This window comes from Scomber scombrus, chromosome 1 (assembly GCF_963691925.1).
Source record: "Scomber scombrus chromosome 1, fScoSco1.1, whole genome shotgun sequence".
Classification (NCBI taxonomy): Eukaryota; Metazoa; Chordata; class Actinopteri; order Scombriformes; family Scombridae; genus Scomber; species Scomber scombrus.
Window position 1 is genome coordinate 9,813,247 of NC_084970.1, and position 60,948 is coordinate 9,874,194.

Here is a 60,948-nt window from a genome sequence, read left to right on the forward strand (position 1 = left end):
ACATGTATGCCAACAGGCTTTTAATGTATTTAAAACTTGGATGATGTTCAAAGGACGCTATAATTCCTCTGAAATAGGCCTTTTGAAGGCTTTATCTTGTTCTTTCTCTTCTGGCTAATCTTGGAGCCCCTCAGTATGCCAGAGCAATTTTTCTAATGCCAATTAAGCTTGACATTAGCATAAAACAGCTTTCAAAGTTTTTTTTTTCTATTTGAATGAAAGAGTGATGTTAAATGGACACTTATTTACACTCCAATCGTCTTTCTTTGGAGATTCAACATTGAGCAACCTCAGCAGAAGAAAAGACCCCGGTCTTTGTGTCTCTTGTCTTGATATTAGCAAATGGGAATAAGAAGGCCAAGAATTCCCTTAATAACAACTCAACACATTTTTAGTTGCACATTAGCAGTCCCTGTGGTACAACTCCACAATTTCTGCTTTGTGTCCAAATGAAGGTTATGCTATTAATGCAGAACATGTTGGCAGTTGCTTTCATTTCTCCCAAGAACTGTGGTAATTGCCACAGTGTGCTAGGAATCAATTAATTACCATTAGGGCTTCATTCCAAGGCTCAGTGAAACACACAGCAAACGTTTTTTCATTAGCCACAAATGTGCAAATGTGACCCAAAGGAGAAACATAAATTCTTAGCAGATTTCTTGCATTTTTGAGTGGAAGTTAAAAGCCTTGTTCTTTCTTCACATGGAGAGCTGGGACACATTCCACTCCCAGGGAAAAAGTGCAGGTCCCACTCAGGGGAGCACGGTGGGGAAACTCAAGCTGTTGTCTTATTTGGCTCTTGTTCATCAGAGCTAAGGACTGTGGGACCAAATAAATCTGCAGTATAACTTTTATTAATTAATGTGGATTATTTATACTGTGATGAACAACTTTATTAATCAGATCCTTTGAAGTGAAATTGTATATTTAGTCGATTTCACAATGTAAGAGAGTTAAGTAGACAAGGGACCAAAAGCAGTGGTGCTGTTGAGCTGCAAATTCTTACACATTTGTGAATACTTGCTATAAATTAAATTCATTTGCTCATTTGACACATGACAACATAAGTGGTAAATATAACTGAGCTATAACAGCAATGACTGTATGCATGCATGCCTTATATTTGGTTTTACCATATTTCTTCATCCAACCCACTTAGATACAATTTGATAACTGTTGTGGTTATCAAACTAATATATTTAATGGTTATACAATGGCCAAATAATACATTTGGACAGTTCAAACAAAATATTTATTTATTTCCTTATTCTGTCACTTTCCTTTTAAAGCGCATTATAGTGTCTTTAAAATAATTCTGATGGCATCAGTTGTTATTTGTATAAAAATGAAACACTCAAGGTGTAAACTGGCCATAAGCACATTCTTTATCATTGTCTTCAGGTCTATAATGGAGGTGGTTTGAAGGTTAGGGAGGGTTGTATTGGCATGTATTGCTGTCCATTGAGCCATAGAAGGTGGGACCTATAAGTGGCACACCTGGATGGAATTCAGCGACAGTTACTTATTAATTACACCTGCGTAGAAACATATCTGTGGTGAAATAGCCCTATATATTGAATCATCATACTGATCATGCTTACATCTGAACTTAACTTGTGTGTCAGTTATGTTGTGTGAAGACTGTGCTTGATTGGCATCCTCTCACTCTCCTGTTAGTTTGTTGCACATGTTATAGAAAGATAATATGTCACATTTATGATGAAGTTTTGGTACCAAACATAACTCACAACATAGCTACACCCAACTTCAACATGAGTAGAGATTTAATCAATAATATAACTCAAAACACTTGTGGGAGTGTGCAGGGCCCTCTCAACTATTGAATTTACACATATAATCCCTTTTATAAAAAAAAAGTCATCAATCAAAAGCATACATAGCATTCATAACTAATAGATCCACCCAGTAAACTAGGCTCACTATGTGGAGATAGTACAACATGTTAAAACAGTCAATACATTACAAAGTCAGTAATGTACGGCAGGCAAGCCCTTTTTAATATTCCCTTGTGTTACTGACTATTATCTCAGTAGAGATTACTAATTACATTAATAAAGGCTGTACTCTATACAGGCATGCCAGATCTAGGGTAGAGGTATTACTGTGGCATGCCTAAACATCTAAATAAAGCCCTGCTATCATTAATGATATTTGTAACACCTGTGCGTTTCCTAAAAGTATAAGTCAAAATATCCAGCAGTGTATTTAATGTATTATAGATTATAAACAGATTTCAACATTAAATGTTGCATCAAAGATTGTGTGTGTAATAGTTCCCCTTACTGGTTCCTCCCCCCCCCCCCCCCCCCCCCAGTTATTATAGCACAGTTAGCTGTAAGTTAAAATATCCTTGAGGTGTGCAACTGAGTGGCACTCAGCAGTCAATTATAAACCTTTTATGATGAGCTATTGTACCTTATATTATGGGATGTAAATCAAGTTCAGTAACCTTCATTTTCGTGATAACATCTTTCTGTTCTACCAGAGTGTATCTGAAGGCTTGGGAAAAATCTTATTTCAAAAAAGATATGAAATTGTATTTTTTTGTTATTACCTTTGATCTGCATGTTCTAGTTAAATAAAACTGGACAAAAAGCTACTGTAAAGTACATCTGCTAAAATATTACCAGTGGTATTTAGTATTAACAACCACAAAAAACGTTTTGGAAGTTGGTACCATTAGTTAATTGGCACTGCGTATATGCAAGAAAATGACACAATGATTTGCTGGCTGTAATTTGAAAATATTTAAGTTTGAAGCAATAGTCGTTGTCTGGGTTTTATGTTTTTTTGTTTGCTTCCAGAGTGATACAAGCGATTACAATACTGCGGTTAAGGTTCGGTTGAGGCTTTAGCGGAAACACGACTTGGTTAGGCTTAGGAAAAGATCTTGGTTTGGTTTCAGATTATGATTTCGGTAAGGTTAGGGGACCTTTGCTGCCACTATTAATCATGTTGTTAAGGTTAGAGACATGGTCAAAAGAAATGAATGTTGAAAGTCCATTGGAAACAGTGGTCTCCTGAAGCAAAGTCCCATATTTTTATGACCCAACAGTTCACCCCGACCTTCTCTGTCTGTGGATTTTATTACACTATAATAATGTAACCTGACTTCCTTGGCTTATTCCGATGGTTATACTGATCTCATTACTACAGACTCCAGAGGACTTTGTCACCAGAGCATTGTTTTTTTTGTCTCTGTGGAACCTAGATACAGGTCATAAATGGAGGTCATTAATATGGAGATAAGAGCTCCACAAGCCTTTTCCAGATGTTCTCTTGCATTTGAGTCCCCTGCCTGTTTCTCTCCATGTTTCCCAGAGAATATATTTTCATGGCAATAACACCCATATGTCCACATACTCATGGAGATGTTCTTGTATTTTTGTTTATTTCTTACTTTGAAAAGTCAAGGAATGTTGGGGGTCAACCACCACAAAGAAAACCTGCCTCTTCTGACCTATGTTGGGAAATGTGCACCTGCTTATATATTTTATAACTTAGTTGTTTTGTTGATCCCCTTTGAATGCTTGTTACTGACCATTATAAGCCTGATCTTGACAAAGTAAACTGCCTTTTAACTCTACCTGCAGTGCATTTTGCTCTTGTTGCCTGTTCTGTTACCTGCTGCCAAACTGACAGTCTGAGTATTGATATCCCGCAACAAGCCCAGCAAGCCAAGCCAAATCATTTTGACCTCATGTTGAAGACTTGACATTTTGCATAGGCAATGATGCAAAATCACTATAATATTTGCATATTTTAAACTGGACACTTGCACTGGGATGTGTGATGAATTTATATGTCTATCATACTGCAGAAATCGATGCCAAAACAGCACTTTACTGCCAGAGTTGTTTCCACAGCAAGTGTAATGGGACCATAAGCTGAAACAGGTACTTCAGTGATATCAACTAAGTGGGAAAAAGTGACCAATCCATCAACAATGCGGGATGAGAACAGCATCTGCAGTATGAAGTGTAAACCTTTTGTGCCAGAAGAGCAAAGGGTTTCTGAGTAAAGTAAACTCAGACAGAGTGCTGCTCACACACTCCTGAAAAAAAAAGTTTAAGAAGTGTGTATTGCTGACAGGGAACAGGTCTGCAAGTAAAGAGGCTTTGAGATCACTTCTGAAGAGTCCGTGAACACATCTCTCAACACTCTCTTGTGTTTCTGTCTCGTTATCTGATTCTTTAATCACATTTCTGTTCCTTTGTGACGCTGCTGTGACAGTGCTTTGCTGCTGTCACCTCACAGCTACTGTAGGGTACCGTCTCGAATCCAAGCCGATTCACGGCCTCAGAACAGAGCAGCCAGAATCACAGTAAGAAAGACTTTAAAAGGCGCGCCACATAAAGCGGGCTGTCATTCTGTCTCAGAGAAAGCCAGAGGAATACAAGAGCAAACAAGATAATTTGCAAACTTCATCATTTTCTTGAAAGGAAATAAAGAACTGTTCCTGTCTTAAAGTATGAGACAGAACCCCCCCCCCCTTCCTCCCACTACCCCTCAAAAAAAAGAAAAAAAGTGGGAGTGCAACCCATTAGCAGCAAGTCACTCGCACTGATCGTCAGCATTAGAAAGCGCTTTCAACTCTGCTGGCTGTCAGCAACTCTGGCAGCTTGGAAGAGCTTTAGCTTCTACTCTGAATCTTAGCAAAGAGGTTGTGGTCGGCAATGACAAAATCAGTTTGAACTCTTGTGTGGAGGATCTGTTAAAAGGGGTTTCGGATCAAAGCAGCCTAAGTGGGTCAAAATTACCTTGACCATCTGAGAACAGTCACATTTTGAAGAGGGGCGGGGGTAATCTGCAATGTAGAGGGTAGATTAACATTTTGCCGAGAAGATTCCTCCCAAAGACGTCAGATCAAAGCAGAGCGAAACTTTTATTTCTTCTCTTCCGATGTTCCACTGGCTCAGTGTTAATTTGGTAATTTGGCTGGTGTTTTACTCTGCGCCTGGCACGGTGAAAATGTGTTTACCTTTTGAGTATTTGGAGAAATGTCTCGGGGCCTCCTTTTGCTTTTCTTTTCATATGATAAACAACAAAGAATCCGACGTTTATTGCGGTCTTTGGAATATGAATGTGCTCAGTATCACCTCCGGTCTGTGATGATGTAAACTTTTCAGAGTGAGACATGTTTTATTGTACACTTCTGAGAGAAATTACTGCTGAGTGCACATAGTCTGCTTTCATTTGGAAGCGATTCTGATAAACAAAATTACAAACAGCACTGGAACATTATTTAAAAAGCCAGACCAAAGACGGGAATGTTATTTTTACGTTTATGTTTTATTTTATTTTCCCGTCTGTTGCTTTTCTTGTTCTTCTTTTGGACCCCTGCGCTTATCCTCTGACATGATTTATAACCAAGATTTTTATTCCTCTTCTTTTCATGAAGGTCAATAGCAGCCCTCGCCTCTATCGCCGTCAGTGTGAGCTGCATGGAAGAGGAGCGAGATCTCAGGCAAAATGTAATCTGGCCTGTCCGGGTGAAATTTGTTTGGTATTGAAACAGTAATGAGCCATGGCAGTTACTCAATGGGAGCTTTGTATGAGCAAATGGACAAGAGGAGAGGAGCCATAATAGATTAAAATCAGACAAAAACCTGTATTGACAAATCTCTGCGGCTCTTCCTGTGCTTTCAACAAAATCACCAGGAGGGAACAAATACCTGTTTGCTTTCCCTCTTTCCTGAAGACGTGTCTGTGCTGTTTAAAGCACCTTTAGCTGCACGCTGTAGCTGTGGTTTCTTTTAGACCTGCAAGCAGACAAAACTGTATTGCTGGCATGGAAAACAACCTTCTCCTCTATATATTTTTCTGTATACCACACAAATATTCTTCAAATCCAATCTTGCTACAAAACAATCACACATGCATTTTTTAATTGCATCAATTTCTGTGGCTCATCTCTAAGTGTGTACTTAAATAAATAATAAATGATAAATGACTGACGAACACTCTTTTCATTAATGGGGACGACTTACTTAAATGATCTTGCTGCAATTCAGTAGCGGAGGTAATTTTTGTTTTTAACCTAGGCTGTGCTAATTCCAGCCTGGCCTTTGGTATATGTGAGGCAGTCCTTTAAAGACCACTCGCTTTTGAAGCCTGCTGGTCGAGCTGTTCAAAGCTGCAGCTGTTTTTGGTGGTGTTTGACAGCTTTAATTGATGTTTATTTTGGCATTGAGTTTCATTCCTTTCATGCAAATGTCCTGCATGCAGCGAAATGGGTCAGGGCAGCACTAGGTGGGCACAGTTTGTGTGTACCAGGATAAGAGCAAAGTGCTTAACGAATTTACATTTTAGATCACAGAGTCTCGACAAGCAGTGCGCAACAGAAAGCAGCCACAATAACGCTTAAAATTTAAAATGGCTTCACAAGTCTCTCTTTGATTAGATAATGGATGGTGAACAAATTGCGCAGCCTATTAATACATCTTGTGTTACAAAGGAGCCTTTTCTTCACTTTCCAGAACCAGATAATGAGGCTTTAATGCTCTGTGAGAGAAAAAAAATCCATCCCATTAACTTTTCTTTAAGAGGGATTTTTAAAATTGTTTCTCTGTGTTTGATATCTGTGTGAGCTCTGGCACTGTTTTGGCGCGGTGTCGCTGCCAGTCTGCCCACCTGTGAACCTGCGGAGAGTCAGCCGTCTTTCAGACATTCTGGCTCACCGCACGTCCTCTCCTTCTCCTTCTCCTCCTCTTCCTCCTCCCCCACCTCCCACGCCCCTATCCCAGCCACGCTTTTCCCCTCCACCAGGGCTGACATCACCACGGAGGCACGCAGGGGCCTCCTCATCTGCTCCCAATTACAGCCTCACAAACTCCTCCGCGGAAAAGACTTCAAACTGTTATGAAACCAAGAGGAACAACCTGAGACCTCGAGAAGACAAACCGCTGACGACACTCGCCACCAGCGGGGGTATGAAAAGGTGTGGATCCGTGTGATCATCAAACAACGCTTTGCTTCAAATTAAGGCATCAGCACGAATAACAGGATATTATTAGAGGCAGCATTATGGATGAGATGTTCTGACATAGCATGCAAAGTCTGGTATGAGCAGCAGGCCAGTAAGAATGTTGTTAGTCCTCCCATTCCCACTGAATTGTGTGAGAATAAACAGGATAGTCTGACTGACTTCGATTTGAACCCTAGAGCTGTCCTGTGCCAAGTACATAGGAGGCCATAAAATCCAAAGAGGTCAAAAACCAAACGACACAAATGGCCTTTTCATAGTTGTTGCTGTTTTTGGTTCGGCGTCAACATCTTTTTATCCTCACAGATTTACCATGAGCCATTTCTTTTTTTTTCAAAAGGCATTTCAGCTTTGATAGATGGAGGGAGATTTGTACATCGTACTGAGAAAAACATGCCTAATCTTGGATTAAGCTGCACTACCATTTTAAGGTCAGAGGTCCACTAGCAGTCATCATGCATCAAAGTACAGTAGAGTAGAAACAACCCAGATAACGTAGTAAGCTCTGTTTGAATCTGCTCCGGTCACAGTTACTCTGTATTGTCGCCACAGAAAACACATAGTCGGTAATCGAGTGAACAACTCTAAGAAGTTGCTTATCTCCAAAACTGTATTTTTTAAATTGAATTTTCTCTGACATTTTAACATAGCATTGTTATTAAACAACAACCCTCAACCTTTGCTCTGAGTAAATATGCTGTGGAAAGAGCACAGATTAGTTAGCTGTTAGCAGACCTTCATGCTCTACACTCAAGATATATCCAAATATGAAAAAACAGTCATGACTAAATTCATAATAGACTGGCAAACACATGAAGACATTGACATATGTGTAGTTTAAATATTTTATCTGCATATGGATAAAGTACATGTGTACCCCTGCCATGTTTCTATAGTTTACAGACCCACTCTGTCTCTGGATCTATGTTTTGAAACAATACATAAATCATAATCCAGTATTTCCACATGAAACCACGAGCACTGCAGGGATGCTGTGCCTTCACCGCAAGTGGAACCACCCATGTTTTAACTGTGTAAACCAGAGCCAGTTAAAGTGTGACGTCACCAAGTGTGCGTTAAGTAGCTGGCATGCACAATGTTTTAACAGGTGATTGTGAAGGCCATTGACATTGAGAATCTCCCATTAAGGGATTGTGCTATGACCCATACGCTCTCCAGATGTTTCCCAAAAGGCAAAGAGAGATCAAACCTGACCTTACTCCATCCAGCAGTACAACACATCTGAAAACTAGAAATCACTCAGAAAGCTCATGCCTTTGCCAGAAAATCCCAATACTCTAGATTCATTGTAGTCATAGAAGTGTTTAATCTGGATTTGGACTTGTTTCAAACTACACACAGCGAGGCTGTCATTTATCATTCGAAATACAAACTACTATTTGAATGTGGGAAAAAATTAAAAATTCATCATCTTTTCAGTCTGACTGTGTAAAAACGTAACTTACCTTGTAAGTTTGGCTTTTCACTCATGTGGGGTCATGTGGGGAATTAATGAAACATGATCAGATCTTATTTCACCTGTTTAAATTTACTTGCCTGCTGAGGCAAAAAGCTGAAATATAAGGAAAATAATAAGTATTTGGCTGTGCAAAAATAAACTATGTAAACAACGGAAATATATACTGGTTTTTATTGAACACTATAGCGTCATTAACCTAAGTAGCCTAAGTAGTCTCTTCTCTGCTGCTTGCATAATCCTGTCATGCAGTTACGTAAACAAGGATATTAAAAAAATCTGTATTTCCTGGATGAGAGGTCAATCCCATCCCTTTTTTAAAAAAAAACTAGCTGGGCATTGGAGAGCCTGGTCATGTTTCAGAGTTCAATCTGATTTAACTCTGTGAAGTAAATCCTGCAGCATCTAATTAAAAATGAAATAGTAATACATTTTAACCAGATTTTTTTAAAGCATTGAGAGCACTAACACGTAGTGATAATAACCACATGATCCACGGGACAATTTTCTTTTCATTTATCTAAATGTAGTACTTTATGACTATATTGTGAAAATGTTCAAAATTGTAGTATCTTGCAAGGGTAAAAGGTTACTGGATCCCATTCCATACTAAAAACTGATCACTGTATTTTTTGGCCTGTTGGTTTGTCTTTGTCCTTTGTATGTGTGCGTGTGTGTGTGTTACTATTTGAATTCTCAATACTGGTGCATCTTACCAACAGTGACAAATTCCAGTTCCTACTCCACTCCAAATTTTCTCCTTTGTACGAATGGGAAACCTCCAGCAGGATGACATCACTGGCCTCCATGCACCCTTAACCCCCTCTCCTCCCACCTTCACCCCCACCCCCACCTTTAGAGCCTGTTGTTGGACCAACCGGCCAGCCTTTCTCTCTCTGGGAACACGACTTCATTACTGGGATGAATTGTCTTATTGTGAAGACTCAACTGCCCCCTCTTGCAGGAGAGGGTGGAGCCGTGCTGGACATCGGGGCATCATGCGGTGACCCGGCTTCAGGGGTCAGTTCCCCCACTGTTTGAAAAGCATCTCACGTAACGCATCAGTGGATGACTGCCCCCTCTTCTCAGCCGAGGGCCCTCTCACAGCCACCCCAAGCATCAGTGTGCTGAACATTGTACATCTTGTACAATACTTAATGAGTGTGCACTACATATATGTAAAAAATGAGATTTCTTATGCCAAAATGACCAAGTGATTTACCTTAGTGACGATTCTGAAATACTAAGAAATGATTCCTGGCAAAATAAGTTTATATTTTCAATGAGGTGTGTGTTTTCTTGTATTTGATATTTTTTTCAGATGTATACTCTCACTTGCAGCCCGTACATCTGAGCAATATTATTCAGTACTTTAATTCCTGCATTTAAATATTCCTGCACTTTGATTTTGGGTCTGCTCTTCAATGTGACCCTAAAGACATTCCCTTCTGTCATGATGAAAGGAGCTTGCGGATGGTCATTTACTGGTGCAGGCAGAATTTAATGTATTTGATGGTGTCTATTTGAGGACTAGCAGTTGACCTTTTCCTCCATTGTGTCGACAAGAGGACAGTTTCTTCTAAGGAACGTGTAGTTGTCTGTTAGGTAGAGCCAGCTTTATCAAGTGTGTATGGAAAATCGCTCCTTTTTTTTTTTGCAAAGTAGGCAGTAAATATGTAAACGCTTGGAGGAAGACATCTGCAGGGTGAGTTATGAAGAGTCAGGATGGTTGGAGAGTGTTTGATCAGCTCCTGGAGGAAGCAGCAGTTTCCTCCTGTGGAGGACGCAGTCCATGTATGTCCCTGTAAACTGTACAAGCCTGTGCAGATGCATCTCTCAGCAGGACAGTGATCTACAGCACAATTGCACGGAAATAATACTGAAGTGTCATGAACTGGCTCACCGTTCAGACAAAGAAGGAGGGACAGCACACAGAAAGTGGTGGGACAACAATGTAAATTATTTATTTGGGGTCCCATTTTTCTTGTAGATGGAACGAGGCAATTTTGTTTGACTGGGGATAGCAATGTATGGCATTTGGTAGGTTGTTTGGTAGGTCTGCTCGCGCAGATTTCCTGCGCTCAAACTCGAGTTCTTCCTTTCACGCTGAGGGAGCTTGTGCCCTGCAGTTGACCTGAGAGCACAGAGAGCACTTCAAATTACTTTATAATCTGATAATAAAAAAGAAGACAAAGGAGAACAAATACAGAAGTGCAGAGAAATATTTGCATTGTGAAAACAGTAAGTTGAACATAGAACTATACTGACTAGCTGAAATGTAGATATTTCCGTACATTTTTAGCCAGCGTGCATCAAGGACAACTTCTCTTAGTCTCTGGTGTGCTACAGAACTCTTCTCGATCCAGTTCTTCTCTCTGTCCTCCACCAAGGGACCATGGTGACAGGCACCTAAGGCCCACGCATGTGTTCCTGACACATGGTGAAGCAGGCCAGTCCACATGTCCTAAGTAACAAAAATGTGGTCAATAAGAATAGAAGCCATTTTTCCAATATAACTATTACAAAATAGAATCTGGCCTAGATATTTTTATTTCTATAATACTTACAAACTCTGTATATGTATCTGCAGTCTTGCAGCAATACAAGAAGAGATTGCAGATATCTTTAGTCCACATCTGAAGGATGGCGCATCCCTTTTGTTGTCCTGCCTTGACATTGCAGCACAATTACATTTTAGGAATGTCAAATTAGTTTATGAAAAGAGAATTTATGTAGATGATTTTTTTTTAATCCAGCTATATCAATCTATAGAGAGATCATGTACTTACTGCATGAATTCTTTTCCCCAAACTTTTGGACCCATGCCACATGTCCAGGTTGTGTCGGACGCCACAATCTTTATATTTCCCTTTTTGGTCTATAGGACAAAAAGCCAGAGGATATATGCTCAGTCATAATTCTAATTATTGCCCATTCATAATAATGTAACTAATATTTGTGGTATGGGACTCTATTTCCGGAGTTGGGTTGCTGAAACAATCTCTTCCAGCAAATAACAATAATACACTTACTGAAGAGGGCTGATATCTGGGAATGAGCATCTGTGCAGAATTCCTCAATTTGGAGTTCTTCGCGTAGTGTCTCAAATGCTTGCATGAAGCCCTCCTTCTCCATGATGATGAGTTACGCATTGTCTCTAGCTTGTCGAGAGCAGAGTTTTGAGAGAAAATATCACAAAATCTGAGCATGAAATCAATATACTGCCATGGATTCATTGTCCATGGCAGTATACGTACAATACTGTGCACAGAATCCAGGACTGTCCATGCGAGCATCTCCTTTGAAAACAAATTAGAACAGATAAAATGATATAAGAAAAATCACAAATTTGTCATTTATGTTGATCCAACTTTGTGAAAAGCCACTGTCCAGCAAAAAATCCTCAGATTAAACATTATATACTTTATCCTGCATTTTAATGTCAACACTGAAGAAGAAATTCTTCACTTTTAGCCTGGTATAAATGTGATAATTACATGATATCTGGAGAGGGTCCTTGATTGTCACTGCCCCCTGATCCGTTTACCTGTTCTATAATACATGTGTCTTGTCTTGGTCCTCCTTAGTATACCTGGCACCTGAATGTCTGGGAACCACCTACACTCAACTACATACTAGACATTTTAATTTGTGATCTTTCTATCAATATTCATTTGCACTGACAAAACCATTTCTTGAGAATAAATACATTTATAATATTGTGCTTTAGATGAAGGTGGCTGCCCAGCAAAGACATTAAATGCATTGCGGCCTCTTGGAAGGACTCTCTCTGTAGATGGAGGATGTGAGCTTTATATGAAACCACAATAATAACACTTACAAGCGATATGTCCATGATAATATTTTTTAATGCTATATCGGTAATAAATGGATCTTGGTGTGGATGTCCAGCTGTGGCCCTCTCCAGATGGTAACCTCCTGAACTATTCAGTCCAGATATAATTACTGGAAATGCTGTGAAGCATAAGCTTATATTCATGTGTATCTCAATCTCCATTAATCATGCCGTAGACCGGAAACATTTATTTTACAAGGTTTATTAATTTGTCAGTAATGGCTTGGCTGCAGGAAAAGGTGTCCGGTGGTGTTAATCAGTAATTAATATCTAGTGATTTCTGATATTCGATACCTTGAAGGGCATTAGCCAACGCATCAAGTAAGTTAGGGTAAAGGCTAATCAAGCTAAATTAGCTAATTTACTGTCATACAAGTATGTTAGTGCTACACAAATACATTTTTGTATGGATTTTGTGAGTTTCACGTATGTATAACACCAGGTATAATATCAAATATTGAATAGCCTTAATGTATTGTTAATTAAAATGAATTTAAAAACAACTTGCCTGACTTTCTTGGCGTTGCTGTTGGTCCATATTCGCCACTCTGTGGAGGTCGCTAGAGATGGCCAGAAAGCTAACTAGCTCAAGGGTGACATCGGTTTCTGCACCAGCACACCGACAAAGAGCACTGTGCCATGCAGATATTTTAATACAATATAGCTATTTTGAGAGAAAATATCACACAATCTGAGCATGAAATCAATAAATACTGCTCTCAAATCCATTTAATATGCTCTTGAATTAAGATATGGAATAAACTCTTTTGTCTCAACAACTATGGGATGGTTTTCCATTCCATGAAATTGGATACAGCCACTCATCATCCCAACAGGATCAATCGTGATAATGTTGCCGGATTTTTAATCCAGTGCCACTTTCAGGTCAAAAATTAAAGTTGACCTGTACTTTGGTTTATGAACTAATAACTGCTAAACCAATACAATTCCCATTAGCCTCACTCGTTGATTGCTAATGTTAGCAGATGTTAACACGTAGAATCTCAAATTTAAGTTTAAAACTACATTTTCTGCATTTCTGTACCACCCAATCCCTTGATTTAAAGCGATGGTTCGGCGTAATTTCAACCTAGCGTCATATGCAACATGAGGTCTATCTAAACAACGCCTCAGCCCTTTTTTTTTCATTTGGTCGCAAAATAGTGGAGTTAGAGCCATCAGCCGAATGGCTTAGTACAGGCGCTAACGGAACCACCAGTGTATCTCGTAAATTACTCCACTAATAAAGCTTGGATTGTTATCAAACTTCTACAGTACTACAAATAGGGTCTTTACTCATAAATCGATGCATTGGAAAGTTTGTAAGTACACCAGGGTGCCTCATGTACAAAGGGTGCGTACGCACAAAAACGTGGCGTACGTTCTTTTTCACGGCAAAGTTCAGATGTATCAAGAGTGAAATGACCGTGGAAATGTGCGGTGCCTCACGCCAACTTCATGGCTGGCGTACGCACGTTTCTACAGCTGTTGATCCTTTGGCGACACTTAGAGGTTATGCTGGGAAACTGTTATCATAAATAAATGTGAAAACAATCCTCAGACTGAGTGATGTTCACATCAGAACGTGAACAATTAACACTGATGAACAATTAACACACCCACGTGTCTGCAATTACATGAGTGGATATAAAAGCATGCGCAGAGTGGTGCAGAAAATACCGTTAACAACAATGGCTGCTTTAGCAGTATTAGAAGACATTGTACATGGTGTAATACGAAGAGAGCGTGTGTTCAGAGACAGAGGATTTAATGGCACATGATGACACCTGGCTCATCAGCCGCTTTAGGTTCCCGAGGGCAATCCTCCTGGAACTGTGCGCAGAGCTGGCCTTGGAGCGCGACACAGCGAGGAGCCATGCGCTGCCTGTATCCATACAGGTGCTGACCACACTGGGGTTCCTAGCAACCGGGGCATTCCAGAGGGAGCTGGCCGACCGATCGGGACTGTGCCAGTCGACCTGAGCCGAGCCATGTCAGCCAGGTATATATATCAAATTCCCATACAATGCAGCTGAACAGGTCAACATTAAAGCGCAATTTGCAGCGAGAGCCTGTTTTCCTAATGTAATCGGAGCTATCGACTGCACACACATTGCTATTAAAGCGCCATCACATGATGAATTTGTATATGTCAACAGGAAACATTTTCATTCGATCAATGTACATATCATATGTGATGCGCAAATGCAATTAACCAACATTGTGGCGAGGTGGCCTGGTTCAACGCACGATTCTGAGTAAAAGCATGGCTCTTCTTTTTTCCCGTCTTACTCATTCTTTTGTTTTAATTTTCTGATCGTGCAGAGAGGAGAATCTCAGGTGCAGGGCCCATTTAAATATGATTTGCGTATTTAAATGGGGGCGTGGACAGGGAGGGGTCGGGTGTGCGCTCAATTCCACGTTGATTGGGATGTACAAAGGAAATGTGCTTGGATTCATGCGTACGCACAGATTCATACATCTGGATTTTTTTGTGCGTACGACGTTTCCTGGATTTGAGCGTACGCCATGTTTCAGTAGGAAATCCACGCACATCTTTGTACATGAGGCCCCTGGAGTTTATTAAAATAAACACTTACCTGATGGCTTTTACTCTGCTGCTACTGCTAAAGCTGTAAACATCATGCGCGATCACTGAAATACCGTGTGGTCGCGCGAGATCCCGCGCAGATCTCTAGATGTGCTGTGCGGGATCTTGCGCGACCACACAGTATTTCACTGGTTGCACGAGTTTTCTACGATGTTTACAGCTTTCTACTAAGCCATTCGGCTGATGGCTCTAACTCCACTATTTTGCGACCAAATGAAAAAAAGGGCTGAGGCAGTGATTAGATAGACCTCATGGTGCATATGACTTTAGGTCGAAATTACGCCAAACCATCGCTTTAAGTCAAGAAACAGCCATCTGCACTAGTGTAGATTAGTTTGGGTGAGAGTGCTCTGAAAACCAAAAGTGCCTCAGAACTTTATATAATTTGGTGAATCAGGGCAGGACATTATTATTAGAAGAATGGCAATGTCATATATTAAATTATATTTATAAAAGCATTATGTAGCCTAAACTGGTAGTAGGTTGCAGGCTGCCAGGCCATCTTCAATGTCAAACAAGGCCAAACAATTTATATAAATGAAAAAGTCATACAACACAATATGATTTATGATTAATTTTGTAATAGTGAGAAATTGTGAGAAAGTTGCAACAGAGGCAACTGTAACCACAGACTCCTACCTGCATGCACAGGGAGACTGTGCTTCTGACAGAAGAGCTGCTGATTGATATTACTCTGAGCAATATGCATGAGCATAAATTACAATATAATGGATTTATATATATTTGTCACTTTCTCCCTGATGGTCTGAATAACTTGCTAGACTGAAACATGTTAGCATTTGCATTGTGGGCATGCTAGCATTACTATTTAGCTCACAGCACTGATGCATTCTCCACTAGTGTGGCTCTTAATCTGGTTTAACCTCTGTTTAAACAGGGAAGGAAATTGTTAACTGTCTTAACTGTTTCATAAGCACAGCCTATCATATTCACTGTTACACAATCATGCATGTATTGTATATATACCTGGAGCTGCCTATATCACCACAAGATTCATAAAAATATGACAAGTAAATGCTGCCTAGGATTTGCTATTGCTCTTCCATTCATTTCACTTAGCACTTATTTTGAAAGAAAGAAGCCTGCTCAGAGATGAAAACTGAAACTGTCCAAATCTTTGTTGTGATTATTGGGATAATATTCATGTTCTGAGGCTGGCACTTACACCATTTGGCTTGTGCCAGAAATACTGCTCTAAAAAGAATAAATATTTATTTGTTCATTGTAATGTACAGTCGTTGAAACATTTTATGGAGGTAAAAATCAGCCAGTAAAGAATTAGTGTTGCCTTTATTGCTGTTCTTTTGAAATGTCCTCACTGCTTTCTTGCCAAGCAGCTACAGGCAGAATTCTGTGGGGGTGGCCATGAGCCAACTCCGAAATGTTTTATTGTTGTGGAAAAATTATTTTAAGTACTTGCTTTACAATGCTGCTTGAGGCGTGCCTATTTCTGCTGACAGCACTCTGTAGCTTTTGTCTGGTTAAATGATATGCTTTACAAGATTTTTTTTTTTTAGGTAAACACATAAAAAGAACAATGTCAAAACAATGTTGTGAAACACTCCTTTGAATAATTCTGTTCAGAAAGGGCTCCATATAATGTTGTATTTTTCTGTTGAGCAAGATGATTGAATGCATGAGGCTGTCAATGTACTAATGATCACTAAACATGGATGTGGCAAGGTGTGACATCATCCTTTAGTCTGCATTGGAGCCAGTTTGAAGCCTAGAGTGACTGCTTATGATCGGTGCCATCTTTCCTGCTTAGAGCCAGGACCTTCCAAATAAGGATGGCTGGGTGTTGTCTTTCACACTCTGGAAACAAGCCCTGCCACCCCCGACCAAAGCAACAGCTAATTTACCTGGAACATTGAGCAGTGTGCACTTTGTTTAATGGTACCTAATAGCTAAATTGTGCTGAGAGGGCAGGTATTGGGATCAGATAATATTAAAATGATTGAAATATTGCTACAATAGTCCAACTTTGAGTCCAGGATCTGGGGAGAGCAGCAGGTGAGCCAACTCTCAATCACAGCTGTCAATCAACGCCCACATGGCAGACATCAAAGCTACTAAAAGCCTTCAAATCTTATTAATGTAGCAATAATTTCCAAAACAGCCATCAGCACACTTATTATAATTACTCACTGAAAAAAATGATTTATTCTGCATTTCTAAAGAAAAGTCAACGTTTTTTGAAAGGCACTTCAGTGGCTTCAGTGGTAATTGCAGATGGTTTATACTGTGCAGTCTATGGTTGATACACATTCATCATGGTAATACATTGAACTGCTTGAATGACCTCTATGTTATCAGACTGTTGCATGCAAGTCTCTTTCTTATTTCACTACTCCATTAATGTTCTCCATTCAGGTTCCACTAATGCTGCCATGTTGCTCCACTTTTGAGACAAACTGTTTAAGATGATATAATGATGATGACAGGTTTGTATTATTGCGGTCCTGCTCATTTTTGCAGTTTTTACAGGGTTGAAAAACATTAAAAAGGAGGGGGGGGCATTAGATAAAAGTAGTGTCTGTTGGAATATGTGTTTTTAGTTGTTTCATCTTCCCAAAAGAATTGCAAGCATCCTTGTGACAAATTGGATGAGACCACACTATTAGTTTCATGTATACTTCCATCTTTTATGCTGTTGCTGATGTCATCAGTTGTGTTATGGCTTATGTATGGTGGGGGCAACTTAAATGTTGTGTTGATTTTGTTTGATTTTTGAGTTTACTTGCAAAATAGTGGGGAACACTGAACGTCTTATTTGAAACACAATTAAAACACACATATTGCACTGCACCCAAGTCACAGTAAGTCTCTCTAAGCACACTGTTCCATCCAGTGGAAAAACAACAAAGTTAGTGAATCTTTTAGGCTTTAGATCTGTGCTTGTACTGTGTGTCTCTGCCACAGCGCAATAACTGATCGTCTGTTTGCTTTTGCTCATCGCGCTTCAACATGTGCTGCTGTGGGTCGGCTGAGTTTGGTCTGTAAATACTGAAACATCACAGCAACTAGTGTCTGAAATACCTCTGATCAACACACTGAATCAGCACCTGCCTGGTTATATTTTTCTGTACAACATAAAGCAGTAACAGGTCTATTTTCATTAGCTGCCGACACAGCTCGAGCGTGCAGCGTGTGCCTGACCCCACTGTTTACAGGATGTTATAGGTCATCATTATCTTTATAGTTATAGTTATCATTCTTAGTGAGGACAGCCCTTTATATACCTATAATCATATCCAGATCCAACCTCTGTATTTTACTGGTATATAGGGCACACCGGTGTATATATATGTATATATATTTACCTGTTTTTAATGATTCATTTAAGGTGGTTCTGCCTAGACTGATTATTCTGTACACTGAAAGGCCTATTTAAGGGAGTCTGTCAGGTTGAAGAGAAGGATGTCCATTTAGCTGTGTGTGCATGATCTTTCTTTAAGTTAGTTGACATAAGTTGAATTTCCCTCAGTCAGGCCGATACGAGTTTGTTTCTTTTCATCTTTTGTAAGGTGTGATCTGGTGGCCCGATGATTGAACAAGTCAGTCAACAAGTCACTCTGGTCAGGCTTCCCCACAGTCCTGCATGTTTTCTCTGGATCTGTAGGTGAAAGGTCACAGGCTGTGTGGACAGGAAACCTTTCTGACACAAGAGCCCAGAGGCTCAGTGCGCCAAGCCATAGTCATGTTATTCTGAAACAGCCGTCTTCGCTGTGGAAAGCTCTACTAAATATTTAGGTATTAGCCTGCCATTGTTTTCCTCAAGCCGAATGCCCTAAAGATGATATAACACTCGGTGCAATTTGATCGTGGCCTCTGCGATTGAACCCAAGCAGAGAGTGCGATTTCAAAGCCTGCTGAAACTATTCAAAACACCAGCTAGCCAGTAAACGGTCCAGGATAATGAATTCCATGGCAGTGCGGGCCTCTATGTGTGGGAGACTCAGAGCTTAGCTAAATAAACCTTGTCTGGCTGAGTGGCCCCACTGGTGCCCGGCCCTATGGGGACGAGAGCGGCCTGGTCTCTCACAGGTCACTGGACGGGCTCAGTGTTAATGACAGCCTCATTTACCCTAAACTCACCGTGACATCCACTAGCAACATCCCACAAGTCACACCTCTACTCTGTCACAAAGGATAGGCTACTGTTGGCAAGGGCATTGTTAGCGGCTCAGCTTGAAATGACAAACTGCGTCTACAGAGGGTTCATAGGAGTTGTGCTGGTTGAAGCTGATAGCAGAGATCACTAGTCATCCCTGTGGTGGGAGTGACAGCCTCTGATTTTTTCCCCCTTCTCTCTTCATTAACTATTCACATTTGCACCTCATGTGCAGATCACCATCGCCACTCGACATGAGTCCAAGCAGTTCAAAGGCAGCCTTGCTTGGAAGTGTGCACGCCACCCCAGGAGTCGCCGGGCCTCGGACACCTGCAGAGTGGTGGGTGCTGAGAGCTTGGGCGTGTGTGGATCAGGGACTGAATTTTCCTCTGAAGATGAGGAAAAGGTTTATGGCACGCTCCCATGAGAGTGTCTCCTGCTCTTTGAAGCTCCTGTCGTGGTGGCTGCTCTTATCTCGGGAAAGGATTATTTTATCTCCTCCTGTTCCCTTCTTTCTTTTCTTCTTCCTCTTCCTCTTCCACTCTTCTCTCTTGCTTTACATCAGCTCAGGTTTTGTGCGGATCTCTTAGGAGATCTTCTCCTTGCCCTTGCTCTTTCACTCCACTCGTTTCCAATTTCTCCCTTACACCCAACCCTCTTTTCGCTGCCACCCCCACTCTCTTTCCTCTGTTTCCTCTGTTGCTCCCCACTCTACTTTTCTTTTTCCCTATCTCCTCTATTCTACCCTTCCAACACATGACAGACTGTGTAATTAATGAGCATCATAAACCTCTCTTTCTATTAGCTACCCATTAGTAAACCTGGCAAGCCTGTCATTTTGGACAAAAACACACAGCTCCTTCATTTGATCCCCACATCAAAGGGGGAACCCCACTGTTTTCGGCTGAATACACTAATTGTGTCCTCGTTCTGGATGGGGCTACACCCCCACCGCTTCAAAAAAAGCAGCCAGTGCCGAGTGCAGATAGTGGAGAGAAGTACAGAAGCAGAAAGTATTGATTATACAGGCCTAAATTTGGAGCGTTTTTGACGTTGGAACAATTACCACTCATTCAGCTGCATGCCTAAATGCTTGACAAGTTTTTCTTTACTTACCGCACATCACTTTCTCTGTTGAGCTTTACTGTAGACGCATTTTGTAAAAAAAACCCAGAATGAGTGTTTTATATGCCGCTGTAAAGATAAAAAGGAATTTTTAAGTGAGACATAAGGATTCCCCTCTTTTACACTACCAGCCAAAAATAAGTACGAGGTCAGCGATATTATTAAAATGAGTCCCTTACAAACTTTTTATTTTTTACTTATGATGTTTGCATAAATTAATGTCTCACCATTTTCACTGTCATTTTGTGCAGCTTAATCAATTTTTGTGCTAATGTGACAAAACAAATTCAGATCAAAACAAGCTTAGAGGAGTTTATGTAACTCTTTGAAATGCAAATGCAGTTCTTGAATATTTGTTTGATGAATATGTATAGGGCTGCAACTAATGATTATTTTCATGATTGATTAATCTGTCTATTTTTTGGATAAATCAATTAGTTGTCTTGTCTATAACATGTCAGAAAAATGTTGATCACTGTTTCCCAAAGCCTAAGGTGGAACCTCAAATATTGTGTTTTGTCCGACCAACAGACCATACCCTGAAGATATTCACTTTACTGTCACAGACTCCTAAAGAAAATATCCACATTTAAGGAGCTGGAACTAGACATTTTAGTACATTTACCTAAAAATGACTCAAAATGATTAATCAAATATACTTGCTGATTATTGCTCACAATTTCTTTTTATACATGTACACAACCCCTAATAATATTAAGTGTATTTCATTAAAAAAAAATAAAAATTCACACCAGTCTTGAATGAAAACATTTTAAACCACATCCTTGTACTTCTGTAAAGTGACAGAAAAAGGAGCTGCTGCATTCCAGTAAAGTTAGTGTGGTACTGATCCTAAATACATCAAAGGGGTTATTAACAGTATATGGCTGCATTTGCTTTGACAGGGAATTTTACTCAAATTAGCAACCACGAAACAGTTTATGTAGAAAAGGCTTATTGCTATAAAAGCTCAAAATATACCAGAACTATTCTCCATCCAGGTTATTTCCACTGTTTCCAGCATGCAGAATGGTAAACGGATGCCAGGCTGTCTTTCCCTCCCCGCAGACCCTTCGCCTGACACATCACACACTGGGCCACCACAATGGGCTGAGTCACCGCCGCTGCAGGAATCAACACTGTACTTCAGTCGCGATTGTCTTCTGCCCTTTACAACATCTATGCCCTTTTGTTCCTCAAGATAAAGGCAACAGTCACATGTTTGAGCTTTAAGCGCCCAGCAGCTGCTCTTCTCTCCCTCTATATGCTTCACATCCCCCTCTTCACCACCAGGCAGCATTCCCTCCGGTGGGCTCTCCAGGCATCAGGCCCCTAACATTGTTACAAGGACATAAACACAGACAAACCATTAGATCCCCCTGAATCTGGCAGCCTGAATGCCCCCCATTATGCCTGTTTCTAGGGAGAATGCCGGGTTTTATGGTGGAATGAGCCAGAGTTGGCCACCAAGGTAGGAGCTCCCCAGGTCAATAAATACCAACATCAATCAGGCAGGTGTCTAAAGAATTTAGCTTTTGTTCCATGAGGCTTTTCTGCCATAAAAAGGGAAACACAACAGAAATCAGGAGACGGATTTCCATTGGCTTTGACAAATGCCTCAAATAAGATCCAGATATTTATTTAATTTATTCTCTGATTTGATAATGTGTCAAGTTAAAATAAGCGCATCCCATGCTAATGGGGATTGATTGGAGGTTTGTCCATGAGATGGGACTCTAGCTTTAAACCCCCGCCACCTCCTTTCTCACAGGCATCAAAGGCGAAGCTTGGAAATGGGGCCCGCAAAGCCATCTCTCCGTTGGCCTCTTCAAAGGACAGGAAGTGTGTCAGAGGGACAGGCCTTATTTCCCAGCAAATTCAGGCGAGTTGCTATAATAACAAGCTCATCTGTGTGTCTGTGGCAGACTAGTTCAAAGGGGAGGCTGATTCCTCTTGGTACAACATGTGATGATAGAGTCAGGATGCGGAAACCACTGTTTAGTAGAAATGCAACTGAAGGGCAGCATTAGAGACATGTGTTTGGTGTATATTCACATCCCTCAAGATGTGAAAATTGTTCCTTGACAATTGGGGCCACATTACTTTTTTGATGTTAACTTCACCAGAAATCATCCCAGCTCAGTTATACGGTAATTACATATGTCACCTTTGATTATCACCTGCTTTCTAAGGTGCAGGAATTTAGAGGATCTCTTGTGCATATAGCTGGTACAATAAATTCTTACACTGGCATCTTCTCTATGAAGGTTTGAGCTTGTTTAACAGCTGTGTATTAGGGAGTTATGTATCCTGGCGTCAAGTCTATTGTGTCTACTGAAATATCATGTGGAGACAGCAAGGACTTGCTTGAGCCTCTTGGACGTTCTCCTATAGGTTACCGTTGGAAATTACTGAGGGTGAAGGTTACGTTCAGGAGGTTTTCAGTAACAGACAGTTAACAAAGACATCTCCACTCCAATCCTGTTCACCATGATTACCACCCTCAAGCACAGTGAATGAATGTAAACACGACGATTGAATGGCAGTAGTCGCCTATTCAGGACATCTTCACACTGCTTTACATTTGCTTGATTTTTCTTGTATGATTATAGATGGTACAAATGGGCAGTGTTATATATCTGGTGTAATGTTTAAAACAGGGTCACTTTAATGTTTCATGTGGGAATGTTGGTACTTTTTGTTGCTCCAAGAGCCACAGAGGAATATTTAACTGCAGCAAATTACATTATATGGAAACTTAGCTATTGTTTGCAAGTGATGCCAAAAATGTAAAAAGGTGTATGTAGTAAACTGACTAATGTTTGGAAGAAAGATAAATGGTAAATAAACCGAGATGGATGATAATTTAAGGACCATTATTATCTGGACAATTAGGAGCCCCCTGATTTTAATTTAAGCCGCATGTCTTCAAGTCAATTTGCTTTTACAGGCATTTGGTTTTATGATTTTGTTCTAAAACTGAACAAAGCCTCCCCTAATATTTTATTCTGCTGTTTTTAGAATTAAAATGGAAAAATCCACCATGATGGAGAAATGACAAGAGAAGTGCGTTGCTCTAAAATTAGATGTCCAGCATTTAAAAAAACATGGCTTCTATTTTTGTAACTTGATTGATAACACAAATAACACTCACTTTTAAGCCCTTACTTTGTTTGACAAAGGGATACGAGTATTCCAGTGTTACTGTGGATAGTTCCAGATAACAAACCATTTTAGCACCAGTTGGCAACCTAAATCTGTGAAATATGGTGATATGTATGGTGTTTTTGAAGATGCACAGATTTGTTCCACTGCAGCATGAAGTGAATTCATAAAACTTAATTCTGCTACATCATTAACAGCTGACTTAAACATGATCAGTCACACATGATGATGGAAAAATGTTATAAATTTGAAGAATTGGCCCATTTACAATCAGCAGAGCAGAAAATATTTAATGACAGATATAAAATATGTGTGTGTAGATCAAAAAGATACCTTATGTGCATATGTTTTAACTAAATTGTATGATTGACATAGATGATTTCTCTTTTGAGGGCTGGCTTGTGCTGAAAAAGTTAATTTGGTGTCATTCAACAGTCACAGATGGAAGATTTGCAAAATAAACGTAAAAACCTGATTTGTGTTAGGATTTGGATCATGCATAGATAACTATCAGAGAATTGATATCTTATTTCTTCAAAATGTCTGGACCTTCGCTTTTTCCCAAGATGTTGTCTACACTGTGTTTATAACACTGTCGCATTGAGCTGCTGGCAGCTTGGCATGAAATGGCACAGTGGCTTCTGTCTTTTATTATATATTTGAAGACTTCAAAAGAATCTTAGCCCGCTTTCATCTGCTGCCTCCGTCCAATAAGACTGTGATTTTTAAACCTTCTCATGTCAGAGACCCCAAACAGATGATGCACACTGACCACAGAGCCCCATATGATATGATTATGTCCCCAGGAACCCCATCCGAGAGGATTACTGCTGATATGGTTTATTAGTAAAGACTGACACAAACAATACTTTATTTGTACACTGGCATGCTGTATTAAGGGCATTAATTCACTTATTCATAAAATATGAAAACATCTTTACTTAATGCTTTGTGATCTTAGATATAGTCAATTAATCTCAGAGGGAACATTGTCCTTGCTCCGCTTTTAACATTTTCCTTTAGGTTTCTGTGGAGATTTGTTATTATATTCTCTCAAATAAAATGTAACAAACTATATGGTGGTGTTTGGACTGCCTTGAGAAGGTGTAACTAGGCGCCAGACCTGCTCAGGTCCTGGGATCCCAAAACATGTGCAGGGACCCTTGATGGTCTCCAAACTTCACATTTGTTAACGACTGCAGTGCGATGCAGCAAACCGTCCAGTCTGGGGTGAGGTGTCAAGCCTGATTCATCGGGTCCATGTTTACGTGACGCCTCTGCGCGTTAAAGGGAGACCAGACGGGAAAAGCTGAGTGAGCTGCGTCACGTCAGCCACAGCTAGTGAAACACACCGGAACCCATGACATCTAACTTTCATAATAAAATCTGTACAATAAACATATAAAATTGACTCGGAACGGGTCGCTGTGGGGTTGATCCTAACCGACTGGCTGAGATAGTTCAATCTATAGTTGAAACAACATATAAATTCAAATGAGCTTTTCCAGTGCAGCCGTCAGGAATAGACCGTGTGAACACTTTATGTTCTGACCTCATTAATTACTGTCTTCAATTACAGCATGAGGCTGTCATGGAGAAACGCAATAAAAACATGCTTCCATTTCTTTATTGAAAACCTATGGCCACGTGTCATCTTTATTTTCATTTATTTTCATTTCCCCAATCATTACTTTATAAACCTGGCGTGTCTCGTCAATGAAATGTGTTATTGTGAAGCGTTGACAGGAAGTCGTATGTTTCCCTCTGTGTGTGTGTGTGTGTGTGTGTGTGTGTGTGTGTGTGTGTGTGTGTGTGTGTGTGTGTGTGAGTGTGTGTTCGTTGTCAGTGGAGGGGCTCTGGATGGATCAAAGGCTCTTTGCGCTCTCTCTCCAGCCGTACTGAGCGCAGTCTGCTCTGAGTCTCCACGGACGCGCCTCTGTCATCGCAGGCTGTTTCCCCCTTTTTTTTTTTTTTTAAACTCTCTCTTTGGATTATATTCATCTGATGGTTTTCACCTCCAACTCAATGCATAGAAATGGGTAAACTGCACTCGAAACATGGTAAGGTTTCTTATTCCTGAGAGAAAAAACACAGCTGTAGTTTGTCCTGCTTGGTGCTGCGATACTTTGGAGTAACCGTATTCATTGTCTCCTGTCTTTCTTTCTTTCTCTCTTTCTCCCAAAAGCCGCTATTTGTAAACCGAGGGAGAGCCCGGAAGGTGAGCGCACTTATCTTTCTATCCTATAATAAACACTTTCATATTTCCTGAGCATTTTCGGCCAGTTTTTGGGAAGAGCAGAGCAGTTTTGATTTTAGAGTGAAGCTCTCGGCTCAGATATACTCCTTGAAGATGGACCTTTTATGGAAAACCTTGAGTGTAGAGAGAAAGGAATATAGTTTTATACATCGGCTGTAATAACGCGCTCCTTTTGTTTCAGGCGACAGTTTTGTAGTCAATGCCTGTTTGGCGAGGAAGGGAATCGACGACTGGCTCGTGAAGCAGAAATACTACTGCACGAGCTCTCGCCTCGAGCAACAGGACTGTCACCACAAGAATAACTGCGGTTTGACTGCACGGGTGAGTACGACGCTGTCCACGAGGTATACCTATTTATGGAGAAGCAGCGCACTTGAGCCGCTTGTTAAATTCACATTCAAGTATTCTGTAGCCTCCTCACAGCGTGTGCGCGCATTTTACATTTAATTGAAAATCAGTTTCTCGATTGCGCGAGCCTAGATTTCTCACTTTATTTGTAGTCTGTGTTATACATTGAGTTGTCCAGTCCGCCTTTGCCGAAATCTTTACTTATCTTATCCACTCAAAGCTATGTGAAAACTCTCCTTAAGCTGTTGGTGGCCAAACTTGTAACAATTGAGTTTATCTACAGTACGTTTTCTGCTGTTAAGAGTTTGCAAGTGTCACCAATCAGTGATGCAAGTAGAAAATGTACACACAACTGCAAAAACTCTTGTATCTCTTATAGTCTTACCTTTGTCTTTCTGTTTCCTTTTGACTAAAATGAAACAATACATTCAGTGTTAACAGTCCTGTCATATAGGGATTGGAACAAATGTTGCCCATGCAGTGATCTAAGGGTGTTTTTTTTAGGTAACAATAGATCAAGCCTGAGTTGAAAGCATTGTAGTGTGACAGTTTGGTGACAAGTGTGGATTGTAAAAAGCTTGGGAGAAATGTTGGAGGTCATGCTTGTTTTGTATTTTGGCATTGCCGTAAACAGTGCTGTTGTTGTCAAGTGGGGAAACCCTTTGGAATTGCTTCAGAGAAGCCTTAAGCCTCTTTGGTAAGCGATGTCTTCCTCAAAGGCAGCATGTTTGAGGAACTGGAGCCCATCAAGACAAAAAAAATAAATAAAAAGAAAAGGAAAATCGGTTCCTCCACCCACGATCCATGACACTCTGAACAGAAATACATTTATCTATTGAATGCAGGCGATAATCCAGGATTGCTGGCGTTTAGAACACATTACAGCACCTCCTGTTTGATATCCTGTTGTGATGTGTGTCATGATTCTATCATCAGTGGCGTGGCGGCTGCTTTGTCTATGAAACAGTCAATCATATTTGCTTGTCTCTTTCCCTTTCATTTGCTTTTTGACATTTGCTCTTACAGCCTGCAGCAGTGCTTGTGTAAAGGTTATGTGATGCCATGCATTTAAACTGATTATCATGCAAGCAAGACACAACCTCACATGCTGTGTTCTTGGAAAAATGTTGCCTTGGGTGTGAGGATTTATTGGCACGCTGATGAGGAGAAGGGCAAACATCAAATATGAGGTGGTGACTCTCCGTCTTAGGCCACTGAAATATCTAAAAATTTGCACCCAACTTAGGTCTAAAGTCCACCATTGTTCTGTCTTCTTCCGCAAGGGTAGCCATGGTGTTGCATGCTCCAGTCTGAGGTGAAGGGAGTAATTGAGTTTTTTTTTTACAGAGTGCTGGGAGGAGGGCACTGGCTTTACATGTTGCACCCACCTGGTGCCAAAGTTGCTAATCCTGACATGTGCCCAGAGCTGCAATAAACATCTTCATATAGTAACAGGATCCCACTGACTGCAGGCGCTGTGTCTCTGGGACATTTTTTTGGGGATTGGTTCTAGAAGAGACACCTGAAACTTGGGTCAGTTTTGCAGAGCATGTTGATGCTGGCTGCATCAGAAAATATCTGCCATTTACACGGGTTGCTCGTGTGTTAAGTGGGGTTCATAAGCTTTATCACCATGCAATTACCATATATTATTACCACAAAAACAAACATTCATTACTTTGTTCTTGGAAATATGCATGCACGTCTATGTAAGTTTTGGCCCAAGATGGAAAAGCAGCTGCTGAAAGAGTTGGATGTTTTTGAACAATTTGGAGTTGGCGGAGTTCAGTGTGTATAAATAATTCAAGTCTGGGTGCCTAATGGCTTTTATAGCTCAAAGGGAAAATGAATAAAAGAAGAAAGGTGTTTCTGACATCAATTTTTATTTGGTTGCTTTTGTTTTGTGATAATATAGTGGATGCAAAATCTTTCATTTTCATTTCTAAAATTTAAACAATGTGTTTGTGTTTCGCTGTGGTTTGCCAGAATACATTGAACATATTTAATCGCACGTATGACGAGGAGAAAGAAAAATCACTGTTTTTCGACATTGCAACAATCAAATATCGAGGATTTCTCAATGTGATGATTCCCTGTTAAGTCTGTTCTGACATGGTGTGAGTTGTAACAGAAAGACATCAGAAACATATTGTCTGTTCTTTCACATGATACATAAATGGTTGATTTTAATTACTTTGTAGTTGGAAGTTTGGCGCTGCTGGGATTGCTGTGTGGAGGATTTCTCTCACACCACCATCAATTTTCAATGTGCCCCCCCCTCAGGCACACCTCAGTGCATTTTTTTATCAACTTGAACACCAATCAGACTGATGGAGTGCACAAAAAGGGTGGAGTATGTATGGGCGTGCACAAAAACTTTAATTTTACTCATCAGATTTATCAATAACATGTCAGTGGCTTTCCTAAAACCTAAGAAATCACTACATGTGATACTAGTCATTTGTAATTTGTCATAACTGGCAAAAGTGCTATGCTTAATATTATAATTAAAATATTTCCTGAAACAATGTAGCTGTGTAACCAAAAAGGGAAATATCACGGTAATCGTTATAGAAGTCTTAATGCACCGTGAGAAGTACTTAAAAAGGCTTCCGAAAACAGAAGCTAACCTCTTAGGTGAGAGAATGCGAGTCAAGTCTCTTAGCGCTAAAAGCTGTTTATATTGTATAGAATACCTGGTGAGATGGGTTTTTTTTATAGCCGCTGTTCTTTGAGCCCCCCTCCCAGCTGACCCAGGGTCCCGGAGAATGTGGGTCGGGTGTCAACAGTAGGGAGTCAACGCTTGAAATTCTTTTGATCCGATCCTTTCCAAACCATATTCCCTGTAGGAACAAAGCTGTTTTTTTTTTTTTAAATCAAAGTCATTGTTTTGTTGAGCTGCTCACATTAGCAGTTGGTGTCAATGCAAAGATAGATTGAGACACGATGGTGCACTTGAAGGCTTAATGATGTTATCTCGCAGACGCTGAAGCCATTCATGGGTTCTGCAGTCAGATATGCTGGCAGTCAGTGATTGAGTGGTGCGGGCAGGTGGATCTGTGGGTCTCAGCATATGAGATCCGGGTCATGTGAGTCTCAGCACACTTTCTCCCATGTGTAGACTGGTGTCCACACCTAGCCATAAACTTGATATGTTATGTTCGCCCTTGAGTATTATGTCGCTGACATAGACAATGATAGGGCTCAAGGTTTTCACTACTCATGACTTGGAAGTTCAAATTTCTGTTGGCTAGTTTATTAGGTGTGCTCCTGATGCTTCTCTTGGCACCAGTTGAAAGGGAAGTCCAGTGTTTTTGTTGCGTGTTAAGAATCACTCCAATAAGAATTTATTTTAATGATTTGCTAAAACAAATGAAATTATTATTTCCACACCAAGCCATCCTGTTCTATTCTTAACCCCCCCACCCCCCACTTTCCTGAGTCTCCCTTCTCCTCCTTTCTCCCCTCCTAGACTCCATCTGTTTCTTGCGTTTGCCCTGTGGCCCTGTGTTGGTTGTGGCTGATGAAATGAGACTGCATTTGAAGTGGGCCACGCAGGGAGGTGTTTGTAGTGACACTGATGGCTCCTCCTCCACCGTGAAGCCCTACCCTCGGTGTAGTCAAAGGACCCCCCCTCCCCCTCACCTCCAGCCCTCCCAAGCCACTGCTCCAAAGCGCACATTTTTTTTCGTTAACTTGTATGGGACAAAAAGCAAAGGTGCATCTGACGACAGAATGCAACTCAAAAGTGAATCGCAGTGGAACTTCTGCCCCCAACCCCCTTGTCTCGCAGTTGGTTGCCATTTCTTTGATTTTTTCCTCTTTTTTTTTTAGCAAGTAGAAAAGTTTTTTTGGAAGTACGTAGGCCTGAAGCTTTCAAACGCATTCCCTCAGCCTCCAAGTCTGATAAAAGACATGGCAGGTTTTTGCGCCCCCTTCGTCTTTCGCTTCTGCTGTTGTGCTTTTTCTTTCCTTGTCGTTTTCACAAAGCGAGGGCCCTTGTGTAGAAGCTGAAAGCAACTTTCAAATGCAGACTCCTCTTCCTCTTTCTCTCCTTCTTTCTGTCTTCTCCATGTGCGTTTTCTTTTCCCACCGGCTGGCCTCTTGTGCGTGCTGTGTGACGTATGCCCCCTCTCCCGCCGGGCTCTACCCCCTCTGTGCTCCCAAGGGACCAAGGGCCTGTTGTTGCTCTTTGAAGAGGCTGGGAGAAAAGTTTGGAGCCACACTCTAAAGAGAAGAAAAGCCTTAGCCTTTGGGGAGGAGGGGTAGCACCTGGCCATAGAGGGGCTCTGTGATTAAAAAAAAATGTTCCCATGAGAAGATGGGGTGGAAGTCTTTAGCTGACGTCAACGTAGCTGGGGGACTGGGAGGTTGGAGGACATGCAGGTGGCTTTAATGTCACATCCGGCATTGTATGTCACATAGATTACTAAAAGCTGTAGGAGTTTCTCCTGTGTGACAAAGCACAGCGGATAACACAGTGAATGGTGCCCTCTGGAAAGGATTTCTGTAAAAGAATGATGGTGGTTTAGAGTAAGGCAAAGCTCTAGTGGCATGTAGACATTTGATCAGGTTTATCCACCTTTTTTTCCTCCTCTCCATCTCTCCAACGCACTGATTTTCATTAGAAATGCAGGATCGAGGTTCAGTTTTAGGTAACTGTCACTTGTAGGTGTCGTTAGAAATAAATCTGTATTTGTCATATTTATAGTAAGAGTGAAATGGTGCGCATGTATGTGCAAATCTGTTCATGCGTGTGCATGTAAGTGTGCAGTGTGTCTGGAGTCAGCTGTCCGGATGCACTCCAGAGATCAAAGGCTTCTGCGGGAATGTGCTCAGAATCTCAGGGGATTAGCAGCTGAGATTGTGCTTTGTTTCCCCAAATATATGCTCAGTTTGCAGCAACGGATAGCTGTTGATCAAAGTGTCTCTCACCAGCTCTTTCACAGTTACATTTAGGCTGCAGGGTTTTGTTCCACATTTGAGGGTGGCATTTATTTCAGAATCCTATAGGATAGTCCAATTTTTAGGATGTTAGGATATTTCGGATGCCCTTGTTTTGATACTGGACTCAGTCTCACATTGAAATGGCTTGCAATTGTTTAACGTGTGCATAATAAATAGTATAAATAGTGTGACACTCCAGGCAGATAATCCGTCTAAATATAGAGTTCTTATAACTGACATCATTATCTTGCTGAAATGCTCACTTATATTCAACCTTTTGATCTATGTGAATGCTTCAGACATGCTAATGTCTTTTAAAAAGCATCAGGAAAATGTTCCTTCTCTTTATGACTTCAAATATTAAGTTCAAAAGGAAACCAGTTAAGTGATAAATATTACAGTTGATAGATAATGGCCAGTTTCATTCAACCAATGCGATTGGATCCGAGTTATGTAAGAGGGAGTATGTGCCTTGACTCTATACTCTGTATGACTTGGAGCACATTCGGCTACGTTCGGAAACCAAAGTATCTATCGCAAGTGCAAAAATTCTCATTGTTTACATGTTGAGTGTATCATAGTAGGAAAAGCACAGGTGTAACTTATAACATTAACAATGGCTCAGTTCCATTTAGCATCCCAGTAAGCCGAGGGTGATGATGGTGATGATGTTCGGTTTTGTTCTTGAATATGAGAATTGTTAGTCATTTTAGTTAGTTAGTTTGGTTAGTGATTTAAGGGGTTGTGTGTGTGTGTGTGTGTGTGTGTCTAAGTAAATGTGTGGGTCTGGGAGAAACTCTAGGTGACTTGGGCTCCTTTGGTAGCGCTGAGCTCCTCCGAGCTTTCTGTAGGAGCTCAGTGCCCATTTTAATCACCCACTTAAAAGGCTCTGCTGAAGTGGGTGTTTAAGTGTTTAAACCCTGAATAATTCTCTCTTGTTTGTTTATCAGGTTCCCCTGTGGGTTGTGCTCTGGCCCGTGCAGTAAGTGCTGAATAATTTGACTGAGCGCTCAAAAGTGGCTCTCAAATAGGACGAGATCAACATCTGCATAAAACTGCTATCAGGCTCTCATGAGATGGTGCACATGCACAGGAGCGTGCACGCGTATGTGCCATGAAGCAGGCCGGCACTCACAAATATATACTAGACACGCATTACCAATTTGTTTATCCTAATACGTGAATCCCATTTATCACTGCTAACAGACACGCAGTCCCAGCGTGGTTCCCTTCCTCTTGTTTTTTCTTACCAACTGGACGAAGGGAAACACCAGTGATGCACTCCACAGCTTCCATGAGCCCTGCTGTTGTATTTATCATCCTTGTGTTTGAGAGCTTTGGTGACCAGAGCCCTAAGGCCACCTGAGGTAGAGGGAATGGAGGAAATGGATTTAGGTAAACAGAGCCGGGAGAGCATTGTGCCTCCCACAAACAGAGGTTTCAGGGCTCTTCAGTTCTTCCTGTGGCGCCAGGCCTGGAGGAGGTCTGGATTGTCTGTTAGGGGATGTTTTTGGTGGAAGGAAAACTAAACAGAAGAGCGGCCCTGCTGAAAGGAAAGCTGTCCTCCCCTGGTGTGTTTATGCTCCACAGGTGCCACAACCCAAAGAGGACCTCACCCCGTAGACTCAATGAAGTAGGCCAACCCTGTGCTCCCCAAAGGGCCATTTGCCCTGTCTGTCAAATCCACCACTCCCCCACCTAGTTTCTTGCTCAAGTTTGCAAAAACAGCAGCCCTGATAGGTATAGAGTATTAAACTGGATAGGACAGCGTTTTTTTAAAGTTTTCAGGGGACTGCAATAGTAAATGTAAGCCCCATAAACCTTGCAATATGATACCTGGCTTATAAAATTTGAGTAACTTTAGATTTTCCTCTAAGAGTATGTGAAATACATTACTGTACATAGATGTCTGTTTGTAGTATTCCTATACCTCTATTAATACGTATCAGTGTGTTTTGGCATAAAAACTGTTATCTCCAGACAGTAAACTTTACCTTCCCTAATTTTTCTGTCTCATATGACACAGAATATGTCAAATTTGATCATTTTTTCCTTTCAGCCTTTATTTGTTTTTGTAGATGTAACTTTTTACTTTTCACCGTGTCATACATGATGTTAAGTATACATACTACTTCCTGTATGCTGATGATATGATTATTTCACTTATAATCAAGACACAATACAGTGAAACAACAATAGTGATTTTCATTTTATTTGTATATGAGGTTTATTTGTGAGATCATGGACTTATTCTAAGTTTTTCATCATGGTTTCCTGGTTTTCGGTTTGTATGTATGCTTGTATTCAGGTTTTTGGAATGTGTGTATGAGCATCAGTAGTGGTAGCAGTTTGGTAGCGGTTTGCTCAGCAACTAAGTAACCTACTGCGCTGCAAGTTCATTATGGTGAGCAGTGACACAAGCCACTAATTCCAGTCAGCTATGAATAGAAACGTGCCTCTGGCACCAGTGTACTTGTATATAGTAGTTGAAGTGTCTATTTCTGCTGCTGTGTTTACTTGCTAAGTTGAAACACTGTCTGTAATTACCGAGATTTTAGGTCCACAGTTAAAAGGTCAGATGTGACGGATGTTTGGAGGTAGTGGCTTGTGGCTGGCAGGATGTCTGTTCCAAACATGCTGTGTGCATGTGTGAGTGTATGGATATTTGTGTGCACCGGCAGAGAGGAAGAATGACCACCTTGGTGTTGAGGTCGGTCCCATCTGGTCAGCATGCACACGTCAGAGGTTTTTAGAAATGGCCACCTACCGCATGGAACTTCGCTGACGAATGCAAAGACAAGGTCTTGGAAATGGAACGCTGTGCTGTGGAGAGGAACATTCTTTATCCTTCAAATTTTTAAAACAATGGTAGATATTGTAGAAAACATTAAGAATTAAAAATAATATACATTATTTAGGATAGAATTCCTAAGGCTGTAGCCAGTGACATTACAAGTCACATAAGTGTTTCTTCTCATTTGCCTGCGCTGAAAGGTTGAAGTGCCTGTCACTTTCTCGCTGCCCTCAAGGTAGACTTCCTGACTGAAACCCTGTTCCTCCCACACTTTGCACCACTTGAGTCTGGCGTCTGAAGGCACCCAGACAACTGAAGGACTGTCTCTCCTCTAAGAGAGCTTTGACTAATTGCTAAGACCCTCTAGACACTGTGTAGTGCACTCCTGTTAAAACACAACACTCAGACACTTAGGCAGTGAGGCAGGCATGTTGCCAGCCATTTGTCTGGACTGTATAATCCATACTCTTTATGTAATAATGATTGGCACTCGTGCACATGCTCCGTAAACCCATATCATCTCAGCAGGGCTGCTCTGCCCTTTTTGCAGAGGAAGTTAAAGGTTCCAGAGATAATTAATTTCCTTCAGTGAGGGTGAGATATCCAATTGCTGCACAAACCGCACTAGCTTTTGGAGATGAGGTGTGTCATTTTGCCTAAGACTCCCTCTCTCTTCTCTTTTTCTCATTCTTTGGAACTGAGCTTCACTGTGAATTCAGAGGGCCATAATGTTGTGATTTGTTACTCTTGGCAGGCGAAGACCACCTGTAAATCAAGTCCAAGCGACAGGCTGTCTCCATTCCCTTCCAAACCACAGCTTCCTCTTGGGAATGCAAGGTCCCAAAGTGGAGTTCATTGGCTGGTGGAGAATGTGTTTTAAGGATTCACCTCTAGATCAGATTCCCTGTTAACCCTCTGACTCCTGAGGAAAGTTTAGGATAAAAACAGAAGCTCATGTCTGCATGAAGTGTACTGTCATGTGTGTCCTTATAAGCCCAACTCAACAAAAGATGGCAAAAAATTTGAGATCTGAGATAGTGTTACCTATTTGTCTCACTCAATTTTTACAAACTACTATAAAAGGAAATAAGAAACCATTTGCGATTGAGGCCTGATGTCTCTCTGATTTTAGAAAATGAAAGCACTCACAGCAAGTGGCGTCTCTAAATTGCTGGAGGGGCGATCATGCAGTTTGACTCTTGATCTTGACACCTTATATCCTCTGTTCCTCTCTTGTGAGATAAGGCTTTGATAAACAGTGTGATAAACGTTAATTGTAGTGGCTACATATTTTTCAAAAGCTAATAAAGGCTGTTACCTTGAGTAACAGGTAGGGTTTAGTGCCTGAGGGGCTGGCTGGAGTTGTAAAAGCTTATCTTTGCAGGTGTAAAAGTTTTGTAAATGGGTCATTAAAGTGTTGGCCAACTTCACACATAAAACACCAAAAAAGGGAGAGAGGGGGAGGGAGATTACTTCAGATCAGCATGTTTCTGAAGCGCAGAGATGAGGGCTGTAAATCTCTGCTAATATTCCACTGAGCCTTTCAGGAGGCAGCCTTTGATGTGGGTGAGGTAATGTGACCAGCAGTGTTTGCAGTGTTAATCTGACGTGGAGAAATGACTGGTGGCTGCGCACTATCGCTATACAATAGGAAGGCATCCAATCACTGCACTCGTGGGTCCTGTAAAAAAAAAAAGAAAAAAAAGTGAATTCAGAGAGCAAACAACACACGCACAAATATTCAGATTCACATGGATGTACATACACACACACGTGCATGTGATCACACACTACGCACACACGTTGACTTTGCAACCTTTAATTTGGCAATGTCAGAGAGTTCATTTACACAGACGTAGTGTATAATTTGACTTTATATACAGCACGCAGAGCACAACTCTATAGAGCCACACCTCCTCTACTGTATATGCAGTGCCTTTAAAAAAAAAAATCTCTCCTTTCTCCTCCGTGCGTTTGTGTGTGTGGAGAATCTCTCAATGATCTGTGTCGCGAACTGGAGTTAACACAGTAAGCCCTCTGGCATGCGCAGACTCCTCAACCCCCCCCTCCAGCCGTGGTGTTGCTGACCGTGCACACTTTAATCATAGAGCAAGCTCCCTACAACCTGCCTGGGGATGGATCCTAACAATCGTGGCTATGATTTTTTATCCCTGGGGTGCAGGAAGAGAAGTGGGTGTGCTGTGACAGAAGGTTGTCGAGTGTGTGGCCGCAGAGTCTACAGAGAGGATGTCTGTCTTTGATGCTCCCTCTGAGATGTCAAATGACACATTAGCCTTCTTAAGCGGTCCAAGTTAAAGACTCATGATTTATCCAGTGAGTTATCTGCTCAAATCAAGTATTACTCTTTCTTTAGACAAGGTGACAAATGAAAGCGGACATTGCGGTTGAGACACAGTAGAGAAAGCTTCGGTGGGTTTTGATTGCCGGCCAGCTGCGGCCTACATGTGGTCTCATAGTTGGGTGTTGTAACAGCCTGATAATATTTGCACAATTTTGCTGTTATTTCCCATCTGTCCAAGCCTCTGAATGTGGATTTGGTAATAACGCTGTTCAGCAGTGTAATATTTGTACTGAAAAATAAAACTTGTGCATTAAATGTACTGTAAGGTTGTTTGAGATTAACAGCGCCCACCAGATAGCTTATGTTTTGTTAATGGTGTATGTGAAGGGCTCAACATCAAAAGATTTACAGTCAGTGACCTCTGGAAAGGCATTAAGTTTCTTATCAAAGGCATAAAATTGCATTGTGAAGCACAGCAGATATGACTTCCTCTGGGCACCGTTGATCAGTTTTATGCATTTTGTTGCAGTTTGTTGAAAGGCGCAGACATTTTAAAAGAACCCAAGCGTCTGCTCTACCAGAGCAAATTCAATAAACTACCTCAGTGCATCATGTGATGATGAGCCTGATAGTCCCTGTGTAAAAAAACCCAAAAAAATAACAGATTTATCTCCTTGTCTACAGAGAAATGTGGAGATATTCATTTGCCATGGCTCTCAGTCAGGAGGTGTTGTGTAAAAAATTGGCCCCGGCTTCCCTTCCTCCATAAATGGGACCGTCTCGCGTCAGCTTTGCTATGCTATATGATTATCTGAGATCTTTATTTCATGTGTGAAAACCGATCCCCTTTGAAGCCACACTGAGAGGTAGTGCACTGCTTCACTACCTCACATCAACACCCTCTATCTTGGCTCCATCTCGGGGCGTCATGTTTTACTGCTGCGTGGTGCTTTGAATGATGTTGTTTAATGTTTGCTGGAAGGTGCACTGACTGGACCCGGGTTTAAACTGCTGTCTGATGATGACGGATGGTTCGTTTTGTTTCTGGGTTTTTTTTTGTCCCCCCCCCCCGCCCTCAACGGCACCACCGCACTTACCACAGATTGCAGGACGGACGGGCGGGCTCTGCTTCGGATTCCTGAAGTTGCTGCTTTCCTCTTATGTGTCTCAGTTTACTCTTTGGGATAGTGGAGGGGGATGGGTATTTCCTCTCTTGAGGGCTTCTCTGAGTAACACTACATCTATAAGCTAATTTGCTGCTCTAAAACTAATAAGAGTTTTTTTGTTAATTTAGTTCTTGGTTTTCAATTTAGGCACTGTGTCTGCACTAGAGATTTTGAACATTCCCATGCTATACAGCTGTTTTCTCCATCAGTAATTCATCATCTTGAGTTAATGGCAGATATCCAAGTTATACAGAATCATTCAGAATCATTTTATTCACCAAATGCATTACATAGGTCAAAGTACAAAGAGACACTCAAGTGTATCTTGTGTATTCTGGTACAAGGACAGCTAGGCATCACATACAGTCCCACTCAAAAGTTTGGACACACTTTCTCATTGATGTGATTGGGAAGGTGTGTCCAAACTTTTGACTGGTACTGTATATTGCACTATTCATTGGTACATCATGATACTTCCTGTTGTCTACTGTACCTCTGTATTTGTTAAGATATTCAACATGATGTCGCTGTGAGAAATGTGTGAGATGAATAACTTCTCACTTTGTGTAATGCTCTGTTTCACCCTCTCTAGTGCTGGGTGGGTTATATGTGAGTGTCAGCGATGTCAGCTGTCTCCAGAGGTAGCTGACATATACTTGGAGAAGCACCACCACTACTCCCACATTCTCCCTTGTCTCTGTCACTCTGCCTGTCTTGCTCACTTGGCTAAATGGCCTTTCATGTGTGTCGCTCCCCACTTCATGCCGGCACCGCTGCTCCCAACGTTGCAGTCCTGAAGGTGTTTTCTTGAGCCGGGTGAGGGACAAAGCAGGAGGCACCCAGCCACAGTCCTAATGAGATTTTTCCTGGGTTTTGATGGAGTGCCAGTAGCACTGCCATTGCTCCAGAGGCCTGCCTCCACTGAGCCCTGGCACACGATCAGGGGGAGCTGTCGTCGGCCGCATAAATTGTCAGCCTGTGTGGCGGGTCGTGGAGGCAGACAGCATCGAGACCAAGAAGCCTTGTGGGACTTTGCCGCAATCACATACAAGTACATATTACTTGCACTTTAATGTGCCCTTTCGCTTTCAAACACAGACTCTCAGAAAAAAAATTGGCCCAGTGGGTCCATGTCTGCAGTGTCAGAGCAAAGATGACGCCAGAGGCAACTTTCTGTCTTAACTCACCGCGCTGGTTCTGTGCCAGCATGCGCTCACTGTCTTCCTCACTTTCTCTAACTCCCTTGCTTTCTATCCTGGGGAATATGATAAAAACATCCTCATACAATATGGACCCTTAAAATGGCAAAAGCTGAAAAAGAAAAAGAAACATTTTTAAATCTTTAATCTTTAATTTTATTCAGGGTAGTCTATCTCTTTTCAGCAGCTCTAAGTCAGTTCAGGATGTGCACAATCATTAATCTATTTTATTTACATTCATGTTTAATAAAGATGAGCATCCAAGTTATACATTGGCATGGCTGCCATATTTGACTCACTAGGCATTATAAAAATGCCCGGTTTTAAAAGGAATGCAGCATTTTTATTACATTTCCTTCAGAATGTAGACTCAGACTGACTGTGACTATATGGATGTAAGAGTCAGGCTACAACTCATCCATTTACGATGCATCTTGAGCCGTTTTCACATATGACCTCTGAAAAAAATCTGGAGAATCAGGTCCGGATATTTTCTAGAGTTGCCCTTTCACACATGTAACACACAGCAGGAGATTGTCCTTGTGAGATGCAGAAGACCTCTGGAAATACTCGATACATAAAGTATCGACAATTCTTAAAGCATTTACAATTCTTATAATTCTTATTCCACGAGAAATGCTCCCATTAGTGCTAGCTTCACAGCAGAGCGTTCAGGTCCAGTCAATACAATGCAGCTGCGATAATCCAGCGCCAGTCACATGTGTAAAATAGCGGCAATGGTTGAGAGGTGAGGTGACAGCTGGAAGTCAAAGATAAATTGCTCGTTACTGCTGGATTTTGTTGTACGGTAGCGAGGAGTTGGGGCATGCTCACTGAGAATACACTGCTGTATTCACACATGAGCTCAATTGGACATCACACAGACTTTGTACTCGAGTGCTGGCAGGGTAAAGTCCCTTTTATGTCCAATTCGACTGATTCGGACATTTATGTTCCCACATATAACTCTTCTCAGTCCAGAAAATTTCAGGGTTGCAGTGCATGAGATGAAGTTACAATAAGTTTGTAACTGCAATGAAATGTATTGAATTTACTATGTCATGTCCACACATATATACTATTTACACAAACAATGTAAGAGAATTTAAAGCAATATCAATTGAAAACCAGAAAGAGGATTCAATGCTTTTTTTCAATTGATTATTAGTTTGTTATAAATAACTGTTAATGTAAACATGGATTGTTCTAGGGACTATTATAAGGACATTAATAACAAAAACACACTTGGTGGAGTAGAATGGTCAACTGGATATAGTCTTAGTAAATATTATTATTCGTAAATATGCTAATCTGTTTTTGGCAAGTCCAAATCCATATTCATAAAGTGTGCCATTGATGCGGTTTGCCAAATAGTTCCAATGGCCAAACCAAACAGGCCTTTAGGCCAGCGAGTAATGTAGATGGGATGTTGTAATGGGGCAGGCACACTGTGTTCTGTGTTGTAGCTCAGCAATAAATCACTTTTGGTGAAGGGGCTTGAACAACTTTAAAACACACAGGGGCCATACAATCCCTTGTCCTAGAGGCCCTGAAGACGCTCTGAAGGACCTGGCTGCTGTTGAAAGCAGAATGCTTTATGCTCTGGTTTCCACAGAACATTTAACATCATGTCTGGAAAATTGTTTTAGCTGGTCTCAAGTGCACTAAAGAGATGCTTGTTTGTGCCCCGAAGCCCGCACCTCTGACCGAATCCTGCAGAGACTCTGGGAAGTGACACCTCACTGTAATCTTTCATAAAACTGTCTGGACCACAAGCTGTAAAACCGGACTATTCAATTACAAATCCAATTGGACCACATTTCAAAACCAGGAAATGTAGATGGTTTAGATATTTTTAGCAGCCTATTTAAAAACCTTTTTTTTTAGCTTTTGGTGATGACACATTTTAAACAAATGCAAATGAATGTAGTGAAAATAGCAACGTTTATTCTTTCACTTTTGAAATTTAAAAAAATCCATCTGACCCAGGCACATCACAAAGTGCCGAAACAGAAAAAAAATAAAAAAGAGAAATCTCATGAGAGTTTAGCTGTTGAAGGAATAAATAATGAGCTAAATATTCAGCCATGACTTTGAAAACCTTTCAGATACCAATAAGCTATGCTTTCTGTAATCTAATACAAACTCTTCCTGGCATTCTTATCTTCAATTCTTCCTGCAACAACTGAACTTTCCCTGAGATTTTGGAGCGAGACTTTAATTGAGCAAGACTTGGTTAGACACATTAACAAACAGACCAGATCATGTGAAAGGTAAAGAAAAAAGGTTTATTTCTCTTTATGTTCCTCACTTATAACAATGTGAGCCTGGATGTACATTGATAGAGCACAATTGAGTGTACAGTATGTGATTTGTCCAAGTGGTGTTGCCGTACCTACTTGTCCAAGATGGCGGACTTGCGTACCCATGTGCGACTCGAATCCCCAATTGACTCAGACCCGTATTTACAGGCGAAATATGTTAATCATGCTGATTTTGTTTCCTGACTGCTTACAGATTTTAGACCACACAGTAACATGGCAATTCAATAATTTTGATATAACAACATATACCATTAAAATATTAAAATTGCTATTAAAATAGGTTCTTTAATTGAAGCTGACTGGACTACTTGGGGGTTACTTCTGTGGCCTGCAGGCCGTAAAAACAAGAATCGCTCAGTGTGAAGCAGCGGTAATCAGCAGTGCATTGGAATCATATAGTTTTGATACTACCACTGCCAATATTGGCTCCATGGAAGTTTACCACTTCACATCTTCATTGTTTAGATTATGGCATAAGTCACTGGAGGTGGGAGGATGGGGAGCTCTTCTGGCCTGAAATGCTCTCCCACAATGACCTCTGACCCTTAAATTAGCATGGGTGCCAAGGGAAGCCCATCATTGGCTCATTGCTTGACCAAATGAGATTGATGGCTGTTTTGTGGTTGCCACTTTACATATAATTTGGTCATTGTGCACACATACCATCTGTGCTGAAACTAATGAGACACGGTTTTCTCATTGATGGAAACGAGCATTCAGATTCACTAACTTTATAAATGTTGCATCAGTCGAGCCTCTTCTTTACTCATTAGATGAGCAATCACATTAGAGAGGGATGACCAGCATCACGGTTTGAGCAAATCCACTTTGAGCTCTTTCATTTCAAGTGGAACTGAATGAGTGAGATCAAGCCTTTATTCTCTATGGCTTAATAAACTGGACTGACCTTCTCTCTTGTTTTATGTTTAAAAGCAGCTTCCACATTCATTTAGTACTACTGTTATAACTACTATTCTAACTTTTTGGTATTCCTAGAATTGCAAATGTAAGGAAATATGACTGTAGGTATGTAATATTTGATCTCTTTACAAAATATATTCACAACATGCACAACAACATATTATGTTGTCTTCAGTATCTTTAATGGCCTCTGTAGACGATCTACATTGCCCAAAACCTCTATTTTCTAGAGCTGAACAAAGAAATTTGCCTCATTGTTCCCCTGACCCATCGGCTGATGGGAAAACAGGAAGCTTAGAAGAAAGCACAGTTTATTTTTAGAATGCCTGCATGTTTTTTTTTGGCCCACAATGATCTGATCAGTCATTGGGAGCAACTCCCTGCCAAAGCAAGAAACTAGAGGCCGAACCTTTAAAGTGGTAATGTCATCAGGTCAGTCAGTCTGTATCATTACAGATTGTAAGGATGGGTAAGTGACAAGGTTACGACCAGGGTGATGGATGTAGTTTTTACTTCAAAGCTATATCACTGGCTGTAGATGTTTCTATTTATTTTAATGAAGCAGGTCTAGATTTGATGGTTCCTTAATCAGGTTGCAAAGATTCAAAAGCGAGTTCCTGCTTCTTCCTCTGCTTCCTTTTCATCTTTTAGAAACTTTGCATGAGAGGACGAGGAAGTGCTCGTGTGTATGTGTGTAAAGTTTAAAAAAAGCATGGGATATTTTTTCTTAACACTGACCAGAGCAAATCCCAGAGTAACCCCAGCATACTAATAATAAGGCTCCCATCCATCACCAAAGACAACAACCAATTAGCACATTCCTCTTCCCCCGTTTCTCATGTTCTTGGCTAACCCCTCAATAATTTTGGATCATACATCAAAAAAACAAAAAAACAAAAACCAAACAGAAATACATTCAAGATGGTGTATCTACGTGTGTGTGTGCATATATTTGTGTGTCAGGAATTAGGGCAATGTTGATTGTGGAGTGCTTTTATTTATCTATGGGGCTCTGTGGAAATGGAGGCCAGTGCTAATGTTACCCCTTTCAGACGGTCTATCTGAATGAGACAACCGGACCATCCTTCTGACAAGGCTGCTGCGCGGCTTTGGCGAGCATGCATCTCTGGTGAAGAAGTTACTAAAAATGTATAATTTTGATAATAACACTGAAGTTTAAAAGTAATTTAACCTCATATTTAAAGAGAATTAGAGAGCAGCTCATGTAGCAGCAGAGAAAGAGATTGAGTGTTCGGACCAAATGAGAGCTACTTTGACAATAAATATTAGTATATAATATTATTTAAGGCTTATTTTTCTTTCATTATATCACAGTTTATGTAAAAATGCAGTATGAACACTCTAATGAAACATTGAAACCACCACAAAGTTGGCAAGTACCAAAAACTACAAGGCTTGAAAAAGCAACTATATTTCATTTGACATGCCCATTAAAGATGATGCATTAAGTGTGACGGTTGGTGGTCAATAGCCATTTATTGATGAGTTGAATGGTCCCTTTACTTTACTCTCAACATCTATAAAGAAAGCTAATTTTGTTAAGCATATAAGTTCATTCTTAACAGTTAAAGCTGCCTGTATTATTATGCTATTTTTGTCTGGCATAGATACCTTTACTTAGCAGTAGACAGACAGGAAACATGAGAGAGAGAGGGGGGGTGTGACATGCAGCAAAGGACCTCCGGCCGGGATTCGAACCAGGGTCGGCTGCGCATGTGGCATGCGCTCTAACCACTAGACCACCTGTGCGCCAAGCTGTATTCTTAAGTAACCCTATCGTAATCCTGCAGTTACCATAGAAATTACTTGTGACCCTTTCATCATACCGAAGCTGAGCAGTGTCAGACCTGCATTAAAACCAGCTCAGGAATGGGGTTACGAAACCGGGCTGGAACGCGTGTTGACCTGTTCATACCAACAACAAACACAGGTTGATCCCGGGGTTCCTGCTTTGGGGTATCAGTCAGTTAGTCCAGTGGTTTGCTGCCTTCTCTTCCTGAGGCCACCCACAGCGCTGCAGCCTGACCGGCACTAGTTTGAGGAGGGTCGGATCACACCATCTGACCTTCTACCTCTCTGGATTATACGAAAATCCGTCTGTCATGCTGTCACAGCTTCGCCTCTGTACCACACACACACACACACACACACACACACACACACACACACACACACACACACACACACACACACACACACACACACACACACACACACTTATCTATGAGCTTACACGCATACATACAATAAACACTCACATCCAAAGAGGCACTTTACAAGGTTAATCATTAATGATCAAGGTTGATAAGGTGATAAGTGTGTGTCATTGTTCTGTAGTTCTGTTTATATATTCTGGCTCTCCTGGTGAATCTGTGTGTGATTTGTCTACTTTTTGATGACTGAGAGAAATGTTTCTGCAGTGGAAAATTTAAAAAATGACACCGTGCGCTGATCTCTGAATTTGTGTGTGTATGTTGCGCTATGCGTGTACGGATGTGGGCATGTGTACGCATTTGTCAGCTTGTGAGTAATGGTTTCTCGGCCAGATGACTGCCACATGGATACCTGAGCCAGACTTTTCCATAGTGAAACCCATGGATCACATGTCCCTCCAGTCTCTGTGGTATGCACTGACAGACAGAGCTGCCAGGAGATGGGGGCCCGAGTGAATAGAAACAAGCCTCCGAATGTATCGCTGCAACGATAGCCCGCCACCGAAATAGCTCTACTACCAAGCCTCTTTCCCAGAATTCAATGCAGGACAGACGGCGGTGATTTAGATACTTATTCTTTTTCATAGTCTCAATTCTGAGTGCCAGGCTTATGCTCAGTTTGTTTCAGTCCTGCAATTACTATCCTCTTAAACTTTCCGCTGCTGTGTAAGCTCTGCACGCAGTTGTCAAACTTGTTCATATATAGACATTTAAACGCTGTAATTTTGACTCGGGCATATCAGTCTGTGTTGGAAAGCTGTGCTGTGGATTTGCACCGTTAAACTTGTTTGTTTTTATGTGACAAAAATATGATGCTTTTCCATTATATGACTTGAAACAGTGATATATGAGTTTTCTCTCTTTCTCTCTCCAGGAATCCATGGATGAAGCGTGCGCTGAGCGGATTGGTGATGAACACTACCGTTTGGAAGGTAGGCTCTGCTCATTTGAATGAAAACCTGCAAACACATGTATACAAGTGCATTGCTTATGTGGTTCTTTTTTTTTTTGGCCTCTTTTCCCCTCCACTCCACACCCACTCTTTAAGCCCCAACAATATGCTGATGAGGTCCCCTTTACCTTCCCTCCTGCTTCTGCACGTCCTCCCTCTCAGATCCGCCCCTCCCCCCCACCAGTGCTCTGCAAAGTGCCTCCATTCCTCCTGTTTTTTCCCCGCTGTGATGTGATCCTGAATTAAGAACTCCGGGAGGAGAAAGTCTCTCCCTCCCATATAAAAACAGGATTGGACGTGAGGTGCAGGCTGAAATGTAGAGTTGAATGAGACCAGCCCAGAATTTGGAAGTGTGGCAGAAAATTCACTTTTTATTTCACTTCAGCTTTACTGGGTAACAGACAAAAGTTGAGAGACGAAAGACAACATGACTGATAAATGGAGGCTGGAATGGTGTTTTAGTCAGGGAGATGAACCTGAGTCAGGGCTGTGGCAGGGGCGTTGGCTGGACTGTTAACCATCAGCCCAGATTCTTCTCCATCAAAAAACTTTAATCTTTTAATCTTGCATGTGAGGGCTACTCATTGCTTTAATATGTGAAAATTGGAGAAAGAAGGAAGGATTTGGATTTGATTCACCATATAATCTGCACATGAATATCCCAGCCTCTCCAGTGTCTCAAACCAAAATGAGCATCATATCAAAAACCTACTACCATTATTACTAGTCCTGCATGATGGAAAATCCTCCAAACCCATAATACAGACAATTTCATGAATCAGAGTTAAAAATGGGCAACTACTCAAAGTGACTGAGTAAACGTTCATAATTTGGTTGCAAAATCATTGCTATTGAGCGTCCTTGATATGAACCACAATTCTCACCTTAATGGTGTAGGTAGTATATTATCTGGGTATAATCTCCTTAGATTTTGCCTATTTCAGTATTTTTCAAGGCTGCAATATAAGAGGGGAAACAGACATAACGGACACAAGACTAAGCCAGTTTGGTGTTGCTAGCCAAGGGGAGGCACAACGAAGCTATCATTGCTAATGATTTGGCTGGCCACAGTGCAATGCAAAGTATGTTAGCTGTACATAACTCTGCTCATATCATGTTCACATAACTTGGAACTCATACAGACATTTACACACTTTGTTTTCCTGGCTCAGCTTGAGAGGATGTTTGTACCACTGCTTCAGCTTTAACCCTTTTGCTGCTAAAATATTTTGTTATATCCTTTTTCCTCACACTGACTGTGAGAGTGAGCTCGCGTTTGGCAAAGTAACCCTATCCCTATAATACATAACTTCATGAGTTTTTTACTGTAAAGCCTCTCGGATTGGTCTCGCCTTTGTTCCGTTTGCTCAAGATAATGAATTACAAAACTGTCATCTTTTTAGTGACCAACCATTAATTATTCGGGGCTAAAGAAAAAATCTTTAGGGCTATGGCCCTGAATGCCCAGGCCAGACAACGCCCATGGGCTGTGGTTGTCCTCCCTTTAAGACAGATGTTGCTAATTAGAAAATACTGCTCTGGTCATTCTCCCTGATTAACAGGAAAAGGCATATATAATTTGCTACAATAAAACATTCTGTAGTTAAGTTAGGGAGAATAGGAGAAGGGTTGGCTCACATCTACGTTATGGTGAGTGGACACAAACATAAAATCTTGATTACTTCACCTTCAAGAAATTAGGAAAAGTAAAAAACAAGGTTGCATTTCATGCCTGCAGGCTTCTTTCAAGCATCACACCAAAATAACATCGATTTAAGTTTTGAATCTAACTTTTTCATCCATGTTATTCTTTCTTCCTGAGAAATTGTCAAACGTTTGATTTGTAGCCGCTGTGTTATTGTCCTTTTATAAACTACTTCTAATGAAAAGAATTTGTTACAAAACGGTTCTTCGTTTCAGTTTGGAATAAATTGTCCTCATGTACCTCCTCAGGCACACTAAGACCCAAATAAAGACAGCTGTGGAGGATTTATGATGTCCGCTGCATGAACTGCATTTAGTGCAGTGATCACATCCATTGTCCATGGATCTAACAAAGTGGAATAAAGCAAAAGTGAGAGAGAAAACAGGGAGAGCAGAGATGATAGGACAACCGGTGCACTTGAAAGCCTTTCTTTCTCTGGGTTTAAAGAAGCTCTTCCAGTAAGTTTTCTGGGGATTAAAAAAGGACTTGCTGGCAAAAATTGCAAAGGAGGGAAGAAGGGCTCAATGATGAAAGTGTCTTTAGGGTACTTGACATCGCTACTGCAAGCATGCAAGAAGAATAACATAAATGGGCTTTTTATACAGTTCTTTTAACATTTTGTTACCAAGGGAGGAGTTGGCTGATAACAGTCTTGCTTCAGAATTACATGTTTTCAGTGCCTTGCTCGTGAGCACTCTATTAATGGCTTTTTGGATTCAGCAGGAGGAAAAAAAGTTACTTTCTTATCTTACCCGTCCTAAAATCACTTTTATGCCCAGCACTTAATGTCTGGGGGGGGGCAGGCCCAGTTCTATGTGATACAGTAGCCAAATTAAGCTGGGTGTGATTTCTCCCAGTATGTGGCAGCTTTCCTGAACTGCCAGTGCTCGCGTGTGCATGTGTTTGTACGAGCGCATGCACGCAAGTGTGTGTAGCTGCAGGAATAGGCTAGGCATGTAGGGCGCGAGCCTCGGCTGCCCTCGTCTTGCCCCGCAGATCTGATGTGCAGCCAATCCCCTGGCGGCAGTGTCTCTCATAAAGAGCCGGCTTATGTCTGTTGTGGTGGGGGGGTCAGAGGGGGAGGAGGGTGATAGCAGATTACTGTTACTCCTCCCGGCATTTCATTAGCTCCGAGATAAGCATCTCGCCACCATATTGAGCCTGCTACGGAACAGATTTGCCCTCGCACACAATGTTCCCTTTGAGCACCTCAGATGATCAAACAGCAGGACCCCAAATGCTGCTCCTCTCCAAAAAGTTGGTAAAAGCTCCCTGGGATGATGCCTTTCATTTCTGGCATTTTCCCCTACCCAGGGATGAGACAGGTCTGCTTTGATCTACTTTGGATCAGGAGGAAAGAAATTGTGCTGTTGTGTCTGCTCCGTTGGCGAGCAAACAAACAGTGTTTCAGATTTGACTTGGCTTAATTAATTAGTGATTCTGTTTTACAGCCGGTCTGATCCTCTTCCAAAAGGTTTGAGAATGGAACTTCAAAGTGTGGCGGGAGGAGAGAGGAGAGGGGGGGCGGGTGGGGAGAGAGAGGGGCGTGGTCTGTGTGGGTTTTATGGGTGTGTGTGCGTGGCCTGCAGGGCTGTGATTGGATGAAGGGGGGGTTGACTCTCATGTAAAATGCTAAATGATACGCTCATTGGAAATGTCTAGAGGCGAAACATACAGCCGCTGTTGGTTAAAGGCTGCAACAAGCTACAAAAACACATCAACATTAGTGTGTAGAGGTGGATTCTGGGTAACTGTAACTCACAGTGGCTTGCAAAGGAGCCGACATGTACACCCCCCACCCCCAAATCTCAGTTACATGTTGTGTGTAGCTGCGGTCTAATGTGTCAAACAAATGCTGGTTTTCAAAGCAGAGAAGGATATCCGGTAGCATTAGATCTGGGCTAACATCCAACACTGAAACTAAAACATCGAACCAGACAGTGACAGTCATATTATTTTTGTCCACCAGTGTGGACCACCTTTCAATACTATGCAATATAAAAATACACCAGCACAAACTGTGGCCTCAAACATTAACATAGTGTTGAAATAACACCCGTCAGACAGTTTAAACATAAAAATGATCAGTTAAAGATACATAATTTCATTAAATGCGTTATTGTAAAGTGGGTTTTTTTGTTTTGTTGTATGTACATTATCGCCTGTCGCCTTACTCCACAGAGTAAACTGTGTTTCAATGCTTACAGAAGCATAGTAATGGATTCAGATTGAAAACTCAGTGTTGATGCATTCATATCAGTGACATGTGATGCTCTTTCCTGGCTCACTGTCTATGTGTTAAACAAATATTAAATTCTGACAGCTTTACCTCATGGTAGAGTAAAAAGTATCATTGACTTCTACAGTTTATCAGGAAATTCTGTCTGGTTTGATGCAGGTGGGTCTGACCGTGTGCGAGTACCACGTTAATAGGCAAAGTGTATATGACAGATTAGTACTCCCTGTGGACTGTCTGCCTTTTCTGTACATGTGGATGGTAATGTACGGTGAATGTCATTTCATACAATGATGAGCTCTGCTGCACTGAGCCGGGGACTTTAGGCCTTTTGATGTTCAGGTGCTGTTCCCGTTCCACCATTTATATTTGAATGCAACGTAATATTCTATCGTGTTTTAGGCATGTTATGGCATTCAGTTTCATGTTTGACATTCCATCTCTGTGTGAACCCATTGGGATATGCACACTGTAGCTCAGAGCTTAAAAACTATTACAATATGAGTGACTGACTGAAGAGCTTTTGCCATTTGAGACTTTGCGCTGTCGCAGCTCCGACATTTTTTTGTTCTCAATTGACATTTTGGATTCTAGTTCCAGCCTTCGTTTTACTATACTGACTTTCAAACACTGCTGTTGAATGATGAAACAATGAAATTCTTACCTGACACGAAACTCTTCCAAATAAGCTATTCTTTTAAAAGTTACAACATAGTACAATTTGTCTAATCTGTATGCATTTTCAGTACTCGTACAAGATAGAGCCTGAAAATCTTTTTTTAACCTCGCTGTGACTGGAAAATCCACACTCTCACAGATCAATTTGCTCCCAATTGCTTCTTACAATATTTTTGACATGAAATTTTACAAAGACTTTGAGAACCAAGCTCTGCCACCATTAAGCAATCACAAATACCATGAACAGAACCTAAAAGTTCAGTGCGTTTGAACAACCGAACCCAAATTTAAAGTTCTGTGAGCGTTACTGTGTATGCGTCACATATGCGAAAAAACAAAACAAAACAAAAATATTACATTAATAAATATGATAATATTAAAAATACAATTTCAGAACACAGGCAGTGAAAGAAAAACTGTGAAGAGTTTGGCTGTGGAAGTCTATTTCCAACCAGGAGCACTTGAATGTGTGACACATCTTAATTGCGGCTGCCAAACTCGGAAGCAGGCGCTTACAAGGAACACTTGAAGGCGACAACGTTATCCTCAGGTTATGACTGCACCCGACGATTCCATCCTCAGGCTAACTCTTTTATCTTTGTGTCTGTGTGTGTGTGTGTGTGTCGCTGCAGTGGCTTTACCCCCGGAGAAGACAGACAGCTGCTGTGTGGAGGAGAAGATGCAGGAGAGGGACAGCCAATCTCCCGCAGGGCCACAGAAACAGCTCCAGTTTGAAGTGAGTGTCAACACCAAACAGGACATTTATTACTTTCCTTCTGGTTGAAACTAGGGCAGTGGCAGGACACACATGTACACACTGTATGACACTGATCATCGCTGTGCTGTTTCAGGAGTTGGAGTGCGCTGTGTCTGTGGAGGAGGATAACAGGCAGGAATGGACTTTCACCCTCTATGACTTTGACAACAACGGAAAAGTCACCAGGGAGGTAATGATCTTCTGCCATGAGAGGGTTTAAATACTGAGAAATAAACTGTTAATGAATGACTGAATATGTAAATAAACACAAAACAATAACTGCCAACACCACAGATTTGTATATAGTAGAAATCATTTTATTTTAAGCATACTCAGTGTGCATTTTTTCCAATTTCCTGTACTTTTTTACTGCAACAGTTTCAAAAGAGTACAGTTTTTAAAAAAAATGTCCCAACTCTGGTAACACCATACCCCTAAAAGAGGATAAAAGTTATAAGCCTCTAACCCAATCTGACTCCCAAGAACCGAATCCCAGCAACGCGTGTGTGTTCCTGCTCCTCGGAGGTACCTTGTGGCTTGCGTCTGCCTGGTACAGATCTGAGAGAACATCCAGAAAGGCCCGTGTTTTTTGAGAACATGAAATAGCGCAAAGAGACTGAGAGCTGTCCTCTGTGTGGTTGGCTGCGCAGTTTTTTTGGCATTGCCTGTGGCTCCACGGCTCATGAGACTGCAGGCGGGCGGCTTGGAGGGGGGGAAAGAAGAGCTTTCTTCTCCAACTCTGTGTTTTTTTTTTCATCCTGTCACACAAATAGGAAAGAGAAGGAAACCAAAAATGACACAGGAAGCTTTTATTTCATTTTCTTGCTTTCTTTCTTTCTTTTTCTTTTTTCTTTTTTCAGTCTCAAAGCAGTATATGGAACCGGTCCCTTTAGAATTCATAATAGCCCTTTTTATTATGAGTCAGAGAAGTATAGTTAGTGAAAATCCTGCTATTGGAGCCTTTGTATGGGCTAAATTCTCTCTTTATCTGTGAGGTAAAACAATAATGAGATTTGAGATACTACTGAATATGAGTCAATTCATTTCATGTCCATACCAGTTGATTTTTTAAATAATTTTTTAGAGAATTAGAATTTGGTATGCAATGAAAATATCTAGCACAGTCGCTAACACCCAAGGGGGAGTCATTAGCTCAATATGGTGCACAAAATCCCCCATCGGTGCAAGATATACTGTCTTCATTATAAACATCCACATGAGACTGCGTTATTTCACATGCAAACCAAGCAGTCCAAAAACGTATTCCTGTTTTACTTTTCTTTATTTCTCTCTCATCCCTCCTTGTCCTCTACCTCCACAGAGTCCTTTAAAGTGACCATTACAGTATATGTGTGCACCTTATTTATGGACATAAGGTGCTTTGCATTTAGAAGTATAATCACTTCAGAGAAACAGAGGAGTTAAATAGCAAAGAATAGATCTCACAGAGCTGTACCTCGACTCGTATCAGGCCTGACATCTCAGTCAGCCTCCTCTGCTGCTGCCAAGGCGTTCCTTGTCATGAATTTATAACTTGTCTTTACATCCTGTCTGATTGCTGCACTTGAGATGTCAAACTAAAACAACTGACATCAGTTTGCCTTTCTGTGCATCGGCATCTTAGTCACTTCTTTAAAATCATTGCTAGCATGAGATTTATGATACAGACCTTTAATCCACAAAGCTACAGTATATTGAATTCAAATTGTACAGTGGCAAGACTGAAAATCTGCCTCTGCACTACTCACTAAGAATCTATAAAATCAAAGCTCCAGATTAACCTCACCTCCACCTCCTCTCTCGTGCAGGATATCACCAGCCTGCTCCATACCATCTACGAGGTCGTGGACGCCTCCGTCAACCATTCTCCCAGCAGCAGCAAGACGCTGCGGGTCAAGCTGTCGGTGGCTCCCGACTCCAGCCAGCGGTGGAGGAGTTGCACGCAGGGTGCTGCAGGTAAAGCTCGCATTAACGCAGCGGGTGGGGGGCGGAGGAGAAGAGAGGGCATTTTGGGGTCCCCTTGTGTTGCCTGCTGTCAGCTCACCCAGAGATGTGTTTGTTGTCATGCAGAAAGGCGGCTGCTTCAGGCCTGTCAGAGCTTTGTTCCTCGCAGCCTCTGCGTCGCTCCATCTCTCCTACTCAATGGGGTTCATTTTTAATGATGGGGGGAGTGACAGAGCCAAGAGAGAGCCCCCCCCTCCCTCCTCCCCCTCCCCTCAGTGCCTTCAAATACTCTGAAAGAAACCTTAAGAGATGTGCCGAGTCCTTTTGATAACCACAGCCATTTTTCTTTTCTCCAAAGTTCCCTTTTTTTTACCCCTTCTTCTACCCCTTTTCCTTCCCCGTTCTCAGCGCTGCCGGGAAAATATAGCTACATTCAACTTAACTTTTCTCACTGACGACTTGGTAAACAAGTAGTCAGGGAAAAATATCTCAAAAAGTATATATTCCTGCGTGTTTGTGTCCTATTGTTTCAGCTATAAATATCCATCAAGAGATTCAAACAGAGCAAGCTTTGAAAATATAGCGGGTTGCCTTCATGCTAATTTCAAACTGCATCAGATCTTGCGTCTTTAATAAACTATTTCTGAAGTCTATGGGTTTTTTTATTTCATTCCATGCCTTATAAAAGGCAGGGAGTTGAAAATAGAATAAATGAAGCATTGTTGTTTTTTCCTTTTCTATAGATCTTCAAAGTAAAACCCCAAAACAAAGGTTGCTTTCTTCTGAGGCTTGTGTGACTGTTGTCGCGCATGCATGCATGTGTGTGTGTATGTGTGTGTGTGGCTGCTCTGTATAGCTCTCTTTGATAATAGCCTCCTGTCTTTCTCACATACACAGACATGTCCCATCCCAGAGAGAAAAATGACAAGTGCATAGAAGACCCCAAGAGTGCCGACAAGAAGACCCGAGCGCTCCTGAGGTAAGCCCACCTCCCCTCTTCACTTCAACCTCTATTGTTTGAGCTTGTAGTGTCTATAAGAAGAGGAGGAAAAAATATGGAGCTCATTATTCATATTATTTCATTTTTCATCACATTAATCATAATAATTTCCACTTATTGAAACAGAAAACTGCAAAGTTTCTCATTGAAAATGGATAAGGGGAGAGGTTGTTTGAGGAAGGATGCACACTTTGAATCCACAGTTAACAGTGGAACTCTTACTGTGCTGTTCAAACACTCCCAGCTGAGGTTTTAAACCTGTGATTTTCCAGTCATAATCTCACTTCTCTAACAATTACTCTGCTACTGCCTGATCATAAGGAACACTTGTTTTACTTCCTCCAAACACTACCATACTGACTCTTACTGGCCCGAACTGCTACCTAATGAGAGGTGCCGCTTGTGTCCGCAGGCGCCACCACAGTGACCACCACACCCAGCCGGGCTGCCAGCGCCACTGTGTGGATGAGAACCTGGAACGCAGGAACCACTACTTGGACCTGGCAGGAATCGAAAACTACACATCCCGCTTCGGAGCCGGTGAGTGGACCTGGCCAGGGGTGTAGAGGGGGAGAGGGGAGGGAGAAACACAGACCGTGGCCCTTTGAAGCTGCATCCAGGGGCCCTCATTACTGCAGCACCTGCTTGGAGCCATTAGGTGGAACTACCAACCCACCGTGCTCCTCGCCAGTATAAACATCTGGGCTCGGGCAAGCACAATACATCAAGTGTTCAAGGCTAAAGCCCATCAGCAGCACTGGCTGTTGTGAAGTGAAATATTAGGTTTAATAAGCAGTAGCCTTGATCTGATGGTCAGTGATGACATGTGATTATTTTAATGTTGGTCCTGTTAGGAAAGTGCTAACAGAGATCTGCTCTATGTCACATTGTGTCAGGGTTATCTGCATGAAGAAAGAACCTGAAATGAAGCTGCCAGCATCTTATCATTGACATTGCCAGCTGTTCTTTATTAGTCAGCTGTTAGCACTGTAATTTGCACGTACTGGCTTATTTTCACTACTCCCACATAATGAATTTTGACACTGGACACCAGTCCTAGGACAGCATTGTTGTTTTTTTTCTGCAACTTTGAAGTTTGACATTGCTGATGCTGATTTCTCAGTTCAAATAAATACCTGCATCTGTCTCTCTCACAGCCCCTGCTACAGAGCCAGCGAAGGCAGAGCCTCAGACCCGCTCATCCAACCAGACTCGTTCTCGCTCCCATGAACCGGAAAATGGCCACTCCCATTCCCACCACCGCCGCTTGCAAACTGTTGTGGACGCCGTCGCCCCGGACAACCTCCACCCCGCCCGACTGCGAGGCCAAGACTCAGGGAAACATGCCCTCCGCTCTCCCAAGACTCACAGCCGCACACCTGCACAGATCAGCAGTAGGGTGATGAGGAGCCGAGGTGTCCCTCCTCCCCCGGCACTACCCAGCCAGACCCCCCCTCACCAGTCCGCAGCCCCCTACCGCAAGCACAAGCAGCGGTCCAAGGAGAGCCAGGGCTACCGCGCCTTGGGCTCTCTGGCAGCTACGGGACCTGTGGTAGAGAAGGAGCAGGTGAGGGACCTACCCAGCGTGCTGCTCTATGATGGGGGGCTAGCACAAGTGGTGCAGCGGCATGAGCATCATCACCACCATGAACACCATCACCACTACCACCACTTTTACCAGTCCTGAATTTCTACCCTGAAGCCCCACAAAAAACCCATGCAGGCCAGCAGAGACTGACTGCAATGAGCTTCCTCCTCAAACACTTGGGAGATAGGACTTGGGGAGAAGAGGAGGATCATGGGAGGTGCAGCTCAGTGCTGAGAGCTTATTAACCAGTGTTATAAAGAGGGTTGGTCAGACATACAGAAGTTCAGGTATGCAGCAGGACAGTGATTCAGGGCCACAGTATGACGCGGGCTGAGGATCACGGCTGGGGCGAGAGAGGAGGCACAGAAGGACAAATTTAGAAAAAGTTCCTCTCCCCCCCGGCCCCCCGAATCCCACTAACTGATGAACTCTGTGGCTGCAAACCAGCACCACAACCCTTCCAGACCACTAAGCCAAAAGGTTTTTAAAGAGAAGGAGGGACGAGAGGAAGAAAGACTGTGATGTAAAGACGAAAATATATGAAGGAGATATTGGTGATAGGAGAGCAGGGCATAGTGTGTATGTGAGTATGTGTGCGTGTGTTTGAGTGTGTGGGTGTAGCAAGAGCGTGTGTGTGTGTGTATGTATGTGAGTGTCACGACACTGGTGTCTGTCGAAAACCACTCAAGTGCACTCATGGGTGCATGAGTATTTAAAGTAGGCTGTCAGGCAGGTTTTAGAAGATGAAAATGAAGATTATGATTTAAGCACGCAATACCCTGTAAGCAAAAGTGGGAAGGAAAATTTTACAATGTTAAAGTAAAAAAAAAAAAAAAAACAGAACAGAACAGAGATCCCAAATCCACTGCTACCTCTAATTTTAACCTAATTGTTATAATTGTGACTTGGACTAAGCATTCAGAGGTTATTTTCAAATTGTTTCAAAACGTTTTTGAAAGAAGAGAAATCGTGTCATAATCTGCAGTACTGAAGTGTCGAAAAGCTCCTTACTTTTACTAACTTTGACTGTAAATAAGGTATATATTGTTATCAATTTTATAAGCTTTGTTGATAATGTGATATCTTTGTATTCACTATGTTTGTTTTCCTTCACAACTGCATTTTACAAGACCACGAGGAGCCTCATTTTGATTAGGATATGTACAACTATAGTAGCATCACACAATCTCCTCTCCACATCTCACACACTCACCTCATTCGCTATCAGTTTGAACTTTCTGAACAGGTGAGCAGATTCACAACTGTGGTCTAGGAATTCTAAAAACCCAACTCTCAACAATGCTGTTCAGTAGCTTATCATTTGACGGAAATACAAATAACAAGGAATTGTTGGATGATGCATGAGTGTAGTATAAAATAGCATATTACTTGAGTTCAGGTAAATTTGGCTGTAAATGAATGGTCTTTATGTTGACTGTTATGTAGTGGTATGTGGGTTCTGCGTATAGATGAATTCAAATCTCCTTCATCCCTTTGGTTTCATATCAGTGTGTTGACTGCTGTAGTACTCTTTGCAGCACAGATATATAAAACTAGAGTGTTACCCCCAGTCAGAGGTGTATTCATTAATCAGTATAGAACAGCCCAGTATCAGTGTAATACACACACCAATCCACTAGAGGATACTGTGTTTGTGTCATGTGGGAGTACACGCCTAAATGACTTTCAAAGAGCCTGTCAAGCTGTGCAGTTAAGATGACATGCATGTAAGTTGAAATATTTGTATTCAAATACAAATTTCCATATTTTCCTGTGGCAGGTTGGGTGGATGGATACATCCAAAAATGCAAAAAGTGGACTTAGTGGAGTAAGCTGCAGGAGACAGCTATTCGCTTCCTTTTTTCCAACCGCCAGCCAAGACGTTAAAAAAACAAAAACTCTGTAACTGTATTTGTTGTGGTACTGTTGCCATGATGAGGATGGTTGCCTTACTTTAAGAATGTAGCTTTAAAGGTGCAGTAGGGTGTTAACTCACTGCTAGATGCCACTAAATCTTACACACTGGTCCTTTAACCCAAACCACGTTACAAGTGACCATTTTAACCCAAAACATGTGTTTTTTGTGCCTAAACCGAACCAGTTCTTAAGTGTTGAGCATCATGAAACATAATTATTTTAGGTCCGTACGGGTTCTGGCATGAAAGATGCTTTTCATGCATTGGTGAGGCAAAATGTGACACTGACATGGTGTGTATTACACTTTGGCCTGATACTGGGTTTGGTCTCAACTAACTGTTAATTATGCAGAGGAATGTTTTGCTGAGCACACATGTAATTTGTCACCACCACCGTGCTTCAGATTCAAGCATTTACATATATTCTCACCTGGGAGTTGGCCAGCACTGTGGTTTTCTTGACTTACAGACTGTTGTCCAGCCCTCAGCCTTGTCGGGGTCACAAGACAGCTCCCTCTGTTTCCATGGCATCTTCCTGTCCCCCAGCTGTCAGCAGGTCTTTCACCGTGCCGCCATGTGGCCTCAGTCCTCAGCCAACAAGGGTCTGTTTGTGGTGCGGCAGGGCGAGGACTCTTTCAGCTGTCTCATTCCTCTGGTGCTGGATAACACTGGGCCCGGCCCACAGTCTCCACTAGACCCATAACTCACCACTGCTGTTCTCCTGCCAGCACCCGACACGCAGAACTGTCTGTTCATCCTGTCCCATGATGCTCTAGAGGCGCTGCCATAAACATACAGATGTTGATGCACCAAAAGGCTAGAATTTATTTTCCAATTTCTGCATGTCACATCTGGTTTAACCAGAGCAGACAGAGGGAGTGAACTGAGAGCTGCAGGTGTGAGGGAGTAAATTATCATGTGCCAAAATTAGGTTGTTTTTCTCCCCGGTATTTTTGGTAAGCACACATGCTCATTTTCAACACTTCCCATCTTCACATTAATACATGACCTGCCTATTGTGCAGTCTTTTGAGGGGGTTTAAGTGCCTTGCTCATCGGCAACCTCATCCATACTAAAGGAAATGATAGTTTTGGATGGTGCGTACTAAGATCCATGGCCCACTGGTGTTCAAACTATATCCACTATGTTTTGTTGTGTAAGTCGTAAGTGTGCGTGTGTTTTAGATGAGCAAGAATGCTGTGTATGCCAGTCTTGCCCTCAGCCCTGTGGTGTCCTCTCACAGCTGCAGGCCATCCTTTAGCAGAGGCACCAGCCAGACGGGCAATCTCACGGGACCCGCTGGAAACGGCATCATTCCCTGAGGGGGGCTCACAGCTGCGCTCCACACCTCATACCTCAGCTTTCTCACCTCACACTGCTTTTCCTGGACAAGTCTTTGCCACTGGAGCCTTCATAACACTGTAACTCCTTTGTCAACGTTAACGCCTCACCCGAAACGGTGTTGATACCAGCGTGCGACTCCAAATATAAAAAGTGTGGAATTGGTCGTCTGCTTGTGTTAACGGGCAGCAGGCAGGCGACTTTTTCGTCCAGGGTGGTCTAATTCGACACGGTGAGCGAGTTCTTCTGAAGGAATTTGGGGCGAAAGGCTCGGTCAGACCCACAGCCAGGTTGCAATTTTTAAACTGCTTTTACCTGAAGAGAGTTTAACTGAACACACATCACTCTTTTCTTTTAAACTTCCACTTGACATTTACAGGATTACCTGAACTCACACGAGAAAGCTTCCCACAACAAACACACATTATTTGTTGAGAGTTGGGAGAGAGTTTCCCTTCTCATTTTTGTCAGTCCCTAACTCTGCAAAGTTAACTTCCTTTTGAAACCTTGTGGTCTTAAAATAATGTTTGCTTGTTTTTTTCAATTTGTCTGCAGCCAAGTCATGAGCTATCCCTCAAAAAAGTTTTTTTTTTTCATTTTTATTTTTTTAATTTCCAACCTTCCACATCATAAAGTTCTCAAGACTCACTGTCCTCTTTCCTCTTGTAAAGGACTGTCAGTATTCAGAGCCACTTGCCCATGTTAGTATGTATTGCACCACTAATTTGCTTTGTAAGATCCATGTATCATCATTTTTAAAAATCCGATGTATATAGTGGACTGCAGAACGGTTAAACCAGCATTGTGTAGAAAGACTATAAGGCTTATTTATAATTAAATGTCTATCAAGCTATCTCACTTGCCTCTACTGTCAGCTAGTACTCCAATATCTGCCATGCCAATCCCACTAAGGAGGGAGTAATAATAATTATATCTGCCTCTAACACAAGCTGTCTTTCTCTCCACATAAAGACACACTTTCACTTGGTGTTTGTTGTAAAAGAAACTTTAGCACTAGCTGTTTTTTCCCTTTTACCCTTCCTTCTAATGTTTTTTTTTGTCATGACTTTGTTTTAGTTGATATAGATTGTATTTGATTAATTGCTTTATTTATTTGATAGCAGATCTGTGCCAGGGGAAAATACCCTTTTATTAAAGTATGAATCTGTTCCTTATAAACACAGACTATTGGAGTCATTTCTTTTCTTCTTTTTTTCACTGTTCATGCCCATAGTAGCGTGAAGATTTAATATTGATACATGTGGGTCTTTTATTGCCTCGCTGTCACTATCACATGTGCTGTCATCATACAAATCATACTTCTTCTGTGCTTTATTTTCTCAGTTAATCGGTTATTTGTTTGATCTATAAAACATCAGAGGACAATGAAAAACGTCAACCATAGTATCCTAGGTCACAAGGTAGCATTATTAAATGTCTTGTTTTGTACATTGAACAGTCCAAAACCCAAACATATTCAATTTACTATCATGACAAAACCAAGAAAAGCAATAAATTCTTACATGAAGTTGAAACCATCAGATATATGGAGCTATCCAGCCATATACTGTATTATCTATACCCACTTATCCTGTGCAGCCTCCATTCTAACACATTAAGCCTCTCTCAAACCACATGCATGACTACCATAAACCTCCACTTCATGAAACCTGCATGTGTTTGGTCTGAGAGTGGAAACTCATGCAAAATAGGGAGAACATTCATTGCTGTGAAGCCACAGTGCTATCCATTGAGCTACTGTGCCACTTATGGCCACACAAGGCCTTAAAGGTCAAAACAAGATGACACCAAATTTGGCCTATAGAGAGCCTGTACTATTTGGAAGATTTCCCATACATAGTTGGATTGATGTAAAAGTACATGGGGAAATCTGTGTGTGTGTGTGTGTGTGTGTGTGTGTAATATGTGGTCTGTCCTAGGCTACTTTTGAGGACAAATGTCAGACTTAAGACCAGTTAATTGTGGACAGCTTGTCCAATCGGGGACAAAAGCTGTGTCCTTAATTGGGAAAAGGCTGATTTTGGGGTCAGTGGTTAAGCCTAGGATTATGTTAAGGTTAGGGTAATGGTAAGGGTAAGGCAAGTATGGGTGATGGTTAGGATTAGAGTCTTCAGGAAATGAATATTAGTCTATGTAATGTCCCCGAAAATGACCATGGTCTGATGTGTGTGTGTGTGTGTGTGTGTGTGTGTGTGTGTGTGTGTGTGTGTGCGTTTGTGTGTGTGTGTGCATGTGTTTGTGTGTGAGAGAGAGAGAGAGAGAGAGAGAGAGAGAGAGAGAGAGTGTGTGGTGAAGTAAAGATGGTGGTGGTGATTGTGGTGTCACAGAGGGTTCCCAAATCTGGCTGACTACAGCTGCTCACCATGCCACGCTCTCTACATGCACACACACTTTCATCTGCAGCTTAGCAGCTTATCTCTGGTCAGGGCAACCGCAGAGTGTCCGCCTCTTGGCAATGTGATATGCCTTCCTCTCACGAACACGGCTATTTGTGTGAGCAAGGCAGCGTAGCCGTAGAACTTGTATCATTATTGCAAATGGTTTCCATCCTAACATGGCTTACCAGGCCATTATTACCATTGCTTTACACATTTGAGCCATTAAAAGCATTATTCATCCATATGAAGTAAGTGGATACAATTATATTGCATAATAATTGTATGTGAAATATATAATATAACCAGCCATCATACAGAACAACATTCATATGCATATATTTGATATGTTTTTATAAGAGTAAAAGTACAAAGTTCCAAATAAGTTCACAACTGTATTTTAAATGTATGCAGTTATCGTATTTTTTTCTATACGATGAAACAAGTCTCTTCATTTCCATCATATTTTTTTTCAGTTCATGTTTTCTGTGATTTGAAGCGATCTCCATGCGGTTGGCCATTTATAGGCATGAGTTGCACGCTTAAAGTCACCTCCTATGATGATGCA

At 41.5% G+C, this 60,948-nt stretch overlaps 1 protein-coding gene across 1 annotated transcript; it reads left to right on the forward strand.

Annotated features, from left to right (window-relative positions):
- The first annotated feature begins 25,410 nt into the window (after positions 1-25,410).
- On the forward strand, positions 25,411-54,841 carry nkd1 (NKD inhibitor of WNT signaling pathway 1). Its single transcript, XM_062418571.1, has 10 exons — positions 25,411-25,435; positions 25,561-25,593; positions 25,814-25,953; positions 44,742-44,799; positions 50,071-50,174; positions 50,290-50,385; positions 52,004-52,151; positions 53,037-53,118; positions 53,552-53,679; positions 54,297-54,841. Exons 1-10 carry the CDS (start codon positions 25,411-25,413, stop codon positions 54,824-54,826), a joined length of 1,344 nt encoding a protein of 447 aa, XP_062274555.1. The 3' UTR covers positions 54,827-54,841.
- Positions 54,842-60,948: the final 6,107 nt, after the last annotated feature.

What these genes read in the sequence shown, in the direction of transcription:
- nkd1 (XM_062418571.1), top strand. Translation starts at nt 25,411, where the DNA reads ATGGGTAAACTGCACTCGAAACATG. An exon ending in TGAACACTACCGTTTGGAAG is followed by an intron (nt 44,800 to 50,070) that starts GTAGGCTCTGCT and finishes GTGTCGCTGCAG; the next exon opens with TGGCTTTACCCCCGGAGAAG. An exon ending in CACATCCCGCTTCGGAGCCG is followed by an intron (nt 53,680 to 54,296) that starts GTGAGTGGACCT and finishes TCTCTCTCACAG; the next exon opens with CCCCTGCTACAGAGCCAGCG.